This window comes from Saimiri boliviensis, chromosome 1, assembly GCF_048565385.1.
Source record: "Saimiri boliviensis isolate mSaiBol1 chromosome 1, mSaiBol1.pri, whole genome shotgun sequence".
Classification (NCBI taxonomy): Eukaryota; Metazoa; Chordata; class Mammalia; order Primates; family Cebidae; genus Saimiri; species Saimiri boliviensis.
In genome coordinates this window covers 158,803,803-158,875,510 of record NC_133449.1, presented here as the reverse complement: position 1 = coordinate 158,875,510, position 71,708 = coordinate 158,803,803, and the positions used below count along the sequence as shown (strand labels likewise).

Sequence of the window (71,708 nt, the reverse complement as noted above, 5' to 3'; positions counted from 1 at the left end):
TTTATAGGTTCCTAATGTCTTGGCACAGACTGAGAACTCTAACACCTCAAACCAAGTAGGTTTGCTGTTTCTGCTCATACAACAACAGTCTTTTAAAGCTTATTATCTGATGATAGTGTGTTCTGCTGGACAGCTCCAAGAGTTGCATAGTTTCTCCTGACCCCGTATTGAGACTTGATTCCCTTGACAACTTTAAATTCTGACTCCTGGAGCCCTGAAGACTAAATTTGTTCTTTCACTTTTACAATAATCCTACAGGTGTTTAAGGACAAATATGGAAATTTCCTGAGCCTTTTCTTCTCCAGGCAAAAGATCCCTTGCTGTTTTGCTCATTCCTTTTGGGTCATCATTTGTGATCCTCTGTTCAGACATGTTCCAAAGAAAGGATTTTTCAGCCCTGTTCAGGATGTTTCCCAAACACTACAACAGTTTTCATAAATAAATGAATGAATGAATGGAAAGGAACATGAAGAAAGGAAGGAGGGAGGAATAGAGGAGAGAAGAGCATACTCAAAAAATGATCTCCGGTTCGGTGTGGTGGCTCACATCTGTAATCCCAGCACTTTGGAAGGCCGAGGTGGACAGATCACTTGAGGTCAGGAGTTTGAGACCAACCTGGCCATCATGGTGAAACCCTGTCATTACTACAGTACAAAAATTAGCTGGGCATGGTGGCAGGTGCCTGTAATCCCAGCTACTCCCTCAGGAGGCTGAGGCAGGAGAATTAGTTGAACCTGGGAGGCAGATGTTGCTGTGAGCTGATATCACACCACTGCACTCCACCCTGGGGGACAGAGCAAGACTGTCTCAAAAAAAAAAAAAAAATCCAAGACTCTGACAAATCAGCCCCATTGGGATTTTTCCCTACAACTAAACCTCACTTCATGATAGGGAACATGTTCATAATTTATGATAAGGAGAAATATGGCACCATGAAAAACAGATGATTTGGTACTACACAATCTGTGTTCAGATCCCAGCTTTATCAGTTAGTGTGTATGACCCAGGGATGTTACTTAATTTATGTGGGTCAAAGTTCCCCCTATTGGTAACACATTGTTAGGCTATCATCAGTATTAGATAATGTCAGCACAGTGCCTGACATACAGGAGGATGATTGAATGAATTATACTTCTACAAACCAGCCAGCATATATTTTCTGTGTAGGCAATAGAGATGACTGTAACGTTTACTGCGGAGTAATTCTGTTAAGCCCATTTTTTTTTCAGGTGGAAAAACTGAGATCCAAGGAGGTGAAGTATCTTGCCCTATGTCTCAAAGAAGGCAAGTAGCAGGTCCAACGATGGTGGGGTGGGTGCCAGTGTGACTCCCTGCCATTGCTTTGGGTAGGGAGTGCCCTTTTATGCTACTCACAGGTTAGACAGACCAAGCCTGAGCGGACAGACAGGTCTGCAAATAGTGCCCAGCTCTCTGACACCTGGGAGATGGCAAACGGGATGATGATCTCAGCTGGGACGTGGAACTGGAGGGCATAGGTGAAGAAGATGCCAATAGAGTACATCAGCTTGACCGACTGGTACAACCTGCAGACAGATGGATAGGATGTGAAATGTGATGTGGCTCCCTGGAAGAGCTATTGAGGACTCATTTATCGCTTAGAAGTTGGTACGGAGGGAGTATCCCTAATCCAAAAATCCAAAATCTGAAATGCTTCAAAAGCCAAAACATTTCTTGTCCCAAGCATTTTGGATAAGGGACACTTGATCTGTACTTGTCTTTTGAGTGATTGAACTGGCTAATATTGGATGACTCAGGCCAGACTAGCCATCAGGGCCATCCGGGAAGCTTATTAAAAGTGCCTATTGCTGAAGATTCTGAGTCAACACGCCTGCAGCTCAGGAATCTAGGTCTTTGCTCTTTAAAAATTTTAAAAGACAATATATGTATAGAGTGACATTCATGGTACAAAAAGTCACGCAGTGAAAAGCATCCCTCCTACCCTTGATTCCTAGCTTCCGGTTTCCCTTTCCACAGGCAACCACCCCAGGTTTACTTGTGACCCTTCTAGAAATGATCTGTGTTTGTACAAGCTCATGCGGAATATAGGGACATCCACGCACAACACATGCACCGACGTGTGCATATACACGTGTAGGGCAGCACTCTTCCAGAAGTTCCTCCAGCATTCCTCCATTCTTTTTTTTTTTTTTTCACCCAATATTTCTTGAAGATTGTTCCCTATCAGTACACATAGATCTGGATCTTCTATTTAATAGCTGGTCGATATGCCAATTGCATAGATATGCAATCATTTAAAAAATCAGTCACCAATTAATGAATGTTTGGATTAGACTTTTCCCAAGGAAACAACACTGCATAGACTATCCTTGTGCATATATTGATGCACATAGAATATACATGCTTAGAAGTAAAAATGTGGGGTAAAAGTCAACGTGATTTAAAATTTTAATAGCTGTTGACATATTGCCCATTTGCTGTCTTAGAGTATAAAAAGACCTGTTTTTCCACGTCTTGACTAAACAGTGTGTCCATGCATGTTGGTCTTTGCCCTTGTATTTATTTTTTAACTCGCATTTGTATTTTCTCTTTCCTTCCTTCCTTCTTTCTTCCTTTCTCTTTCTTTTTCTTTCTTTTTCTCTTTCTTTCTTTTCTCTCTCTCTCTCTCTCTCTCTCTCTCTCTCTCTCTCTCTCTCTCGTTTGGTGGAGTCTTGCTCTTATCACTCAGGCTGGAGTGCAATGGTGCGATCTCAGCTCACTGCAACCTTCGCCTCACAGGTTCAATCAATTCTCCTGCCTCAGCCTCCTGAGTAGCTGGGATTACAGTTGCATGCCACCATGCCCAGCCTTGGCCTCCCGAGTGGCTGGAATTACAGGCATGTGCCTGGCTAACTTTTTTATTTTTAGTAGAGACAGGGTATCCCCGTGTTGGCCAGGCTGGACTCGAACTCCTGACCTCTGTGATCCACCTGCCTCCACCTTCCAAAGTGCTGATATTACAGGCATGAGCATCTCTTTTGTCCATCTGGCCTTTTTTTTTTTTCCGCCTGTGAAATGCCTGTTCTGCCCTTCGGCCATTTCTCTTTGGGTTGTTGGTCTTTTCTTATTGGAAAGAAATATTTGTTTAAGGCTTCCCTGGAAAATCTGATGACTAGGTGTGAAGTCCTGATGGAGCTCAATGCCCATGTTTTCTAGCTGAGGTCCCAGGAATGAAAGTGCCCTGTCCAAGGTAGCTAGTGGTGGCCCAAATTGCCCAGAACAAGAATAGCATATTAGGATGATATCTTGCGTAAAATAAGGCACAACTTCAAAGAAATTCCACATTTATTATCTCATCTAGTCACTACCATAACACAGCAAGGTGGGTGGGGATGGTTACATTTTTCTCATTCTACAGCTCTGGCTTAGTGGGAAATAAATGCACCATCATCCTACTCAACTTGGAAAGATGAAGGCAGTGGGGATGCATAATAAAGATAATAGCTAACATTCGTGAGTGCTTACCACGTGCTAAACACTTGTCTACAAATTATCTGTGTATTAATTCAATTAATTCCCACTGTTACTGCATCAGGTAGAGTAGCAGTTATTTGTGCTGTTCACCAAATACTTCCAGGCACATGGCAGAATTGTACTTCCCTGCCCCCTTGGTGTGAGGTGTGGCCATGTGACTTGCTTTGACTGATGCAGTGTCAGCAGGAGGCATGTATGACACTTCCAGTAATGCATTGCCAGCGTCATGGCACAGCACATGATTTGCTGTGCTCTCTGCTAGGACAACCAGAACAGATCCCATGTCTCTCCCTAGCTCACCTGAGGTGGGCAGGACATACCAGCAATTGGGCAAGTTGAGAGTGATGCTGGCCTGGGTGTCTGACCCAAACTTCATGTAGCCCAATGTCCCCAGGCAGATATAGAGGACGATGACAATGGACATTCCCAAGTACAGAACAAAAGAAAACTGCTGTGGATGCTTCATCTGGTTTTTGAGAGGCAGAACCTGGAAGTGAAAAAAAAAAAAAAGTTTGGGAAAGGAAAGGTAGAAAGAGATATGACCCATTGTGAAGGAGAGGGTTCCCTGACAAGCACAGATGTCCTTCCCCAGGTGGGCCCAGAATCAGAAAGGGGCCTTTCCACATGGCCACACTCATTTTCTCTCATGCTTTCTATTGCCAGGAATGCCCTACTCAGTCTTGGTTGATTAGTAAATTCTCAGTCTTCAAGGCTTAGCATGGTGTACTAGAGCAGTAGGCACCCTGTATGTGGATAAGAACTTTCCCCTCACCAGGGGAAGATCATATTCTGCACTTTTCATAAATGCTATTTATTTGGGCATCTGGAACTACAATTGGCCCCTGTAAAGAGCACTAGGGACCATTCGCTCAAACCCCATCCATCTTACCATACCAACACCTTCAAATGTGAAGATAGCTGTACCAAAGAACAGCAAGAAGGTCTTCCAGTTTGCCACCAAGGGTAGGTCGCTGGGATATGGAATCCCCTGAAAGAAAGTGGGAGAAGTGCATTGGTGGTGTTATGGTGTCAAAGTCATCCCAAATCTTTGCCTGGTAGAAAGCTGGGTGACACCTGACCTCAACAGAGGAAATCAGAAGATACCTAGATCTCAGCTCACCTTCTAATCTTTTAATTATGGTTATTTATTCATTTATATTGTGCTAAAATACATACAACATAAAATTTACCATTTTAACTATTTTTTTTTTTGAGATGGGGTCTCACCCAGGCTGGAGTGCAGTGGCGTGATCTGAGGTCACTGCAACCTCTGCCTCCTGAGTTTAAGCGATTCCCCTGCCTCAGCCTCCCAAGTAGCTGGGATTACAGGCACGTAGAGACAAGGTTTCACTATGTTGGTCAGGCTGGTCTAGAACTCCTGACCTCATGATCCACCCCACTTGGCATCCCAAAGTGCTGGGATTACAGGCATGATCCATCACACCCAGCCTCCATTTTAACTATTTTAAGTGTACAGTTTAGTAACATGAAGAACATTCACACTGTTGTGAATCCATCACCCCCATCCAGAACATTTTCATCACCCCAAACGGAAACTCTTTATCTATCAAATAATAATGCCCCACCACCCAACCTCCTGACAAACCCTACTCTACTATCTGTCTCTATGAATTTGACTATTCTAGGTACCTCATAGAACTGGAATCCTATAATATTTGACTTTTTGTGTCTGGCTTATTTCACTTAGCTTCAGTGTCAAGGTTCATCCACACTGTAGTATGTGCCAGTGTCTCCTCACTTTTGAAGGCTGAATAATATTCACTCTATTTATAGATGCCAAATTGTGTTCATCCATTCATCACTTACTTGGACACTTGGATTCTTCTCACCCTTTGGCTATTGGGAGCCTGCTCATCTGTACATGTCGAGAAGGCGGAGCACAGGGAGGAGAGGGGAATTGCCCAAGGCCACTCTGTGAGTTAGTGGCACATTCCAGGAAAGAATTCAGGTCCCCTGTTTCCCAGCCCTCTAACATCTCTCTCCCACACTATTTCAGGGCTGTGCAGTCTGTTAATTAGTATAACAGCTCTCATGAATCTAGAGGGAATGGTTATTATAATAGATTTCCATGGTGGGTAGAATAATGGTTCCCCAAAGACGTTCACGTCCTAACCCCCAAAACCTGTGACTGTTATGTTACAATGGCAAGGGAGAATTAAGTTTTCAGATTGGATTAAGGTTTCAAATCAGCTGACCCTAAAACAAGGAGATGACCCTGTACTAATCGGTTGGGATAAGGGTCCTTAAAAGTGGGAGAGGGAGTCAGAAGGAAGACCAGAGAGAAGGCAGCATGAGAAAGACTCTGCCAGAGGCTGCTAGCTTTGGAGATGGAAGGGGGCCTGAGCCAAGGCACATGGACACCTAGGAAGCTGGATAAGACAAGAGAACAGATTCTCCTCTAAATCCTCCAGAAAGGAATGCCACTCTGCCGCACCCTGATTTCAACCCAGTGAGACTCAAGCACTGGAAAATAAATTTGCACTGTTTCAAGCCACTAGATTTGTGGCAATTTGTCACAGCAGCAATAGGAAATGAATACACCATATATATTCAGACTCAAGAAAATGAAAATATAATGGTGGGATTTCACGGTCTGTGATAATGGAGCATGGGCATGGGAGGCAGTCTGAAATTCATGAAAAAGTTACTTTATCGGTTTCCTTGTCTGTAAAGTGTGGATACAGATAGTATAGTTGTTCATTAGTTCCAGGACCTCCCTTGGATACAAGAATCTGCAGATGTTCAAGTCCCTGATATATTTGCATATAACCTATGCCCATCCTCCCATATATACATATATTTTTTGAGACAGTCTTACTCTGTCACCCAGGCTGGAATGCAGTGGTGTGATCATAGCTTACTGCAGCCTTGACCTTATGGGCTCAGGTGATCCATCTACCTCAGTTTTCCAAGTAACCAGGACTACAGGTACAAGCCACCATGCTCTGCTACTTTTAAATTTTTCTGTAGAGACCGGATTTCACCATGTTGTCCAGCTGGTCTTGACTCCTGGGCTCAAGCGATCTTCCTGCCTCAGCCTCCTAAAGTGCTGGGATTACAGGTGTGATCCACTGTGCCTGGCCAATAGTTGTTAGACTGAATTGTTTCTTCATTTGTATGATTTTTTATTGTTGTATATTTTTAGTGTTTTTCCCCCAGTAGTTTCCATTTGTGATTGTTTGGATCCATGGATGTGGAAATCATGCATACAGAGTGCCGGCTTTACTTCCAAAACAGTATTATTATAAAGGTTCAATAAGTTAATATATATATATACTTTTGCATCAAGTAAATAAAATTTCTTTATCATCTGTATTTCCCTTGTCAACCTACCACTTTTACAATTTTTTTGGTTATTTGATTGATGTTTACCTCTCAAAGTAAATGCAGCCTCCATGAGAGCAGGCACCCTATTTATTTTTACCTACCACTGAGTCCCCGGCCCTTTGCACAATGCCTGGATTGCAGAAGGTATTCAGTAATTATTTGTTGAATGACTCATTGTTATCCAGTGTGATGACGATGATGATGAAGAGGATGTTGATGATGATGATGATAATGAGCTTTTACAGCTTATGGGACAGAAGTGTTTCTGGATATCATGTTGGCAGGGGCTGCCAGAGCAGAGAATCACCTTCCTCACCTGCCCATCATGATAACAAACCCTCCCTAGGTGTTTCAGAGATTCTGGACCCTGATCCCTTCTTCCCTGTGGCACAGACCTGCATGATATACTCAAAGATCAGAGCCATGCTCCCCAGGGTGGTGATGTTGGCCAGTGTCGAGAAGATGGACAGCACCTTGAGGTTCTGGATAAACACCAGCAAGATCAGGCAGGGCAGGATTGTCAGCATGTAGACACGAATGTCCAGGATAGGGGTCAGCACCAGAATCTCCCTGGGCTGGCAAATGTTGGAGGTCACGTGGGCTTCTTCCACCATCTGACATAAAACACAATGACAGGCAGTGTGGTTGCCACATAAAACATAGGACACCAATTACGTTGGAATTTCAGGTAATTAACATAACTTTTTAGTATAAATATGAGCCAAATATTGCATAAGATATGCTCATAGTAAAAAATAAATCATTACTTATCTGAAATTCCATTGTAACTAGGTGTCATTTATTCTTATTTGCCAAATTCAGCAGCCCTAACTATTGTGCCCCTGATTCTGACAACCAGAAACTCTTAGAATCATAATCTCAAGGCTTTGAGGTTATCTACCCAAAACTTTCTTCCCCACAAAATGGGTTTCTTTCATGCATCCAGAGAAAGGGAATTCATTACAAAAGAATATCCTTTTCAAATTTAGATAGCCCTAAAACCTGGGCTCTGAATATTGGTCAGTATCCATCTGCATGAATATTCCATCTACAATACTTGTCACAGTTCTTGCTGGCTGTTTGGGTGTACAAAATCAAGGATGCTCCCTCTAATCCACAGAGCCAAGAAAGAGGGCTGTGATTGATTTGTAATGTCTGATAGGAATGCAATGAGGGGACGGTGACAGCTTGTTGGCCTCGTATATTCAGGCATCTTCTCCAAGACAACTCTGAGATACTCAAAGCAAATGTCACCAGTGCTTTTCAGGCTAATAATTATCAATGATTTCTGATTGAACATGATTGCAAGGCTCTCTTTCCACCCTGGTTAAACTTTTCAGAAGTGACTTTGGCTCCTCTATGAGTCTTTTAAAATGTGATTCCCAGGACTGAGAGAACTTTCAAGCGTGGTCTGATCTAGGAGTAGAAATGAAGTTCTCTCCTCCTTTGACCCTAACACAATACTTTTGCTAATGTAGCCTCAGCAGCAGCAGGTCTGCTTTTCTCCCACTCTGCCCAGAAGAGGTCTCTTTACCTGTTGTAAATTGTCTGCCATAAACATAAAATAAACACTGCAGAAGCCCAGCTGAGTGATAATTAATAAGAAGCTGACAGTGTACCTGGGAAGGAAAGGAAGAGGCAGACAGAAGGAGAAAATACACATTAAAATTATTTCTTAAGACTGCGTTTATTATTTGAAACAATTATTTTTGTTATTATTTTTAAAAATTATCCTACTTTTTTATTTTGAAAATTTTTAAGCCAAAAAATGGAAAGAATAGTATAATAAACATCCGTATACCCTTTAACTAAATATACCAGTTATTAATTTTGATTCCCAAATTGCATTGCTCATATATATGTATGTATTCATTCATCTATACACACACACACACACACACGCATGCACACACGACACACACCCTCATACACACACAATATAAGCAATTTTTTTCAGGATCATTTGAAAGTCAATTGCAGGTCACTTTGGGAGGCCAAAGCAGGTGATTATTGAGGTCAGGAGTTTGAGACCAACCTGACCAACATGGTGAAACCTCGTTTCTACAAAAATACAAAAAGTAGCCCGGTGTGGTGGCGGGCACCTGTAAATCCTAGCTACTCGGGAGGCTTGGGCAGGAGAATCGCTTGAACCCTGAATGTGGGGGTTACAGTGAGCTGAGATTGTGCCACTGCACATTGTACTCCAGCCTGGGCGACAGAGCCAGACTTCATCTCAAAAAAAAAAAAAAAAAAAAAAAAGAAGAAAAAAGAAAGTCAACTGCAGGTTTTCTAATACTTAAACCCTAAATACTTGGACATACCTCTCTTAAGACTGTAATAACCAGAAAATCAACTTCAGTATCTTCATATATACAGCTTCTATTTTAAATACAGTAATTCTTTGGTATCCAGGAACCCCCAACAAATTCAAAATCTGCAGATGCCCAAGTGTCTTATATAAAAATGACTTAGTATTACCCCAATTCCCTCTAAGTATCTTTTGTAGCTGTTTTATTTTGTAAATTCAGGATCTAATGAAGGTTTGTATACTGCATTTGACTACGTCTCTTGTCTTTTTCTTTCCATGCAGACCAGTCCCATATACATTCACCTTTTTGTGTTTTCATCACACTGGCTTTGTTTGAAGAGTCCAGGCCAGTTGTCTTACAGAATGCCCCACATTGCAGGTTTGTATGATTGCTTCCTCGTGATTAAACTCAGGTGAGCACTTTTGGCAAGAATATAGAGAGGTGATAGTTTTGCACCTCGATTTTATCATATTGGGAGGCACATGATATCCTGCTGTTCCGCCATGCTGGCGACTGCCAGGTCTCCCATTGGAAATGTACATTTTCCCTTTGTAATCTGTGGGGTAAAACTTTGAGATGACATGATAGCCCATTCCTCAAACCACAGGTTTTACCATTCATTGACGTTCCTTGCCTGAATCAATTATTTCATTGGTGGTTGCAAGGTGGTGGTTTTCTAATTATCTATTATATCTTCTAAATTTATTAGCTGGTTTTTAAGAGAGATATATTATTTCATCCTCTTTTTTTTTTTGGCAACACAACAGACTCATGTTAATTATTTTTAAATTTAACATATTATACTGTTATTGTCATTATTCTTTTGGGTTCTCATATTATTCCAAATTTGGAGATGCATTTTTTAAGGGAACAAAAATATGTTCCTTTACTTAGATTATAATGTTTAGATAAGGGTTTTTCAAAATTGGCTTGTAGTAGCAGCCAATTTTTGTTTGAGGCATATGTTAAAAATGCAGACTCCTGGTTCTCATGTCAGCCTACTGTGTCAGAATCTTGGCGATGTCACATGTGACTTCAGAATGACATCTTTTTCTGTCTATCTTATGAAGATGTTCAAACATATACAAAAGCGATGGATAATTTAATGAATATAATGAGAATTTAACGAGACTAATTTAATGAATTTGCATGTGCTCCGCCCAGCTTCAACAATGAACTTTTTGTCTCTGATTCTCGATCTTTTCATCCTCATCAAACACGTAACTTGTTGGTATATTTGCAGCAAACCAGAGATCCCAAGTTATTTCACCTGTAAATAATTCAGTATGCAGCTCTAATAGATAAGAACTTAAAAAAGTATAATCATCATACCATCATCATCTCTTACAAAATTAACTAATTTCTTCCTTTTTTTTTTTTTTTGAGACAGAGTCTCACTCTGTTGCCCAGGCTAGAATGTAGTGGTGCCATCACGGCTCACTACAGCCTTGACCTTCTGGGCTCAAGTGATCCTCCCACCTCAGTCTCCTGAGTATCTGGGTCCACAGGTGTGTGCCACCGGGCCTGGCTATTTTAAAAAATTTTTTTGTAGAGATGGGGGTCCTACCATGTTGCCTAGGCTGTCTTGAGTCCTGGTCTCAAGAGATCCTCCTGCCTTTACCTCTCAAAGTGTTGGGATGACAGGCATGAGCCACTGTGCCCGGCCAATAATTTCTTTATATAATCTAATATTTAGTCCATATTCAGAGTTCTCCAGTTGTCTCAAAAATATCTATCTTACAGTTGGTTTCCAAACAAGTCTGCACATTATATTTTGTTAAGTTTCTTAAGTTTTTAAAACTGCTATATTTCCCTTGCCCTGTTTATTTTTTTCTCCCGACTTTTACTTTTTTGTTTGCTGCTGAAGATACCAGATCATTTGTCCTGTAGTGTATCCTATTTTTCCTATTTGGTTGGTGACTTCCTCATGGTGTTATTTATCTTGATCCTCTATTCCCTGTGCTTCCTATAAATGGATATTAGATCTAGTGGCTTGATTAAATGGAGGTTTCAAATTTATTTCTTGAAAATGTCTCAGAGTACTACTCTGTACTCCCTACTGTCTGCTAGCTATTATGAGACACCCCATAGCTAGCTCACATGTATATACACATGCAATGCTAAGATGTGTACATGGGGTCAGGTGGCATCAATACATTCTCCCTTTATGAAGTTTCCCAGTGACCATTCCCCTAACAGCTTGAGCATCCATTAATGACCATTGCCTCCATGGAATGGGCAGTTTTTAATAAAGCTCCTCAGGTATCTCTTAGTAAATTAAAGATGACAAATTATTACTTTAAGTATTTTTCTAACTGTTTCCAACTCTTTCTCATGACTTCACCCAATCATGACCTTATATAATCATTAGAGTGGCTCCCGATCAGGAGGATATCAACAACCTACTGAGAATCCCAAGAGAGGAACTGCAAAGGGATCCTAGCAGCCACAATGTGACTCATCTCCTGAGGAACTTTGCTGGGGAGAGCTTCAGTATTAGGTTCTTGGTCAAATCTCTGCTCACCCATATCAATGTACACAACTTTAGATTTGTTATTTTATCTTTATGAGTCTCATATTTCCAGGACAATAAAAACCAACCATGCCTACCTCAGAAGGCTGTTGAGATGAACAGAGGAGCTAAGACATAGAAAACCATTTTGTACACTGTAATTTTTTATCAAGACAGAACGAACGAATGTTTACCTTAGGGGAATAAACAAATGAAATGGATATGCATCCACATCAGGGAACATTATGAGCCTTAAAAAGTAACGAGGTCACCTGGGTGCAGTGGCTCACGTCTCTAATCCCAGCACTTTGGGAGGCTGAAGCAGGTGGATCACCTGAGGTCAGGAGTTCAAGACCAGCCTGGCCAACATGGTGAAACTTTGTCTCTACTAAAAATACAAAAATTAGCCAGGTGTGCTGGCAGCTGCCTGTAATCCCAACTACTCGGGAGGCTGAGGCAAGAGGATCGCTTAAACCCAGGAGTAGGAGGTTGCAGTGAGTCGAGATCAAGCCATTGCACTCCAGCCTGGGCAACAAGAGTGAAACTCTGTCTTCCTTCCTCCCCAAAAATGAGGTGCATGTATATGCTCTAACATGAAAATAATAGGGCAAATTGTTAGATGAAAAATCAAATTTCCAAAAATGTCCATCAATATATGTGTGTGAATGGAAGTACATAATTTGCTTTCTATTTTCTACACAAATGTACACATATAGAAAAAAATCTAAAGGAGTATTTACTAACTAGATCTCAATGATTACCTTATGGGTAGAGAGTGGGATGGGGGATGGGACTATTGAGGTGTTTCTCTATATTGTTTGATAGTTTGCAATAAGAGCAGATTCATTTAAAACCTGTGTAAGGAATAAAGAAAAGTGATGACAATTATTACTGTTGTTACTACCACGACATTGGTGACGACTACCTTCCCCACACCGCGTGAGTCCTCAGCCAGGTGTTCGGGCAGGTTTCAAGGCTGTACATCGTGGCCTCTCCATAGTTCACGAAATTCTTATGTAGTCTAGGGGGAAAGAACAAACAATGCATAATTTAAAACGTTTTTGTTAAAGGTACAGTTTACTCCCAAAGTGGGTGATTTTTATGTATTTGTGTGTGAGCATGAAGTGTTCTGTCAATTTTCTAACAGTAATCTACTTTATACTTGAACAACTTTCAGGAGTTTGCCTTTTTTTGCAGTTATCCCTTTAACTTTAGTATTTAACTGGATATCATTGGATTATTCTTCTTGAATAAAAGGTAGCTGTGCATTGATATAGGTCTGTAAAGTAGGAAAGGGGATATGGACGGGTAGAGGAGGAGGGAGGGGAAGAGGTGGTATGGGTGTGGCCAGGCCAGTGATTCCCTCCTTTCCATTGCTGAGGGCGTCAGAATATTTGAGATGCCTGTCCTGGACCAGACCCCTTGCAAAGATGATATGCAGGATCCTGCCCAGCACCCCTATAGGGTGTGATGTCCAAGTTCCAGCCTATTCCTCCTCCTATGTCCCTCTTCCTCAACCCTTTTAGGGGTGGGGCAGGCCCTGCTGCAGAAACATCTTTGGGTGCAGCAAGTGGGAACAGCAGCAGGTTGCCCAGATCCCAGAAGCACAGCGTAAATTGCAGGACTGAGGGGAACAAGTAGGAGAGAGGAAGAGTTCTAGCCTTCTACGGAAGCCAGAGCGGAAATCCCAACATGCCGCTCAGATACACGGACACGTGGAGCCAGTCTCTTGAGATTTCTGGGCCTCAGTTTTCTTCACATGCAGTCTGGATTTTGGGAGAGGATACAGTGAGAGATGGATATGGAGATGTGCTGGAACATGGTATTTTTATTACTGCTTACTGTGACAGGCATTTTCAATACAAATGAGGCCACTCTGCATAGAACTGGCAAGGAGATGAATCTGAGAGTTGCAAATTCAAAAGCTATGAGATCAGACATATGGGATCAGGTATTAGTGATCTGGTGGGTGAGGGGATGGGTATAAGACACAGTAGGGAGCAGTGGAGACTGTGGCAAACTGGAACACTGTCCTATTCTAAAAGGGATTGCTCAGGACTTGCCTCTGGAAGAACACTGAAAAAATGAAGCCTTAAGGCAGTCGGTTGTCTGATTGATTAAGAAGGCAGAGATTTTGTGAATGTGAGATCTTCAGGTTTTAAACGTTGGCTAAAAAATAAAACTGTGGAAGTCCCCCAAAACATAGCTGAAGGCCACAGCCAACTCTTAGGCCATCACTCTCTTTTATCAGAAAAAAAATAAAAGACACGTCATCAGAGAAAAAAAAATCAGAGAAAGGCTTTCAGGAATGGTCTGATGTCAGAAGTTTATCTGGTGATATAATAATCCCAGAAAGTTTGAGGGAAGAGAAGATTTGCAAAATGGTTAACAACAGAGTCACGTAGGTCTTTGAATACTGGCTCTGCCACTTCCCAGCTATATGACCCTGGACAACGCATTTAAACCTCAGGTTACTCATCTGTAAAATGGGAACAAAAATAGTGCCTGCCATAGAGGCTTACTGTGAGGAGTAAACATGACTTGCAAGGTGCTTGGAATGGTAATCACAGTGTAATTGCACAGTACATTTAACTGCGTAATGAGAAAATGCTTTTTTTTTTTTTTTTTTTTTTTTTTTTTGAGACAGTTTTGCTGCCCAGGCTGGAGTACAGTGGCTTGATCTTGGCTCACTGCAACCTCAGCCTCCTGGATTCAAGTGATTCTCCTGCTTTAGCCTCTCGAGTAGCTGGAATAACAGGTGTATGCCACCATGCCCGGCTAATTTTTTGTAGTTTTAGTAGAGACGGGGTTTCACTGTGTTAGCCAGGATAGTCTTGATCACCTGACCTTGTGATCCGCCCATCTCGGCCTCCCAAAGTGCTGGGATTATAGGCATGAACCACCAGGCCAGCCTGAGTGAATGCTTTTAAAAGCATTTTGTGAGCTAGAAAGTGCTCTGAGAGTTAGGTGTGACTGACATGATGCCAGGTACACCTATCTGGGTTATGATAATTTGGCTTTATGGGGAGTTGTATTTACTGTCCCTGCTTTGACTGTTGAGGCCTTTCTTCACATTTATGAGGACCTCTTGAGAGTAGCTGAGCATTGTGGATCTCCACATTCTTTGTCTTTATTGCATTTGTCTTTTCTTTCTGAGATTGTTTTTGCACCAAAGTTTCAAATACATACACATTGAGTATTATATGTATGCTTCGATAATGACTGAAATCATTGTGAATGCTTCTTTTTAGTAAGTGTGCATTTTACTTTTACTAACTTGTTCTGAAAGGAGATTGCACGGAACAAATTACCCTGACAAGGTGTGGGTATCGGAGTGGGAGACGGTTGGGGATGGGGAAGCTAAAAAGGAAAGAAGAACATCTCTAAGTGTCTCAAACAATAGGACCATTTATAGAATTCTTTTGTGTTTTTTAGCACTTCCATGATTTCAGGTTAGGGGATGTGAGCTCAGAGGGATGCCGGGGCTTCACGGTCATCCAGCTTGCTAGCAGCAGTGTCGGATTTGCATCTAGAGTCTAGAGTCTCTAACTGGGACTCTTTGTCGCTCTCTCCTTGCCTCCATAGAATCCAGAGTGGCAGGAAGGTGGCCTGGAGCAGTGGCCAAGTTAATTGGGTCAGTGGTCAAAAGAAACGCAACACACCCTCAGAGGAGCCCTAGTGCTCGGATGGGAGAGAAGCAGGCCTCTGACCTCTGACTGAGGTGGTGAGCACAGTTCAGTAAGATGACCATGCAGTGCACGGTGAGGACCCCAATGGCCAGCAGGCTGACAGGACCGACCTGGAGGGAAGAGGAGACGGGAAAGTGAACCACAAACAATCATCCCCATTCCCTGGCCCTCTCAGCCTAGGTGCTGAGGCCCCTTGCATAATAAAACTCTCTTTGGGGTGACAGACCCTGCCTGAATGTCCTCATGCTCCCAGATGCTAGAGTTTGAATGCTCTTCTTAGCATCCCTGTAGAGTGGCTGCCTAACTTCTGCTAGGATACTTTTAGTGACAGAGAACTCATTACCTTCCCATGTAGCCCATGCATTTTCTCATTTTCCTCGAGTTCTACCTATTTAGAGTCCCTCGTGGTAAATTTATTTCTTTTGACACACTCTAGCCCTCACTTCCTCCAAGAGGATTGAGGACTAAGGTGTTCTTATGACTTAGGTCTCTTTCTCTAGTACGGAGTTTATCAACAGGTGCACTATTGACATTTTGGGGCAGAAAATTATTTGTTGTCAGGAGCTGTCTTGTGTATTGTAGGATGTTTAGCAGCTTCCCTGAGCCTCTACCCACTAGGCGTCAGAGACTCTTCCTCCCAGATTATGGCAATCAAAAATGTATGTAGACATTGTAAAGGTTTTTGACTAGGGTAGAAGTGGCTGGCACAGAATGATCCCAAGTTGAGAATCACTGCTGTAGTGCATCTAATTTGTCAAAGTCCTTTTTAAAAGTGGGGCTGATCACTAATCATAATCTTCCAGATGTGATCAGAAGGGCATAAAGAGGAACTCTCTTACATCCTTTGTTCTGAATACTTGTGTCTTTATAGATATGACCTATCACAAAGATAGAAATGAGGGATCAAGAGCACCACCGGACTCCACTGGAATGCAGACTTCACGCAGCAGAGACTCTCATGTCTTGTTTGCTTCTATATCCCCAGGGGCTGCAAATGCACAGGGTAGGTAGGTACTCAATAAACATTTCTCAAATGAATCATGGCCAGAGGTTCTGGTGGGAGATGAAGGGTAAAGAAATCATCTAATGACTCTGAGAAAGTAAACATCAAAGAATAAAAGCATTGTCTTAAAAAGCAAATTCCACCCTGGGAAAGATTGTTTGGCTAAAGATCATGCTTTTTGCAGAAGCTTTAGAACCCAGAGGATTCCAAAGGGGAGAGTCCCATCTCTGGGTTGGAACCACTGAAGATCAGAAGTCATGTCAGATGTTGTGAGGATCTCACCTTCTTTAGACATGGGAGCCACTTATCAGGTCTGGAGATAAGATTCACTGCAACTAAATGGAAATTATATATTTGGTATCAATTCCATTCAATAGATGTTAATGGAAAGTTGCTATGTGCCAGTCTCTACAGAGGCCACCACGGGGAGGTACAAAGGGAAATCAGACAGTTGTTGCCCACAGAGCTTTCAATTAAGTGAGGAAGCTGAGTCTATTAAAAAATAAACATGTCGGCCAGGTGAGATGGCTCATGCCTGTCATCCCAGCACTTTGGGAGGCCAAGATGGGCAGATCACCAGAGGTCAAGAGTTCAGTATCAATCTGGCCAACATGATGAAAACCTGTCTTTACAAAAAATACAAAAATTAGCTAGGCATGGTGGCCCACACCTGTAATCCCAGCTACTCAGGAGGCTGAGGCAGAAGGATCACTTGAACCCAGGAGTTAGAGGTTGCAGTGAGCCAAGATCGAGCCACTGCACTCCAGCCTGGGCAACAGAGCAAGATTCCGTTTGAATAAATAAGAAAATAAGTAAATAAATAAAGTCTTATCTTCGTAAGTGCTTTAAGAATCCCAAGTAAGGTAGATAAAAACGGTAGAAAAACACAAAGTGAGGATGGCATTAATAACCATAGGACAGAGTAAAGTTTTAGAGAGGAGGCAAATTTCAAAAGACAGAAACGAGGGGGCAGGAACAGCACAGGAAGAGACAGAGGCAGGCTGGTGTGGGGAGAGGATTGGTGTGACTGATGGAAGCATCTGTCCTCACGTTTAAGGCACTTTCTCATGCGCTATCATGTGTCTTGAAACGGAGTTACACGTTCAAATGTCTGCAGGGATTGAGCTGTTAATGCAAATGAGTGAAGTAAGCTGCATGTGATCCTAGGGACTGGGGAGAATTGTGGCAAAGTGGAGTTAGACTAGCATGGCGAGTCTTTAAGAGTAATGGTGTGCCCCCTCCGGGATGCTCAGGTTGATCCAGAGAATTGATGCCAATAGGCACATTTCCTACTGTAGAGGATATTCCTAAATTGCCCATTGATAACAGTGTGAAGGCTTTCAGGACACATCGCCCCCTTCCCCAAATGAGCAAATCTAGTTCCCATCCCACAGATGCCTCTTACCAATAAGCCGGCATTCTTTATGGCCAGGGGAAGCCCGAGGAGCCCTGTGCCAATGTTGCATTTCAACAAGTGGATCAAAGTTTGCATCATCCTGTGGTGGGGAGAATAGGGAGACAGAGGATATCATCAGTGGAAGGGAAGCACAGCCATAAGCTCGGGCTCCTTCTGGCATCTCCAGAGTGCCTCATGGGAAGAGGGACAAAACCTGATGAGGTGGACTCGGAGACAGCTCTCAGCTCTAGGGGTCTGTCCTGGAACACCTGATCTGGGGATGGTGCTAGTTCAAGCGACTCAACAAATACTTGTTTAATTTAATTTCCACTAGGCTCTAAAGGAAATAAAAATTGCTACTATTCTGAATAACGCCCTAGTACTGGTTGGTTCATTAATTCATCCAGTGATTTATTTCATGAATTATTCTCTCAAATAACATTTATTGTGATCTAATACAAGTCTATCAGTTAGATAGACAATGGAAAAAATTAGTAAGAGTTGCGTCAATCTACAGTGAGGCATCAGGTTATTTATTAACTTACTAGGAAAAAAATCTACCATATATGGAATATTTACTGGTTTTAGTTTAATTCTTCATCCATTTGTTAAACCGGTATTCATTGTGAATATAAATTGTGCTCTCTTTCTCTCTCTCTCTCTCTCTCTCTCTCTCTCCCCTCCTCTCCCCTCCCCCATCTCTCCCTCTCCATGAATTGCTATATAATATATCTACGTTAGGCACTGGGTAAACTTTAGTAATTTAATAACAGTCGTTACTGTGTATATGGAGTATTATGATGTTTCCAGCAGGGTGCTAGTGCCCAGGGTTCTAAATATTCTTCACACCTGCCCAGGCAGCTCCAATCCTGAAGTGAATTGGGGAGGAAGGGTGGGAACAGGATCATGAGAACAGAATCAAAAAGGAACTTAAATAAAAGGTACATGCACAAGCATTGAAGCCAGAGGAGAAGCACTTGATTCTGAGTTCTAGCTCTGCTGCTAACCTACTGTGTTTGGTTATTACTTCGGGAAGCCCTTAGCTGCTTAGATCCTGTTTCCCTGCCAAAAAAAGGAGAATAATTTTAGTCTTGTCTATGTCTCAGGAAAGCTGTAAGTCTCAAAAGAGGTAACATGATAAATCCTGGAATGATGAAGAGCTTCACAGATGTGAGCATCATCATCATCATACCACTGTCTCATCTTCATCATCACTGCCACCTTTGGTTTCACCTTCACGGTGCTCACCTGTTAGGAAGCGCCTCCCTCAAGAGGAAGAAGAATTGGGATAATAGGAAAAAGGCAAGTATGGGCTGGTTTAAGCAAGTGGAAGTGCCCTCTCCATTCAGAACAAAAGGGTGCCTTGAAGACGCCATTGGGATATACAGACTACGTCTCAGGCTAGGACAGAGATGCTCTGTGCTACACTTAAATTGTCTGCGGGTAGGCAGGAGAGCGAAACCCAGAGCCCGAGTGAGTCCAACAGAGACAGTGCTCTTATCCATTAGGGAATCATGGCAAGGGGCTTTGAAGAAGCTGTACCAGGTCTTCGCGATTTCAATGCTGACCTGAGAGTGGGTTGGGTTGAGAGAACAGGTGGACTGTTGGGGACTTCTGTGACTTGAGTCTATTGATCTAACTTCCGTTAGGTCAGTCTGTTTACCTAAGGATGGAGGGCACCCATTGTCCCTTTACTTCCAAGAGATAACTTTCATTCCCTGAAAAATGTAATTTGTCAATTCTTTAGTAGTAATTTCTTCAAAAGATGTGGTCTCATTTCCCAGCCTCTGCCCTCCTTCCCTTTGCCTCTCACTTCTTTCCCACAGCAGCATAACCATGCCTTGCTCCTACTTGAATCAGGTCTTGTGGGAAAGGTGAGAAAGGTTTTGGAGAAACCACTGCGCCTTAGCTGACAGCATTAATCCTCTGAGCCTTGAAGCATAAATAGATGTCGCGAGCTCTCCTGCAACTTAGTCAATTAGATTTATATTTTTCTTGAAAACTATACAATTGCTATCATAAAAGGAAATTTCAAAATCCCACCAACCACACATTATAATTAGCACTCCTCTGGGCATCTTTATTTGCTTCTAAATGCACATAAATTTTACATGAGGAGAACCGTTATACATGCTGCATCATCAACTAATTTTCTGTATGAACAAATGTGCTGCACTTTTTTCGTGTCCACAGATTTCCTCCATCACTTGTAATGACTGTATCATGTTATACTGTATTTTATACCATATGTTAACCTTTCTCTTAAGGTGTCCAAGGTTTCAATATTATTAAAACTGCCTTTGCAAGATTGTAACTAAGGAAATTATGACAGGGAAAGGAATTAGACCTAACCGACTCCATCTTCCTTCTAACCTTTAAGCTGTCTTTGCTTATTCCTGGGCATAGGCTGAACTAACTTTGGGAAGGAATTCAGTTCATGGTTTGATCTTGATAACAGCCCTTTCCCAAAAGACCCCCTTCTTGTCTCGGGACCATTCTGCTTTTGCAGGACTAACAGACTAACAAATTAGCTGTAAGATTAGAAATTAGGGCCGGGCGCGGTGGCTCAAGCCTGTAATCCCAGCACTTTGGGAGGCCGAGGCAGGTGGATCACAAGGTCAAGAGATTGAGACCATCCTGGTCAACATGGTGAAACCCTGTCTCTACTTAAAAAAAAAAAAAATACAAAAAATTAGCTGGGCATGGTGGCACGTGCCTGTAATCCCGGCTACTCAGGAGGCTGAGGCAGGAGAATTGCCTGAACCCAGGAGGCGAAGGTTGCGGTGAGCCGAGATTGCGCCATTGCACTCCAGCCTGGGTAATGAGAGCGAAACTCCATCTCAAAAAAAAAAAAAAAAAAAAAAGATTAGAAATTACTGTTTAGGGATCATCCAGCCTCTGGCTCCAAGAGTCTGAACCTCCCCAAATTGCTTCTGGGGATAACATCACTATTGTGAAACCTAAGATCAGTGCTTGAGATATTTTGCAGACCCTGCACTCTGATGGATTAGCTGAAACCACCCAGACTGGTAATCTGGCTCAACCAGTTTTGCCATCCCACTCAAGAACATAAAACAGCAAGAAAAATTCACTTTGACCCCCTATCAATTCCCCTGTCTTGGTAAATCGTCTCTGTCTAGGAAGGGGGCAAGGCGAACCCATTGGGTGGTTACATTATAGCAAGCGCTTTGGTAAAAAATTATGCCTACTGTGTTATTAGCTCATTAGAAAAAATTCCTAGAAGTGGTATTATTGATCAAAGGATTTATTTATATTTAATTATACTTAAAAAAACCTGGATTGTAATACTCGCAGTACAAAATTCAAAACACAATAATCAAAATTTTATGAAATGAATATAAACTCCTTCTCTGTCTCTCCGCCTCCCAATTTTCTTCCCTAGAGGCAGCCACTGCTGTCAGTTTTGTGTGTAGGTGCACGAGTTGTGTACTTTCAGACAGCATTTGCCAAATAAATATTTGTATGTTTTACACAAATGACATTTTAGGTTTGGACATGCAACATTGCCATCTAGAAAGATACCAGTTTAATTCTTCCCAGAAAGATGAGAGAGGGCATTTCCTGGTATCCTTATCAACACTGGGGATTGTCATTGATAATCTCTTTGCGCCCACAGTTATTACCGATCTGATTACCAGATAGCAGTCAGATTGGCAGTAAGTCCCAGAAGAATAGTTCTGTCGAGATCATGTCCTTTGCAGGGACATGGATGGAGGTGGAAGCCATTCTACTCAGCAAACTGACACAGGAACAGAAAACCAAACAGCACGTTCTCACTTGTAAATGGGAGCTGAACAATGAGAACCCATGGACACAGTGAGGGGAAAAAGACACACACTGGGATTTGCTGGGGATGGGGGCAGGGGAAGGGAGAGCATCAGGATAAACAGCTAATGCATGTGGGGCTTGATACCTAGGTGATGGGTTGATAGGTGCAGCAAACCACCGTGGCACACCTTACCTATGTAACAAACCTGCACGTCCTGTACATGTATCCTGGAACTTAAAATTAAATTAAATTTTTTAAAAAAGAGAGAAGAGTTCCACGTGCCTGAGTTTGGGGCAGTAAAGGTGGAGACATGGAGTTAGCACCTTTTGTTTTCTGGATGGATGGTATGGGGGGTTGGGGAGAAGAGGGAGAGAGAATAATGGCAGATGTGTGGGGAGAAGAAGGCAGCCTGAGACTGTGGAAGGAAGAAAGGGAGGAAGGAAAGGGCAACCAGCCTGAGACAGGAAACTGTTCCTGGAGACAAGGAGCACCTTCATGTCGAGGGTGGCTGCTCTAGCTGGGTTCTTTGTAAAAACTGGGAAACAGGGCTAGTAACCAGAGCCACAGGCACTGACCCCTTAGATTCTGAAGGTTTTATCTTTCATGCATGTATCTCCTGTTAATGAAACAAGAGTGTTAAGGAAATGGACAAAAGAAGACATAGTCCAGAGCTGCAGAAACAGCAGTGCTTGACCTCAGGCCTGGAGGGGCGGTGCGGCCACTTACGACAGTCCAGCTTCCCCAGCAGGATGGACGTTCTCTGAAGTAGTGCTACTGCTGCTCTCCGAGGGTGGCTGAGATCCGTGGTCCAAGGAGTTCAGCTCCTTACTGTAGTTCCTTCCAAGCAATGACATCTTCAGCGCGGTGGGTAGGTGGCAGAAGCTGAAGGTTAAGGTTCTGAATGAGCCTCTGTTGGGTCTTTCTCCAGAGAAACCATGGCTGCAGTCCTGAGATGCTGGCTCCTAATCCCAAAGATGCCTGCTGCTGGCTGAAGCCTGAAGTGCGTGAATCAGTGAAGCAGTGGTGGCAGAAGAAGCTGATGTCGATGATGTGTCACCTGGTTCTTGGGGGACTTAAGAAAGACCTATCTCAGGATGGTCCTCAGTTTCCCTTGCAATTGCTTGCCCACCCGCCAGGACTTGCCTGGTCTCTCCTAGTCTAGCTTTTGCCGGTACACGGCAAAGTGAGCAGGGTGACCGGGAGGAAGAAGTCACCATTGGATTGGAGGTCCTGGTGCCTGGATATGGGGCCAGGCTCAGTGCTTGTCTGTCTTTGGCAAGGAAGAAACCAGAGCGACCTCACAATGGGGGCTGCCCGGCCAATGAGCTTCTGTGGAATCCTGGGATGCAGGTGTGGCCCAACAGAGCATAATCCAGCTATCACGTTTCCTGGGTGGGGTGACGACTGGCTTGTAAGGCCCAGTTTAAATGCCACCTGCTCAGAATTTCTATACAGAAGGCATGTATGGCCTGCCAGTGATTTGGAAGGGAGTGCAAGTCATCTTTAAAAAACTCATTTGTTCGGAAAATATTTATTGAGCACCTGATATATAATAGAAACTGTTCTCCGGGCTGGGAATACATTAGGGTAGGAAACATACTACAATCTGTTCTTATGGAATTTGCGGTCTGGAGGGGCTGGGGGAGACAGACAATAAACAAAACAAATATATCACATATCTGTTAGTAAAAATTGCTATAGAGAAAATGCAGGCAACGGTAATAGAAAATGCCAGCTAGGGGGAGGGTGCAATTTTAGATTAGGTGATTAGAGAGGACCTCACTGAGAAAGTGACATTTGGGCAAAGGGCTGAACAGGTGAGGGAGCACAACTCATGTAGGTCTTGGGTAAGAAACTCCGAGCAGAGAGGCAACAAGCGCAAAGGTCCTGAGGCAGGGGAGTGCCTGGGGTGTTTTAGGAATGGAAACGAAGACATATGGCTGTCTAGGAGCGCACAAAGGAGAAGGGATTCTCCTAGTTTATGCCTGTCACCCTGGTATAATTACTAATGATGCCTGCCTTCATTATAAGAAGTATCCTGCAGCTGAGTGAGGTGGTGTACACTTGTAGACCCAACTACTGAAGAGGCTGAGATGGGAAGATCGATTGAGGCCATCAAACGACACTAAAAATAAAATTAAATAGGTTGGGCATGGTGGCTCAGGCCTGTAATCCCAGCACTTTGGGAGGCCAAGGCAGGCGGGCCACCTGAGTTCAGGAGTTAGAGACCAGCCTGGCCAACATGGTGAAACTTCATCTCTACTAAAATACAAAAAATCAGCCATGCTTTGTGGCACATGCCTATAGTCCCAGCTACTTGGGAGGCTGAGGCAGGAGAATAGCTTGAACTCAGGAGGTGGAGGTTGCAGTGAGCCAAGATTGCATCATTGTACTCCAACCTGGGCGACAAGAGTGAAACGTCAACCAAAAAAAAAAAAAAAAAAGAAAGAAAAAGAAAAGAAAAAAAGAATAAAAAGATATTTTGGAAGAGATATTTTGGTTTGGATGATAAATTACATGGTCAATTACATTACAGATGTGGTTAAAGAGGTCATGAAAGTGGGTTGGAGTGGGTGGGCAGGATCTTGTAGGCTATTGTAACACCTTTGGATTTTATTTTAAGAAAGGTGAGAAATCATGGAGGGTTCTGAGCAGAGAAATGACATGACTTAGATTTTGACAGGACATCTCTGGCCATTTTTTTTTTTTTTTTTTTTTTTGCAAGCAGGTTGAAGGGGTGCAAGGGATATCAAATGGGAGGCTATAACAGTCATCCAGAAGGGTGTTGCAATGACCCAGATGTCAGTCTGTAGTGGCTTAAACCAGGGTGGTAGTGAAAGAGATGGTGACTAATGACTGATTTCCGGGTACTTTTAAAGATAAAATCAGGAGGATGTGATGATGAACTTCAGGTGGGATGTAAAAGAGAGAGGAATCAAGGATGACTCCAATATTTTTGACCTGCGTAACAGAAAGAATGGATTGGCATTAACAAAACCACGTTCTGAAGCTGCTTTTACAGAGTGAGCACGAGCACTGAATTTTGATCGCGTGTTTGTTTGGGATGACGGCACAGCTTGCTTGTGAAGCTCATAGGGCCAAGGTACTCCCCACACCACCTCTTAGTACTGCTGCCAAATCGGCACTGGGAGTTTCTCTCTTTCTCTGATTATCAAATGAAGTCTCTCTCTCCTCTGATACCCAAAAGACTTTTCCTCAAGTTGAAAATAATTCCTCCTCCCCTATTGCAAAATTATTTCCTTTTTATTTTTTGAGATAGGGTCTCACTCTGTTGCCCAGGCTGAAGTGCAGTGGCATAATCACAGCTCACTGTAACCTCCTCCGGGGTTCAAGCAATCCTCCCACCTCAGCCTCCTGAGTAGCTAGGACTACAGGCATACACCACCATGCCCAGTTAATTTTTGTATTTTTGTTTTGTAGAGATGGGGTTTTGCCATGTCATGTATTCATTGTTTTAATACTTACCTAATGCATGCCTATTCTATATAAAGTGCTGTAGATTTAACAATAAATAGGATGAACAGTGGTTCCAGAGTCTGCACTTCAATAGGAAGACAGGCAATAAACAAGTAAATAAACAAGACAGTGATGGATTATAATAAATGCGATGCTCATTTTGAAACAAGGCAAAGCAAAACTCACAACTACAAAAGACAGACTGTGGAAATCACCATCGCCCAGAACGAGCAGCCTTGGTCATGCCCACATGAGCACCGGCACACCTCCCATCACTGCCGCCAACACCACAATTTGAGAATAAAGCTTTTGAAAAAAAATGTGGTAAAACTGCACATAACGTAAAACTTGCAAATAGCATTTTAACTGATTCAGAAGTGTGCAGTTCACTAATGTGAACAAGGTGTCCACATTGTTGTGCATCCAATCCCCAGAACCGTTTGCATCTTGCAAAACCGAAACTCTGCCCGCATTAAGAAACTACACCCCAGCCGGTCGAGCTGTAATCCCAGCTACTCGGGAGGCTGAGGCAGGAGAATCGCTTGAACCTGGGGAGCAGAGATCGCACCACTGCACTCGAGCCTGAACGACAGAGTGAGACTCAGTCTCAAAAAAAAAAAAAAAAAAAAAAAAAAGAAGCAATTCAAAGAAACTACACCCTATTCCCACTCCCATCTCCCTTCCCCTGACAACCACGGTTCCACTGCCTGCCTCTGTGAATCTGACTACTCCAGGTACCGCATCTGAGGAGGATCATAACAGTGTTTGTCCTTTTTGGCTGGCTCCTTTCACTTAGCACAATGTCCTCAAGGTTTATCCATGTGGTAGTATGTGTCAGAATTTCTGTCTTTTTTGAGGCTGGATAATATTTCATTGTACGGATACACACATTTTGTTTGTTCATTCATCAGTTGATGGATATTTGGGATTGTTTTCACCTTTTGGCTATTGTGAGTTAATGCTGTTATGACCATGGATATACAAGTATATCTTCAAAACGATAATACTAATGTTTCTGCTTAATATATTCTGGACATATTTTCATTTCAACAAACATAAGAAGAAATAATGTTTAAATGGTTGGAGAGTGCCCTGTTTCTAAGGTTGGATTTATTGAGGTAAAATTCACATCCAGAAAAACTCACCCTTTTAAAGCACACAGTTCAATGAGTTTTGACAAATGTCTGCAGTCTCATAACACCACAACGTTCATAAGCTTTTCATCCCTCCAAAACGTTTCCTTGTGCCCGAGACCGGGTTCTGGGTCGTGGGGGAAGCTCAGCTCCCGATAGAAGGTGTTCTTCCAGGTCCGTGGTCCCTCACTCGCCGAAGACTGGGAGGGAGGACCCTGCAAGGTGCCCTGGGCTTGTTAAAGTAAATATTGGACCCCAAAGAGTTTTGCAGAAAGTGATTTATTCAGGCAGAGAGAGGGAAAAAAAAAAAAAAAAAAACAAAAACAAAAAAACGGAGAAAGAAACAGAGAGAGAGAGTGGCTTCCATGAGGTCATGGAAGGGTATCCAGAAACGGAGTCTGCCTGGATGTGGGAAAAGGGGACTTTCAACCTGGGAGTAATTCCTGCCCCATTCAAATTTTCTGTTCTACAAAAGGAGTTTCTTTAAACTTCTGCTAGAGTTATTGATCTTTGATTTTTTTTTCCCCTGTGAGCGTGGAAGTCAAAGACCTTTAAGCTCCAGGATGTGGACAAGGGTGGAGGTATGGCTCTGGAAGGTTCTTGCCTTTGAAACTATGCCCCGTTGTGGACCCGGGAAGAGAATATATTCCCTCATGCCCATTTGTAGTGCGTCTTCTCCCACAACGTCCACCCCCTGGCAACCACTGTGTGTTCCATCCCTATACCATTTAGCCTTTTTCAGAATGTTATCATGCAACACACAAGCTTTTATGTCTGGGATCTTTCACTCAGCATAATGCTTTTGAGATTCCCCCACACTGCTGAGTGCAACAGTAGTTTCTTCCTTTTTATAGCTGACTAGTATTCCATTGCATGATGTATCACAATGTGCTTATTCATTCACCTGTTGATGGACTTTTGGATTATTTGTAGTTTTGGGTGATTATGAATAAAGCCTCTAAAAGCCTTCACGTACAGGGCCTTGTGTGATCAAATGTTTTATCTGGTAATAACTTAGGAGTGGGATTGCATAGTCACATGGTGAATAACTACCACTACCTAACTGTTTTTCCAAAATCGCTGTTCTATTTTGCAGTCCTGCCAGCAATATTTGAAAGTTCCAGTTGCTTCCTTGCATAGTCTTTTCTTGTGCCTTATTTTGCTTAATAAAACTCTTACTATTGGTTCTGTAGGACATTTCCAGTTTTTTTGTTTGTTTCATAGACAATACTCTGATGAGCAGTCACGTAAATATACCTTTGAGCATTTATGTGGTTATTGCCAGAATGATGTCTTAGAATTGTTGGGTCAAATAATACTATTTTTAATTCTGATTCATATTGCCCTCCAGAAAGGTTGTACCAAATACAAAGCCATTAATTTCTACACACTCTGCCAATGATAATTTTTTATTAATCTTTAAAATGTTTAACAATGTGATAAGTAAAAATGACATTAATTTTGAGTTATTTGGTTACTACTGAGACTGAGCATTTTGAGTTAATTGAGTTCTTTGGTTACTACTGAGGGCCTTACAAAATTTGGGCATCCCTATTTGTTCTCTTGTAAATTGCCTGCTTATAATTTTTCGTATTATTCTATTGGTCTGTTTGTAAAGGGAGGAGAGGTTATTAAGGAGTGTATATGTGTGTATATTTGCATGTGAATATTTACCCCTTGTCTTCATATAGTCAGCAAATATTTATTACCAGTTGGAAATCATTATATACTTTTAGCTATGCTTTTTTTTAAATGAAAAATTTTATGTATGTTTAAGAGTTAGACTTCTGAGTCTTTGTCATTTTAGTTTTTAGTTTCACATTGAACAGCCTTCACTACTTCAGGATGATAAAATATTTTCTTAAAGTCTATCTTTTTAAAAAATAGCTATTTTTTTGTGTGTCTTTCAGTCTTTAATCCTTAATAGAACCTGAGGCCTACCACCTATTAGCTGTGTGGTTTGGCCAAAGCGCTCAACCTTTCTGTGCCTTGTTTTCCTCATCTGTGTAATGGGTATCACAGTAATGCCAATGTCAGAGGATTGCTAGGAAGATCGAGTGAGCTAATGTATGTACAGCATCTAGGATGGTGCTCAGTGTCTGGTCAAGTTTCCAAACTACTATTATTGTTGTTAACCCATTTTCCAAATGGCTAACTAGTTTTCCCAACACCATTATTAAATAATCTGTCTGTTTCTCAGTTTACTTAAAAGACTCTTGTGATTTCTGTCTAAGTTGATCTTGAAGTCTCTCTCTTGAGAGTGTCCATAATCCAAGGCAGTTACTCCCTAGGAGAGCCCTGACTAGGAAGAGAATTAGGTTCAAGTGTGTCTGTTGGGCGAGACACAGAGGAGGTTGCATAACAAAACCCAGGAAATAAGCAGTTTTATCACGGATCCCAGCGAGAAGAGGGCAGGAAATGCACACTCCCTCAGTGGGCAAGGTTGGGGGTGGGGGGTGTTGGTGGAGAGAGAGAAAGAGAGAGAACCTGTGGGACTATAGCATTTATGGGGGCGTTGCCCACTCAAGCAGGTCTCCTGAGGGGAGTTCCAGTCTGTGGGCTTAAGGTAAGCAGGTGTGATTTCCACGGAGGTCGTGCTGCATCAGAGAGGTGGTCACTGTTGCATATCTGCACTGTCCGTGCAGGGTGTAGGGGTCATTGAGGTGAGACAAGTAGGTTGGATTTAACTGTCTTGAAAGGAGGTAGGCACCCCAGGAGGTGGCTGGGTAGGGCAGATATGTGGATGGAAGACCTTGAGGAACTGAGAGGTAGGAAACTAAACCATCAGAGGGGAATAAGGCTGGGTGTGGTGGCTCATGCCTATAATCGTGAGCTGAGGCGGGTGGATTGCTTGAGGCCTGGAATTGTAGACTAGCCTGGCCAACATGGAGAAACCCTGTCTTTACTAAAACACACACACAGCCGGGCGTGGTGGCTCAAGCCTGTAATCCCAGCACTTTGGGAGGCTGAGGCGGGTGGATCACGAGGTCAAGAGATCGAGACCATCCTGGTCAACACGGTGAAACCCCGTCTCTACTAAAAATACAAAAAATTAGCTGGGCATGGTGGCGCGTGCCTGTAATCCCAGCTACTCAGGAGGCTGAGGCAGGAGAATTGCCTGAACCCAGGAGGCAGAGGTTGCGGTGAGCTGAGATCGCGCCATTGCACTCCAGTCTGGGTAACAAGAGCGAAACTCCATCTCAAACACACACACACACACACACCCCACACACAAACTAGCCAGGTGTGGTGGGTGGGTGGCTGTAATCCCAGCTACTTGGGAGGCTGAGACATGAGATTCATCTGAGCCTGAGAGGTGGGGGTTGCAGTGAGCCAAGATCATGCCACTGCACTCCAGCCTGGGCGACAGAGCAAGACTCCGTCTAAGAAACAAACAAACAAAAACCAAACCACACACATACACAAAACACAACACATAACAACAACAACAAAACCTGGGGGGTGGGGCAAGAGGAATAAGCCCTGTTTTTGATATAAGAAAGTCCAATTTATTTTCAAAATGGATGCGGAGTCAACAAAAATCATAAGAATTCATTATAGTTTCTTTCATCATCATATAATACAGTTTCTCTGCATTCCTGCGTCAGTATTTGTACTCTCCTCTCATTGAGTGGTCCTTTTTGATGCTAGAACCACACTTTTAATTATGATACTGCACAATATGCTTAATATCTGATGAGAAGGTCCACTGTCCTTCCTCATCTTTTTCGTAATTTCCCTTCCCACTCCACCTACATTAATTCTTCCAAGATGAATTTGCCAAGTCTCTCTTACCTCCCAGGAACTCTAGTTGGGCATTTTATTAAGGTAACATTAAATTGATCAATTAAATTGCTCAAAATGACCATATTTACAATACTGAGGTTTACCATCTAAAGTATGTTTTGACTCTGTGTCTATGCAAGTCTTGATTTATGCCTCAGAGTTTAATTTTTTCACAAAAATAGAGCACATTAAAATATATGTTTCTAGATACTTTTGTTTCCTTTTGCTACTATATATGTGACTTCGACCTCTCCGTTCCAATTTTACTTCTTGATGATTATTAGTGTGCAAGAAAGACAATAATTTTACAGATTTCGTTTCATTACTGTCCACTTCACTGATTCCTTTTGCTTCTAACAGCATACAATTGATTCGCTAGAGCTTTCCAGGCAATGACATAGTGACACCAAACCCTTCTCTACTCTCACGCTTTATTTTTCAACCCCTCTCAGTATTTCCTTGTTAACTACAATGCTTACGTTGACATTGTAGTTACATTGTAATTACAAGGAGGACTTTTCTTGTTAACTACAATGCTTACGTTGACATTGTAGTGACATTGTAATTACAAGGAGGACTTTCTTCCTCGTAATTTTACAATATTGAGGCTTCTTTGAAAATTTGGACTGTATTATGAAATTTCATTAAAGCTTTTTTTCAAAATCTGTAAGTGACCATTCCCCCCACCAACCTGAATCTTAAATGTTATCTATGGGAATGGATTTGTTGGTATTAAATCATTTTGGGACTTGGGAAAGCTCCATGGCATCCTGTTCTTTGAAAGTACATTATCAGGTTCTATTGTTGTTGTTCTAAGATGCTTCTATTCATTGATAGCACAATAATCTACAATTAAAAAATAAGGAAGATGCTTGTATTCATATTTAATTTGGTCATAATTTTTGTGTGTGCTTTGTTCAATTTGGTATCAGAATAAGGACCCTTTTACATACATATATTGAAAAAATAGGGCAGACTTTCTTCTCTCTCTACACCCTGGGAGAGTTTAAATAGCATCAGGTAGTAAGGTAGGGGGTCAGGGACAGCCTGCTTTGCCCCTGATTCACCATACAGCCTCCAGACTCCCTCCTCATTTCATGCTGATTTCTTATTTGTGGAGGGGTAGTTGGATTTCAAATTTAAAACAAAAAAATTTGTAATTCACTGGTCGCATTTTTTTCTATTTTCTATTTTTTTTTCATGTTTTAATTTTTTTTTCATTTTTGATTCTTGGAGGTATATAATAGGTGTATATATATATATATTTATGGGGTACATGAGACATTTTGATACAGGCATACAACATGAAATAGGCATATTATAGAGAGTGGGGTATCCATTCCCTTAAGCATTTATCCCTTGTATTACAAACAATCCAATTATACTCTTTCGGTTACTTTAAATGTACTATTAAATTATTATTGGCTATGTCACTCTGTTTTGCTATCAAATAGTATGTCTTCATCATTCTATTTCCTTGTACCCATTAACCATGTCCACTCCCACCACCACCCTTTCCATCCTTCTATTCTTTATGTCCATGAATTCAACTGTTTTGATTTTTAGATCCCACAAATAAATTAGAGCACATGATGTTCGTCTTTCTGTGCCTGACTTATTTCACCTGACGTATTGATCTCTAGTTCCATCTATGATATTGTTAATGACAGGAACTCATTCTTTTTTATGACTGAATAGTACTCCATTGTACACACTCCAAATGTACATATGTACCACATTTTCCTTATCCATCGATCTATTGGTGAACACTTAGGTAGTTTCCAAATGCTGGTTATTGTAAAACATGGGAGTGCAGATACCTCTTCAATATACTGAATTCCTTTCTTTTGAGTATATACCTAGCAGCAAGATTGCTGGACCATAGGGTAGCTCAATTTTCAATTTTTTGAGGAACATGCAAACTTTTCTCCATGGTGGCCGCACTAACTTACATTTCCACCAATACTTACATGAGGGTTCCCTTTTCTCTGCATCTTTACCTGTCTTTTGGATATAAGCCATTTTAACGAAGGTATTAAAATAAAATCTCATTGTAATTTTGATTTGCATTTCTCTGATGATTAATGATGTTGAACACCTCTTCCTATGTCCATTTCCCATTTGTATGTCTTCTTTTGAGAAATATCTATTCAAATATTTTGCCCATTTTTTGATTGGATTATTATATTTTTTCTTTCTTTCTCTTTTTCTTTTTCTTTTTTCTTTCTTTTTTTTTTTTTTTTTTTTTTTGAGATGGAATCTTACTCTCGTTGCCCAGACTGGAATGCAATGGCACGATCTCGGCTCATTGCAACCTCCACCTCCCAGGTTGAAGCGATTCTCCTGCCTCAGCCTCCCGAGTAGCTGGGATTACAGGTGTGCACCACCAAATCCGGCTAGTTTTTGTATTTTTAGTTGAGACAGGGTTTCACCGTGTTGCCCAGGCTGGTCTTCAACTCTGACTTCAGGTGATCCAACCACCTTGGCCTCGCAAAGTACTGGGATTACAGGCATGAGCCACCGTGCCTGGCTGATTTTTTTTTTTTTTTTTCAACAGTGTTGTTTGAGCTCCTTATATATTTAGGTCATTAATCCCTTTTCAGATGAATAGTTTGCAAATATTTTCTCTCATTCTGTGGGTTGTCTCTTTGCTTTGTTAATCGCTTCCCTCACTGTGCAAAAGATTCTTTTTATTTTATTTTATTTTTTGAGACAGGATCTCACTGTCACCCAGGCTGGAGTGTAGAGGCATAATCATGGTTCACTGTAGCCTTGACCTCCCCAGGCTCAGGTGATCCTCCCACTAGACTCCGGAGTAGCTGATTCTACAGGCACACACCAGCACAACCAGCTAATTTTTCTCTTTTTTTGTAGAGATGGGGATTTACTATGTTGCTCAGGCTGGTCTCAAACTCCTGGGCTCAAGTGATCTGCCCACCTCAGCTTCCTGAAGTGCTAAGATTAAAGGCCTGAGTCACTATACATGGCTGCAGAAGTTAACTTGATGTGATCCCATTTGTTCTTTTTGTTTTGGTTGCCTGTGCTTGTGGGGTATTACTCAAGATATTTTTGCCTAGACCAATGTTTTTGAGATTTTCTCCAATGTTTTCTTATAGTAGTTTCATAATTGGATGTCTTAGATGTAAGTCTTTAATCCATTTTGATATGATTTTTGTATATGGTGAGAGATGGGGGTCTAGTTTCATTTTTTGGCATACAGATATCCAGTTTTCCCAGCAGCATTTATTGAAAAGACTCCCTTTTTCCCAGTGTATGTTCTTGGGAAAAAATGAGTTTGTCAAAAATGAGTTCACTTCAAGAGTGTGGATTTGTTTCTGGCTTCTCTATTCTGTTCCATTATTCTATATGTCGGTTTTTATGTTAGTGTCATGCAGTTTTGGTTACTATATCTCTGTAGTATAATTTGAAATCAGGTAATCCAATTTAATAGTTACAGTGACCCTGTGAGGTATACACTATCATAGTGAGACCTCATCTCTACAAAACTTAAAAAATTAACCAAGCATGATGGCACATGCCTATAGTGCTGCCAATTGCCCCACCCCCTGCTAGCCCTCCCCTATCCCTCCACCCCCAACAGGCCCCAGTGTGTTATGTTCCCCGCCCTGTGTCCACGTGTTCTCATTGTTCAACACCCACTTATGAGTGAGAACATGCCGTGTTTTTCTGTTCTTGTGTCAGTTTGCTGAGAATGATGGTTTCCAACTTCATTCATGTCCTTGCAAAGGACATGAACTCATCCTTTTCCTTTTTTTTAATAGCAGAGAAGATAACCTTAAAATTCAAGAATGGGTGGCGTGATTGACAATAGAGCAGAGTGGGAGAGAAATGTTTCCAGAGAGGATGATCATGTTGCCAACACTTAGAACAGATCAGTGGAAGTCCTTTGGGTTTGTTGATAAAACAATGCTCAAGGTGGAAATGACAACCCATCCTCTGGCAAAGTGGACTGTGGACCCCCACACAGGTTCTGGGTGTCCTATTGCCCAACAGGGACTCTAAAGGCTGTGGGATCTGAGTGTGGACCACTAGCCTTTCCTCCATCTGAGTGGACTTGTGCTCATGAAGTAGCTCTTGGAAGTCCAGCAGATAGAAAGTAACATACAGGGCCGGGCGCGGTGGCTCAAGCCTGTAATCCCAGCACTTTGGGAGGCTGAGGCGGGTGGATCACAAGGTTGAGAGATCGAGACCACCCTGGTCAACATGGTGAAACCCCGTCTCTACTAAAAGTGCAAAAAAATTAGCTGGGCATGGTGGCACGTGCCTGTAATCCCAGCTACTCAGGAGGCTGAGGCAGGAGAATTGCCTGAACCCAGGAGGCGGAGGTTGCGGTGAGCCGAGATCGCGCCATTGCACTCCAGCCTGGGTAACAAGGGCGAAACTCTGTCTCAAAAAAAAAAAAAAAAAAAAGAAAGAAAGTAACATACAGAAAAAACAGACCAGAAATTGGGAACTTGGGGGCACAGGGAAGATGCAGGATGAAAATAAGCAGGACAGGGTTTTTTCAAATGTTCTCTTAACACTGAGGCTGACACAGGTGTAGATCATTCCCATAGACCACAGAGAGTTTGTTGGGAAACTCTCCTCTCCCCATCTTTTGGGACTACAGATCTTCAACATCTATTTAGTTATCTAGGTGCATTTTCTCAACTTTAGTAATTTTGCGGAGAGGGGAGAGAGCAGTCACCACCAGAAAGATCGAGGTGATGTCTCAGGTTGGCTTGCCCCTGGCTACCAGCCAAGATCAGACAGAAGCACAGGTGCTGTAATGTCCAGGCAGCAGAACAGAGTGGAAGGAAGTTCCCACTCAGTCCTAGAAGACTCAAGTTCTACTCAAAGCCCACTCAAATGGCATCACCTGTGGAAAGTCTTCCTTGGTGCTCCAGAGCAGGCAGTGTCCTTTGCCCTGAGATGAATGCATGATGGTATTTACTTAGCTGATTACCTGTTATTCTTCCCCAGTGAACAGCAGACTGGCTGCTTGAGAGCAGGGATTCTTTTCCCATTAATCAGTGTATCCTCTTTAGAATGATCTATTAGTTATCTTTTGCTGCATAAAACCTTCCACTCTCTATGGATTAAAATTACAAACATCTTTATTGTTTATCACAGTTCTGTGGATTATCTGTACAATTCTTATGGTCTGGGTCAGCCTGACTGGGGTTGGATATAGTCTAGGATGGCTTTACTCATGTGTCTGGAAGTTGGCAGGCTGGCTGATCTGTGGACAGGGCTCAACTTGGATCATTCATTTGTGTTCCACATGGTCTCTGATCCTCTGGTAGGCTAGCCCAGGCTTCTTTACTTGGTGACTTCAACTCCATAGAGCAGCAAGTGATGCAAGTCCTGATACACAGACTATTACCAAACCTCTGGCTACATCACATTTACTAATGTCCCATTGGCCAAAGCAAGTTATAAGGTCAAGATCAAATTTAAAGGGGAGAGGCCAGGCATGGTGGCTCACATGTGTAATCCCAAAGCTTTGGGAAGTCAAGGAGGGTAGATCGCCTGAGGTCAGGAGTTCCAGACCAGCCTGGCCAAGATAGTGAAACCATGTCTCTACTAAAAATACAAAAATTAGCTGGGCATATTGGCGGGTGCCTGTAATCCCAGCTACCTGGGAGGCTGAGGCAGGAGAATTGCTTGAACCCAGGAGGTGGAGGTTGCAGTGAGCTGAGATCATTGCACTCCAGCCTGGGCAACAGAGTGAGACTCCATTTAAAAGAGAGAGAGAGAGAGAGAGAGAGAGAGAGAGAGAGAGAGAGAGAATAAAAACAAATTTAAGGCATAGAGATATAGACTTCATCTCTTCATAGGAGCAGCTGCAAACTCACATTATCAAGAGGAATTTATGATCATTTTTGCCATGTTCTACAAAATCTTGTTTGGTTCACAGTAGGTAAACAAAAATGCAATTTGCAAGAATTAAGAAGCAAAGTCTATTCAAATAATTTTCATGTTCACCTCTCATCCCTCCCCCATGGGCACATCTACTTCCATGCCTCCTACTCATGGTTGAGATCTTTGAATTGGGAGAAAACATTCTCTAACGGTTTGAAATGTTTGTTGCCTCTAACTTAATATGCGTGGCTCCTTTCTATCTGAGTTTCTTCACGCTGGTAATCTTGGCCTTACCCATCTCAACACTGGAGACATGCCAACTTTCTGGCTTGTGGATTATGTACTGACTCTTAGTGTTTGCTTTTTAAACAGAACCAGAAAAGGGAAAACCCGTTGTCTGCCAAAGCCTGGACAGTCTTAGCTGGCTGCACTTCCTTCTGCCAGCTGCTGCCACTTGGAGCCCTCTGGTGGCTTCTTGCATAGCTCCATGCGAGGTATGAAATTCACTGTGCCAATTATTATAAGGTAGGATAGAATCCAGAGCCTTCCAAGGGAAAGCTCACAATGTAGTGGAATGCTACAGGTGAAAAGAAGAAGTAAACAAAATAAAGTTTTCAAAAATTACCATTTAGAGCTTGTAGCTGGTGAGTCCTTTCTTGTTTCATCATGACTTGACCCAGAGAAAAGGTAAAGCAGTGACATAAAGATAATGCATATAAAAGAGATCCAGCTGGGCACAGTGGCTCATGCCTGTAATCCCAGCACTTCGCGGGGCAGAGGCAGGAGGATCACCTGAGGTCGGGAGTTCGAGATCAGCCCTACCAACATGGAGAAGCCCCATATCTACTAAATATTCAAAAAGTAGCCAGGCCTGATGGCACATGCCTGTAATCCCAGCTACTCAGGAGGCTGAGGCAGGAGAATCTCTTGAACCTGGGAGATGGAGGCTGTGATGAGCCGAGACCTCACCATTGCCCAAGAGAGAAAATCTGTCTCAAGAAAAAAAAAAGAGATCTGTTTCATTAAAAGTCAGGTGCTGGTGGGCAAGGAGCAGTGCCATGCTCACTGAATAAAAGTGGTGGAGTTGGAAAAGGGGAGAGAGTCTTCTGACTTGAGCAGCTCTTCCAGGGCCTGGTACGTCCCCACCACAAAGCCCACAAAGCCCAGGATGCTGATCAGGGCGTCCTTGAAGATGGTGAGGGGGCTCATGCCCTCTGAGTAGAAGGTGGTGACCTCCAGGAGGGGTGGGATGATGAGGGCCAGGGCGCTGCTGCTCACGGAACCCACCAGGGCGAGGACCAGGTCCAGGCGGGGGATGAGGATGGCCAGGAGGCCTGCATGGAGAGAATAGGGGACAGATGGAGAATTCCAGGCTTAGCCAAACTTTGAAAGTTGTTCTTAAAATCCTCTTCTTGGCTGGGTACAGTGATTCACACCTGTAATCTCAGCAGTTTGGGAGGTCAAGATCACTGAAGGTTGTGAGTTCAAGACCAGCCTGTCCAACATAGTGAAATCTTGTTTCTACTAAAAACAGAAAAATTAGCTGGGTGTGGTAGTGGGTGCCTGTAATCTCAGCTACTCAGGAGGCTGAGGCAGGAGAATAGCTTGAATCTAAGAGGCAGAGGTTACAGTAAGCCAAGATATTGCCACTGCACTCCAGCCTCAGTGACAAAGTAAGGTCCTGTCTCATTAAAAAAAAAAAGAAGAGGCAGAGAGAAAACAAGATGGCTCAATAGACACAACTCCAGTGCACACCACCTAGCGAGAGAGATGCAGAAATCAAGAGATCTCTTAGCTCCAACCGAGGTACCAGGTGCATTTCAACAGGTCTGGCCAGACAGTGAGCAAAGCCCAGATAGGGCAGACCGAGGCAGGGAGGGGTGCTGCTTCACCCAGAAAGTGCATCTGACCAGTGAGTTGGAGGCTTCCCCTACAGCACCCCAGTCCAGATACAGCATTTTCCCCAAAGCCTCAGAAATCCACAGAACAGGGGATCTTTGCCAGTCAAGCACTGGGAATTAACAAGTACAGAGCTGAATAATAATCCAGGACTGTGTCCCAGATTGTTGCACAGGTCTAAGCAAACACATAAGTGCATAAGCCCACTGGGAGAGCCTGTGGACTGAGCTATCGCCCCCCTCCCTGCCCGGAGAGAGAGGGAGCTGAAAGCGGGGAGATGGACAGTGCAGCTGGGCCGATCCCTACCCTCCCCCACAAACCCCAAAGGGCTGAAGCACTAACTCTAGCAGGTTACACAGTCAGTGGCTCAGTCTCAGCTGAACCCTGAATGATCCAGCTCCACGTAGCGAAGGCACAACCCACCATTAAAGAGGCAGGACTAGGCTTCATGTTTTAACAGAAAACACAGGAAGCCCACATAGCAACAGGGCGGTGTTCTTGATCACCCAGTAGCACCTCCAGGTCAGCAGAAGAGGCAGGCCTAACCTCCCAGAGTGAAAAAAAAGACACAGGAAGCCTACCTAGTAACCTGAAGGAGTTTCTGGAAACCTGCCTCGACAGGCAGACAAGTGACTTTATCAAGCAGCTCCCTGAAATCAGAGATAGATAAATCCATGAAGATGGGAAAACGAAACAGCACAAAAAAAGATGAAACCATCAAAGACCAGAATACCTCTTCTTCTTCAAGGGATCACAACTCCTCATCAATACACAAACAACATGACTGAGAAAGAATGTGACGAATTGACAGAAACGGACTTCAGAAGGTGGGTAATAACAAACTTTTCCGAGCAAAAGGAACACATTCTAATCCAATGCAAAGAAACTAAAAACCTTGAAAAAAAGGTTAGATGAAATGCTAACTAGAATAACCACCTTAGAGAAGAACATAAACGACTTGATGGAGTTGAAAAACACAGCACAAGAACTACGTGAAGCAAACACAAGTTTTAATAGCTGAATCAATCAAGCAGAAGAAAGGAAATTAGAGATTGAAGATCAACTCAAAGTAATAAAGAGAAGACAAGGGAACAAAGAGTGAAAAAAAAATGACCAAAGCCTCCAAGAAATACGGGATTATGTGAAAAGACATAACCTATGCTTGATAGGTGTACCTGAATATGACAGGGAAAATGAATCCAAGCTGGAAAACATGCTCCAGAATATTATCCAGGAGAACTTCCCCAGCCTAGCAAGGCAGTCCAACATTGAAATCCAAGAAATACAGAGAACTCCATAAAGATCATCCTCAAGAAGAGCAACCTGAAGGCACATAATCGTCAGATTCACCAGGGTTGAAATGAAGAAAAAAAATGCTAAGGCAGCCAGAGAGAAGGGTCAGGTCACCCACAGAGGGAAGCCAATCAGACTTACAGCAGATCTATCAGCAGAAACTCTACAAGCCAGAAGAGATTGGGGGCCAATATTCAACATCCTTAAAGAAAAGAACTTTCAACCCAGAATCTCATATCCAGCCAAACTAAGCTTCATAAGTGAAGGAGAAATAAAATCCTTTATGGACAAGCAATTACTGAGAGATTTCGTCACCACCAGACCTGCCTTACAAGAGCTCCCGAAAGAAGCACTAAACACGGAAAGGAACAAGTACCAGCCACTGCAAAAGCAAACCAAATGGCAAAAACCAAATATGCAATGAAGAAACTGAGTCAACTAACGGGCAAGAAAACCAGCCAGTAACAAAATGGCAGGATCAAATTCACACATAACAATTTTAGCATTGAATGTAAATGGCCTAAATGCCCCAATCAAAAGACACAGACTGGTAAACTGGATAAAAAATCAAGACCCATTGGTGTGCTATATTCAGGAAACCCATCTCACATACAAAGATACATATAGACTCAAAGGGATGGAAGAAGATTTGTCAAGCAAATGGAGAACCAAAAAAAGCAGGGGTTGCAATCCTAGTCTCTGATAAAATGGACTTCAAACCAACAAAGATCAAAAGAGATAAAGAAAGGCATTACATAATGGTAAAAGGATCAATCCAACAAGAAGAGCTAACTATCCTAAATATATATGCACCCAACACAGGAGCACCCAGATACATAAAGCAAGTTCTTAATAACCTAAAAGGAGATTTAGTCTCCCACACAGTAATAGTGGGAGATTTCAACACTCCACTGTCAGTATTAGATCAATGAGACAGAAAATTAACAACAACATCCAGGACTTGAATGCAGAGCTGGTCCAAGAGGACTTAATAGATATATACAGAACGCTCCACCCCAAATCCACAGAATATACATTCTTCTCAGCACCACATTGCACTTACTCTAAAATTGACCACATAATTGGAGGCAAATAACTGTTCAGCAAATGCAAAAGAATGGAAATCATAACAAACATTCTATCAGACGACAGCACAATCAGGTTAGAACTCAGGATTAGGAAACTCACTCAAATCCGCACAACTACTTGGAAACTAAACAAGTTGCTTCTGAGTGTCCACTGGTTAAACAATAAAATGAAGGCAGAAATAAAGATGTTCTTCGAAACCAATCAGAATGAAGACACAACTTATCAGAATCTCTGGGACACCTTTAAAGCAGCATCAAGAGGAAAATTTATAGCAATAAATGCTCACATGAGAAACAAGGAAAAGATCTAAAATCAACACCCTATCATCCAAATTGAAAGAGCTAGAGGAGCAAGATCAAAAAAACTCAAAAGCTAGCAGAAGACAAGAAATAACTAAGATCAGAGCCAAACTGAAAAAGATAGAGACACAAAAAACCCTTGAAAAAAATCAATAAATCCAGGAACTGGTTTTTCGAAAAGATCAACAAAATAGACTGCTAGCCAGACTAATAAAAAAGAAAAGAGAGAAGAATCAATTAGATGCAATAAAAAATGATAAAGGGGATATCAACACTGATTCCCCCAAAATACAAACTACCATCAGAGATTACTACAAACGACTCTATGCACACAAACCAGTAAACCTGGAAGAAATGGATAAATTCCTGGACACTTCTACCTACCAAGACTAAACCAGAAAGAAGTTGAAACCCTTTTTTCTTCGAAGAAAAAAGAGATTAATAATTTTTTTTCCCCTGTAGCAGTTTCTTGAAAGTCAGGGACTCTATCTATGAAAAAATAGTAAATAGCTATCTGTAATCTGCATGAAGCAGCAGCTAGCCTTAAATTAGTCCATTCCTGAGGCCGGGCGCAGTGGCTCAAGCCTGTAATCCCAGCACTTTGGGAGGCCGAGGTGGGTGGATCACGAGGTCGAGAGATCAAGACCATCCTGGTCAACATGGTGAAACCCCGTCTCTACTAAAAAATACAAAAATTAGCTGGGCATGGTGGCATGTGCCTGTAATCCTAGCTACTCAGGAGGCTGAGGCAGGAGAATTGCTTGAACCCAGGAGGCGGAGGTTGCGGTGAGCCGAGATCACGCCATTGCACTCCAGCCTGGGTAACAAGAGCGAAACTCTGTCTCAAAAAAAAAAAAAAAAAAAAAATTAGTCCATTCCTGCTAATGGTCAGAATAATGAATGCTAGTATAACTGTTTGAGCAGCTTTTAGTTTCTCTTAATCAAAATTACTAGATGGTAGAATTCAAGAACTTGTTGCATGTTATTAGTTGGTGTACTGATAACCATCTAAAAGTAATGCTTTGCCATGCAAAAAGGAAAAAAAAGAATTTTCTAAATGTCCCTGGACAGATGAATGGATACAGAAAATGTACACACAGTGGAATACAATTCAGCCTTATAAAGAAGACACTTTTGCAATGACAACCAAAAGGCATCTTAGGGACAGTGGGCCACCTCTAGTCTGTAAAGGAATCTCTAGCCCTCTCCTTTAGCCTCTGGTGGAATACTTGCAGAAAGGGGCACTCCAGGTCATGAGGGCTGTGAGCCAAGGAGTGGGGCTGTCCTCAGCCAATCGGCAAACACAGGGCCGTCCAGGGGTCAAGGAACCCCAGCCGATTGTTGCCAATGGAGAATGTGATCCCAGGCTTGCCCAATCGTTTGATATTACCCCCACCAAAAAATTTTTTAAATCTGCATTTGTATGGAAGATTGCCCACATTTTAAATGTTGGCCCAAATTTATACAACATTGTAAGGTGCAAACACCACCTGTTGCCAGATTAGAGTCCCATTTTCAATGTCTGCCCTGGAGGTAAAGGGCACCGGCCCTGGACTTATATGGCTTGAATTCAAATCCTACCTCTGATATTTCCTGGCCGATTATTAATCACTCACTGCCTCAATTTTCTCTTTCATAAAGTAGGGCTTATTAGAGTTTTACCTCATGAAAATTCTTGTGAGGACTGAATAAAATATCATGAAATCTAGACTAGAAAGAGCTGAACACAGTGCATGGCACAAAGTAAATGTTCAATGCATGTCAGTTCTTATGATTTATTTATTTGAGACAGGGTCTGACTCTTTTGTCTAGGCTGGAGTGCTGGAGTGCAATCTCAGCTCACTGCAGCCTCCATCTCCTGGGCTCAAGCAATCCTCCCACCCCAGACTCCCACATAGCTAGGATTACAGACATAGACCACCATGACTGGCTAACATTTTTTGTAGAGATGGGGTTTCGCCATGTTGCCTGGGCTGGTCTCAAAGCTTCTGAACTCAAGCAATAAAACTGCAATGAAACTCAAGAAATAAAAACTGATACAATCTGTCTGCTTTGGCCTCTCAAAGTACTGGGATCACAGACATGTGCCACCATGCCCAGAAAGTTCTTATGATTATTGTTTGATAAACTCTGTCAATCCCTTAGGCTGGACACCAACAAATCTGTCTAATTAGGTACGTGTAAGAATGGGATTGTCCCTGAGGCTTACATGAGTGAATACTTGTAAAGCTTTAGAATGGTCCCTGGAATACAGCAAGGGCTCAGTAAATGCTGGTTGTCATGACTGCCCTCCACCATCTGGCTGATTCTTTTTTTTTTTTTTTTTTTTTTTTTGAGATGGATTGTGGTCTGTCACCCAGGCTGGAGTGCAGTGGCCTGATCTCAGCTCACTACAACCTCTGTCCCCACCGTGTTCAAGTGATTCTCCTGCCTTGGCCTCCCAAGTAGCTGGGATTACAGGCACGTGCCTGGCTAATTTTTGTAGTTTAAGTAGAGACAGGGTTTGGCCAGGCTGGTCTGGAACTCCTGACCTCAGGTGATCCGCCCACCTCGGCCTCCCAAAATGCCACGATTAGAGGCATGAGCCAATGCGTCTGGCCCATCTGGGTGATTCTTGATAGCCCTCGGAAAAGATCAGCAGGAACACCGTGCTCTCCTTTCTACTCACATGTCAGGCAGACCATGGCGATGCGAATGGACAGATCCAGAGGCAGTGCCCAGCGTGTTGACACCCGGGAGATGGCAAAGGGGATGATGATTTCTGCAGGGACATAGAACTGCAGAGCATAGGTGCACAGGATACCGGCAACATAGAGAAGCTTGACAGACTGATACAACCTGCAAGACAAACCGCAGGGCTGCTCTCCACCGCCACTGTGTTCCGACACTGGCCTCCTTGGAACATTAACCTCTGAACTTGGGACAATGCCTTGGGCTTTTGTTTCTCTTTCTGAAAATGACGGCGAGGGACCTTCTAAGAATCAAGAGGGAGAGCATGCAGTGAAAACAGGGGGAAGCTTTCCAGATCCAGTGGAAACAATTGAAAGAGTCATTTCTAAATGAAATAAAAACAATCTGGAGCTTGGGTATATATATATACATTTTCTTTCTTTCTTTCTTTCTTTTTTTTTTTTTTTTTTTTTTTTTTTGAGTCTCACCTGTTGCCCAGGCTGGAGTGCAATGGTGTGATCTCGGCTCACTGCAACCTCTGCCTCCCGGGCTCAAGGGATTCTCCTGCCTCAGCCTCCCAAGTAGCTGGGATCACAGGCACCTAACAACATGTCTGACTAATATTTTGTATAGTTAGCAGAGATGAGGTTTCACCATGTTGGCCAGGCTGGTCTCGAACTTGTGACTTCATGATCCTCTAGCCTCAGCCTCCCAAAGTGCTGGGACTACAGGTATGAGCCACCGCTCCCAGCTGAGCTTGGGTATATGTTGCACCTTCACAAATTACTACCATCTGATGCTCAATATTATGTTTCATAAAAGAGAGGCTCAGGCCAGACACTTTGCCCAGGGAGGCACAGATGATAAGTGGCTAAGACCAAAAGCCCTAGATCTAAAACACTGTAGTCCTTTGTGATCTGTCAGTCCTTAGAAATTCTCTGGATTTCCCAAAGCTCTTGGCACATAACAGATGCCTCTGGTTGGTTGAGAGAACTGCAGAACCCCAAATCCTTGGGGGAAGAGATAGTTTATAAATAGGGCTGTGTGAAAGGTAGCGGGGGATCAGGGTGGAATAAAAGGAGAAACAGGGTTACTTGTCAGCCTCAAGCTAGGGGCAGAGAGTGTGTGAGGCTTCAGAGGTTTCTGAGTTCTATCTAAGTTTTTTTCTTTTTGATCTGTTGAGATAGGACTATTTTCATTCAGTCTACTAATGTGGTAGATGCATTTCCATGTTTGATAAATGTGAGTGTGAGCCTGGGTGCAGTGGCTCATGCTGGTAATCTCAGCACTTTAGAAGGCCAAGGTGGGTGGATCACTTGAGGTCAGGAGCTCAAGACCAGCTTGGCTAACATGGCAAAATCCCATCTCTACCAAAAATACAAAAACTACCCAGGCATGGTGGCACACACCTGTAATCCCAGCTACCTGGGAGGATGAGGCAGGACTCTTGCTTGAACCCAAGAGGTGGAGGTTGTAGTGAGCCGAGATCACACCACTGCACTCCAGTGTGGGTGACAGAGTGAGACCCTGCCTCAATAAATAAATAAATAAAAAGTAAATAAATAAATAAATAAATAGTGTGTGTGTGTACGTGTGTGTGTGTGTGTTTAGCCCATTCCTTAAAAAGGCTAACTTCTACATTTCTGTTTCTTGCTCACACTAGTCCTGCTGCCTGAGCACCTTCTTTACTCCATTTCCAACTGCTCAAACTCCACCAAGTGTTTGAAATTTCCCTCTTCTGAGCAGGTACCACGGCCAGATGCTTTTAGATACTGCCCAACTTAATCCTCATGACAACTCTGGTTTATTGATGAGGAAACACGTTCAGAGAGGTGAGGTAAATCAGCCACCATCACAAGCTAGTAGGCGGTACAACAGAGGCCCAGAATGGTCCATGTTCAGATGGAGCTGACCTGCTGGACAACCAGTTTCCCTGCTGTCTCTTTCTGATGTGCTTTCTTTCCTTGGAAATCCCCAAGGCCTCTTTGCTACTGGGGAGAGCTTCTTTTTCTATGTTAGAGTGTGTGTATATACACTATCTGTCCCTCCCCCGTTCCCATTGAATCAGGAGCCGGTGATGATAGTGAAGCCTCAAGGTCATAGTCTGCTCACATTACTTCCATCTGCACTCCTGTGTGTCTAGCCTGGCATCTGCTTATAATTGGCATGAAGTAAATGCTTGGTGAGTGGCATTATCATCTTTGGAAAGGAGCCCCATTTAGGTAAATTAGGGTTCCAAGTGACTGTGACTGTCTGCTTGAGGAGACCGAAGCGTCCTATAATTAATGACATGACCTGTTGTGGGCGAAAATCCTGCACGATGGGATGTGGGTTCATGTGTCTGTTCAGTAAGGCACTGTTGAAGTCTGTGGAGCTGCTAACCATTGCATGAGTTGGGTATGTTAGAACGTAAGAGTTTTACAGATTCCAACGGTCTTCCCAAATGGTTGTTTTGTTTGTTTGAGACAGTCTCTCTCTGTTGCCCAGGCTGGAGTGCAGTGGCGCTATCTTGGCTCACTGTAACCTCCACCTCCCAGGTTCAAGCGATTCTCCTGCCTTAGCCTCCCTAGCAGCTGGGACGATAGGTGTGTGCCACCATGCCTGACTAAGTTTTTTACTTTTAGTAGAAACGGGATTTTACTGTGTTGGCCAGGCTGGTCTTGAACTCCTGACCTCAGGTGATCCACCCACCTCAGCCTCCCAAAGTGCTAGGATTACATGCATCAGTCACCACATCAGCCTTAAGAGACAGGGATCTCACTGTGTCACTCAGGCTGGAGTGGAGTGCAGTGGTGCGATGATAGACTTCGGTAACCTCAAACTCCTGGGCTCAAGTGATCTTCCCACCTCACCCTCCCTGGGACTACAGGTGTGAGATATCATGCTCAGCTAAGTTTTAGGAATCTTTCTGGAGAAACGGGGTCTCACCATGTTGCCCAGGATGGCACAATTGGTTTTTGTTTTCCACTTTTTTATCTTGTTACTCGGTCTTGGGGAAAGTGAACCACTGGCTGTGGCAAGCAAGACTTGGTGGTGAGCCTCAGTAAACATAATGGGAAGTGTGGCCACCCGCTGACTCCTCTCTCTGTCTCTTGCCTTCTCCCAGAGCCCCTCCCTTCTCCCCTTAGGAGACCAAGGACTCTCACTTGTGTCCTCTCTTCTTAAGTCATGTCCTCCTTCACACTAAGATGTCAACGCTTAACTCAATGTGGGAGGCTGTTGTTGAAGGAGGAACTCCCCGGACAGAGAATCTGGAGACTATGGTTCCAATGACAACTTTGCTTCTTCCGTGGGAGGCTCTCTAGACCTCTGTTTTCCAGCTGTGGAAGGGAGGAGGAAGTGACCTACGTGTTTCCACCCATCCCTTAGTCCCCACCACCTGACAGCCCATGAAGGTACCAGCAGTTCGGCAGGTTAAGGCTTATGCTGGCCTTAATGTCATCTCCAAACCGCAGGTAGCCCAGAGCCCCGATGCCGATGTACAGGGCAGTGATGATGGATAGTCCCAAAGACAGGATGGCTGGGAAGTGGCGGGCATCTTTCATCTTGTTTTCCAGAGGCAGAACCTACAGAAACATCACAGTGTAAAGAGTAAGAAGGAGAATGAGAAACATGAACATAAAAAAAAAAAAAAATGGCATCCCACTTCTGGATGTCTACCCAAAAGAACTGAAAGCAGGGCCTCAAAGAGATATTTGTACACTCATGTTCATAGCAGTGTTATTCATAATAGCCAAAATGTGGAAGCGACCCAACTGTCTAGCAACAGAAAAGGGATACACAAAATGTGGTGTATCCATGCAATGGAATGTGATTTAGCCCATAAGAAGGAAGTTTTGACACATGCTACCATGCGGATGGATCTTGAGGACATTATGCTGAGTGAAAAAAGCCAGTCACAAAATGACAAGGACTGCCTGATTCCACTTACACATCGTACCTAGAGTAGGTTCAGAGAGGCAGCATGCCAGTTGGGAAGGACTGGCATGAGGAGGGTATGGGAGTTATTTTTAAATGAGCACAGAGTTTGTTTTGCAAGATGAGGAGCTCTGCAGATGGAAGGTGGTGATGGTTGTGCAATAATCTGAATTTGATATATTTGTATACTCGAAAATGGTTAAGATGGTAAATTTTATGTTAGATGTGTTTCAACACAATTAAAGAAAAAAAAGGAAATAAAAGCAGAGGAAAGAAGTCGGAAGATGAGGGTAAGGGAAAAGAAAAAGATAAAAAGAAAAAACTGGAGTCACATGATGAGCCCTGGATGGTTAAGAGCTGGAAGGGCCCCTGAAGTTATCCAGACCAAAGATCTCAAGACTCTGGGGCAGCTAGATCTGGCCAGCAGATGCATTTTGTTTTGACAGCACAGTCTTTCAGATAATTGATATGATTGCATTTAGGTACAACATTCTTTTCCCATTCACCAGGCCCACCTCCCTTCACCCCCACCCACTAGTGAATTATACCTGGCTTTCCAAAGGCATTTGCATTTGAAACTCCTAATTCCAGAGCAGCCTTCCCCATCACCTATTACTATACAGTGGCGAGGCTGAGACTCCAGGAACACAGGGTGCTGGTAACAGCTGGGACCAGAAAGTGCCTCCTGGTTCCACCAGCAGTGCATTGCCCCACACCTCAGGTTCTCGCTCTTCTGTTCTCAAAACCCTTCTTCCCCTAAATGCATACCTGATTCTAAGAGAATCCAAGTTGAGGCCAGTCTGCCTCTTGTCGGTTGGGCATTTGAAGGTCTCTTCTGTATTTAAAACCAATCGTACTGTTCCTCATCCTGTAATTTCCTTCTCAGGCTCTTACTGTCCCAGAGACCATCGCCACCTTCTCCTACTCCTTGTTCAGACTGTGTGCTAACCACTCTCTACATGCGCTATTTAGCTGATGTGTTCCTTATCTGAAAACGGTCTCAAATGAATTTTGCTTTTTTTTTTTCTTTTTCAGAGAGTGTCACTCTGTCACCCAGGCTGGAGTGCAGTAGCACAATCACAGTTCACTACAGCCTCCAGCTCCCGAGCTCAAGAGAGCCCTCCCACCTCAGCCTCCTGAATAGCTGGTACTATAGGCATGTGCCGCCATGCCCAGCTAATTTTTTCATTTTTTGTAGAGGCGGGGTTTTGCCATGTTGTCTTGAACTCTTGGGCTCAAGCGATCCTCCCACCTCAGCCTCCCAAAGTGCTGGGATTACAGGCAAGAGACATCACACCTGGCCGAATTTTGCAAATTTTGTGGAGAATTACACAAGCACCGTAATGGCACAGTCAAGGGCTTAGTAAATGTCGGCAGTTATTATTTTTTAATGCTATGAAGAGCATAACTCTATGAAGTTGGTACCTGCCTAATTCCTGTTTTAACAGATGAGAAAAACAAGACTCTGAAAATGAGATAACATCCCAAGTTACAGAACCAGAAAGTGGCAGATTCAGGTGTAAACTAGGGCTGTCATCCAAAGTCCAAGTATCTGCCTCTACTCCTATAGCATTGGGCATATTTCTTACAAAATAGGAATTTAGCATCTTTTCCCTTGTACTGTTGAATGCTTTTTTGTTGTGTATGCAAACTTCCAGCCCTGTAACCCCTAACCTTTCCTCCACTCTAGGAATTTGGAAGATGCTTGAGGGCAGTGTCATGTTGGGTCATCCCTGTGCCTTTGTACTTTCTTCTGGATTAGGTCTAGTTGCAGCAGGTGCTCACGAGGATGTTTGACAATTACACAATAGTTACATGAAGAGCAGACGATCCACCTGAGCTCTTGCACCCTGTAATACAATTTGGCTGCATATATTCTCAAGACCAAAAATGATCTTTTCACAAGGCTGATTAGACTGAGTAGCTGGCTTCCTCTCTCTATCTCTCTGTCTCTCTCTCTGTGTCTACAATTAATCAGTCAAAGAGAAAAATGGCTGTTGACATAGAGTGGAAAGGTCCCTGGACTGAGTGTCAGACGTACTAGGTTTTAATCTCATCTGCACAGTTCCTAGCTGGTGACCTAACTGAAGTCCCTTTCTCTCTCTGGGACTGTCCCTCTTCTGCAAAACTGGAGACTGGCCTAGAAGAATTTTTCTTAAGATAATTTCAGTTAATACTAAGAATCACCAGCAACCAGCACATAGGAGGCATTCAATAAATACTTACTGAACAAATATTGCCATCATTTTATAGTTGGAGAGTTAGAGTTCAGGGAGTGGCCCCACCCAAAGCAAAATTCCAGTACATTCTGCCTCCAAAGTCACTTGCTTAACTACCACACTCTGCTTTTGTCCTTGACCATTCCAAATTCTAAAAACAAAGTGCTTCCAGTTCCATATAGATGAAGTAAGCACACTTCACAATATCTCTTTCACTGATTACAACTAAAAATCCTGGATGAAACACATAAAGCAATTGTGCACTGATTCTGAAGAGTAAATAACAGCAGGCAGAATGGGAAGGGAAAGCCAAAAGAAAAAACGACCATCATGGTGGTGAGTTTCCTGATTTTTTTCTTCCCACAAGTCCTGGTTTAACCTCAAGGAAAACCCAAATCCTAGAACTATGCAGTGCATACAGACAGAAAATAACATCAAGAGAAACTTCTTTTGGGCCAGATGACTTAGAATAGGGTCCCCTGTGGGATGAAGGGCATGGAGAGAATCTCTATTTTTCTGTTTCTTTGTTTTATCTCCAGGCAATGACCTTAGGGCAAGTCCCAGTCACTAAGCAGCATTCTGGTATATCAGTGGCTGCAGTGGTCATGCAGGCACTTAGAAATCTTAGATAAAACTCCTTCTCTCTACACAGAAGTACTAGGAAAGTGAGCTTTAGGAGACTGAAGAATGTGGGAAATCAAGACTGGCTACGTAATTTATGGGCCCTGGTGCAAAATGAAAATGCAGGGTTCCTTGGTGAAAGATGATTCCAGCAGAGTGTGAGATCCTTCTGAAGGTTGGACCCTATGTGGCTGCATGATTCGCCTGCTCATGAAACCGGCCTTAGAAAGAATCACTACTATGCTTTTTCTTTCTCTTTTCACTCATTGCTCAATCCCAGAGGCAGACCTGATCACAGGAAGTACATGACAGTGAAGGAGACTAAAATCCTGGTTTTCTAGCCAGAGGATGGGAAAAAGAAGCCACTGTGAGCTGGCTAATGTGGAGGAAAACACAGGCTGGAGAACAGGAAATTGGAAAAAGCAATCTCCTAAAATCTGTGAATAATGTCCTGGGCCCAGCCCTGAGCTGTACATGTGTGGAACTAACGGGAAGCATCAAAGCAAAGGCTTTGGGAACTGAACTACTGTGTAGAGTCCCATCTACAGATTGGCACTTGGTGGCACATGAGCAGGGTAGAGCCAAATATCACTTTAAGGGCTTTGAAAACTAATTGGATATTGAAACCATAGCCCACAGAAGGTGAGCAAGGACTTATGATCTGAATCTAACCAGGTAGATGGTTTGCTAAAACAAAAAAATCAACATTCTGAACAGAATTTTAATAGGATCCTGAGTCTCCTAAAATAATATTTCAAATGTATAGGTCTAAAATTATTCATCCTACAAAGAACCAGAACAATCTCACCAGCTTTTGAGAGAAAATGCAACAGATGCCAACCTTAAGATGACTCAAATGTTGGAAATATCAGGCAAAGACTTTAAAGCAGGTATTATCACCATACTTCAAAAAGTAAGTGAGAATACTATTACAATAAATGGACAGATAGAAGTTCTTAGCAAAGTAGAAGCAATGTGAAAGAAAAAAATGGAAATATTAAAACTGGAAAATAAAATTAGAAAATTTAAATACTTCACTGTAGGGGCCAGATAGCAGAATGTAGATAACAGAAAACAAAGTCAGGAAAATTGAGGATAAACACAAATGATAAAATCTAAACAACAAAGGGCAAAAGCATTGTTTTAAAGAATGAATAGAGCCTCAGAAACCTGTGGAATATATAGGCGACTCTTGAACAACATGGGTTTGAATCATGCAGGTCCACTAACATAGGAATATTTTCAACCAAATGCACATTGACACTGCAGAATTCCTGGGCTGCAAAACCTGTATATACGGAGGGCTGACTTTTCATATGCTTGGGTTCTGCAAGGCCAACTGCAGGACTTGAGAAGGAGCAGATTGTTTATACACCGGATGTGTCTGGGTGGGGCGGGGTCTTGGAATCAATCTCCTGCATATACTAAGGGATGACTGTATATCAAAAAGTCTAACATTCAGGTTATTGGGAATTCCGATGGAGAAGAAAAAGAGATTGGTGAAGAAAAAAAAAATCGAAAAAATAATGGCTGAAAACTTCCCAAATTACGTAAAAGACAAACATTTACAGATTCAAGAGATCCCAAAGCGGACAAACTCAAAGAAACTATATTAAATATAATACAGTATAACTGCTGATTTAAAACTACTTTTTAAAATTATGAAAGCAACTAGAGAAAAATACATAGGAGAATAATGATTCAGACATTTGCAGATTTTTCATCGGAAACCACTGAGGGCAAAACGAAAGGAAATCACATATTCAAAATGATGAAAAAAAAAAAAAAGAATTGTTCACCTAGAATTCCGTATCGTGCAAAAATATCCTCTAGGAATAAAGGCAAAAACAATCTCAGATCAAGAAAATGAAGATAATGCGTCACTAGCAGACCTGCTCTGAAAGAAATGCTAATGAAGGTTCTTCATGCTGAAGGGAAATGATTCCAGAAGGAAATGGGATTTCAGGAGTAAAGAAAGAGCAACAAAAATGGTAAATATCTGAGTAGATATAATGGCCTATTTTTTCTCCTAGTAAGTTTATTACAAGGGCTATGTATGACTATTGAAAGCAAAAATGATAACATTGTTGGTGTTTCAGTGTATTTAGATACATACGGCCATACAACATAAGGGGGGAAGTGCCCTATATGATTGTAAAATTTTGACAGTTTACCAGCAATGATAAAATATTAACTCAAAGTAAACTGTGAAAATGTATATTATAATCCCTAAACTACTAAAAGTATTATGGAAAAAGACATAATCGAAAAGTCAATAGGTCAATTAAAGTGTCTAAGTCGAATACTATAGAACTGTAATAGTCAAATCTGTGTGGTTCTGGTGTAATGGTAGACATACAGACCAATGGAATAGAATTGAGAGTATAGAAATAAACCCTTACATTGATGGTCAATTGATTTTTGACAAGTGTGTCAAAACTATACAACATGGAAAGAATAGTCTTGTCAACAAATTGTGCTGGGACAACTGGATAACCACATGCAACAACATGAAGTTTGACTCTTACCTCATGCCACATACAAAAATTAACTCAAAATGGATTAAAGACCTACATATAAGAGTGAAAACCATAAAACCCTTAGAAGAAAACTCTGAGGTAAATCTCCATGACCTTTGATTTCTTTTTCTTTTTTTCTTTTCTTTTTTTATTTTTATTTTTATTTTTATTTTTATTTTTATTTTTATTTTTATTTTTGAGGCAGGGTCTTGCTCTGTCACCTAGGCTGGAGTGCAATGATGCAATCATAGTTCACTGCAACCTTGAACTCCTGGGCTCAAGTGATTCTCCCGCCTTGGCTTCCTGAGTAGCTGGGACTACAGGTTTGTACCTCCACACCCAGCTAATTTTAAAATTTTTTTTGTGCAGAGACAGGGTTTCTGTATGTTGCCCAGGCTAGTCTTAAAGTCTTGCCCTCAAGTGATCCTTCTGCCTCAGCCTCCTAATGCTCTGGATTAAAGGTGTGAGCCACCACATCTAGCCATGACCCTACATTTTGCAGTAGATTCTTAGACATAACACAAAAAGCATAAGCAGAAAGAAAGAGGATGAATTGGACTTCATCAAAATTAAAAATTTTTGTATATCACAGTTCACTATCAAGAAAGTCAGAAGGCAGGCATGATGAACTATGGTCGTGCAACTATAATCCCAGCTACCTGGGAGGCTGAGGCAGGTGGATCACTTGAGCCTAGGGACTAAAAGCCAGCTTGGGCAACATAGCAAGATCTCATCTCATTTTTTTTTTTTTTTGAAACACAGTCTCTCTCTGTTACCCAAGCTGGAGGGCAGTGACCTGATCTTAGCTCACTGCAACCTCCACCTTGTGGGTTCAAGAAATTCTCCTGCCTCAGCCTGCTGAGAAGCTGGGATTACAGGTGCATGCCATCATGCCTGGCTAATTTTTGTATTTTTAGTAGACATGGGGTTTCACCATGTTAGCCAGGCTGGTCACGAACTCCTGACCTCAAGTGATCTGCCTGTCTCAGCCTACCAAAATGCTGGGATTACAGGTGTGAGCCATTGCACTCAGCCCCATCTCATTTTTTAATAAGAAAAAATGTAAAAGAAAAAAAGGAGAAAAGACAAGCATAAGAAAAAATATTTGCAAATCATTCTTCTGATAAGGATTTAGTATCCAGAATATATAAAGAACTCTTAAAACTCCACAATAAAAAGACAAACAACCTAACTAAAAATAAGCAAAGGACTTGACTAGACATTTCACCAAAGAAGATGTAAAAATTGCCAACGAGCAAATGAAAAGATGTTCAATGTCAAAAACCTGTACACAAATGCTTACAGCAGTATCATGCATGATTGTCAAAAACTAGAAACAACCCAAATGTCCTTTGACAGGTGCGTTGATAAGCTGTGGTACTGCCCAGACAGTAGACGCTCTGCAATAGAAAGCAAGGTGTTATTGATGTGTCCAAAAGCATGGATGAATTTAAAATGCATTAGGCTAAGTGAAAGAAGCCAGTCTCAGAATCTCGTACATACTGTGTGATCCCATATAGGTGACTTTTTGGAAAAGAGAAGACGGTACAGGCAGAGAACAGAAGGTGGTTGTGAAGGGTTAGTGGTAGGTAGGGAAGCTGACTACAAAGGACCGGCATGAGGGACTTTTTGTAGTAAAGACTTGTTCTGAATCCTGATTTTGGTGCTTATTCCTCTACGTGTTTCTCTAAACTTACAGGAATGTACACCAAAAAAGTGAATGTTACTGTATGTACAATAAAAGTAAATTTAAAAAATATATAAATAGCACTACCCTTCCACAAGTATGAAAGTAGAGGCTATAGACTGTAAATACACAGAACTTTCCAGGTTAAAACTCCATTATGTTTAATCCAATCCTTTAAACTGGACACCATGGTTCATCTTGCTTTTAAAAGATTAGGAAACTCATGTTGACAGGAGGATAAATGTTTACTAGGAATATGGGGACAAAAATAAAACTGTCTCCTGACGGCTTCTCTGTTGTAAACAACTTTTCTCCTGCTGGTGACAAGTGTCCCAAGTGAGGCCAGAGGTTACTTTCTCCCATGGGCATTTTCTAGCAGGCCCAAAACATGGTCAGTGGGACACAGAAACCCAGAGCTCACAGTTCCTTTCCAGAAGGTCACTCACAGCACCAGGGATAAGGCCACCCCAATTCAAACCTTACCACACCAATGCTTTCAAAAGAAAAAATGGCTGTTCCGAAGAAGAGAGGGTAGGTCTTCCAGCTTGCTACCAGTGGCAACCGACTGGGGTCTGGGATTTCCTAAAGGAGAGAGAAACGCTGTGAGACAATCACTTGCAAAGCACATTTCAGCTCCTTTAAGAGAAGGGTACTCTAAAATGAGACCTGAATTTTTAAAAATGGAATTATCAAGAAGTTTAGAAAATTTCAAAGGGTTGTAGGTCATGATCAAAGTTGATTTTAACTCTGCACAACACCAAAGAGCCAGAGGACAGTATTGTCGAAGTACTGAAGGATTAGCCTCTCATGGAGGGAGTTTGGTTTATCAAAAACCTCCAAAAGGGTCAGGCGCGGAGGCTCACGATTTTAAGCCCAACACTTTGGGAGGCTAAGGCGGGCGAATCACAAGGTCAGGAATTAGAGACCAGCCTGGCCAACATGGTGAAACCCTGACTCTACTAAAAATACAAAAATCAGATGAGTGTGGTGGTGCATGCCTTTAATTCCAGCTACTTGGGAGGTTGAGGCAGGAGAATCACTTGAACCCAGAAGGCGGAGGTTGCAGTGAGCTGAGGTTGTGCCACTGCACTCCAGCCTGGGTAAAAGAGCAAAACTCCATCTCAAAAAACAAACAAGCAAAAAACCTTCAAAAGAAAACCTTACATACCGCAGATTACTGCCAACCTAATGCGCTCATTAACTGTCCTTTGAATGGACAAGGGTCATAGGTGTTGGAAATTACTGTGACTGCAGTCATAGTAATAATCTAGGAAGCCAAAGTAATGAGTTAAATGTGAAAGACCCCTTTTCTTCTCTAATGAGCTGTAAACTGAAGGGGAGAAGACTGTGTAGAATAAATATTCTATGTACCTTGTGACCCAGAATGTGAAAATGACTACAAAACCATTTTTCTAATTGGGCAATCTTTGGAATTGTCCAAAAATGTATCAAAGGTAGCTATCTCATTAGGAAATTTAATTTCATAGAATTCATCAATATCTTCTAAGGAATATAAGATTGATCTGCAGTTATTCTAAAATGTTTGACTATTATTTTTACTGAATTTCACAGACAACGTAACTTTTTTTCTCTTTTGGCTTCTTAAAAAGAAGAACATCTGGAAGTTAGTAAATATGCCAAGAGACTTCTGAGACTTAGCTTTCTATGTAGTGTTGTCCATTATAAAAGAATTAGGTTGAGCACAGTGGCTCACGCCTGTAATCCCAGCACTTTGGCGGGCCAAGGGGGGAGATCACTTGAGGTCAGGAGTTCGAGACCAGCCTGGACAACATGGTAAAACCCCATCTATACTAAAAACACAAAAATTAGCTGGATATGGTTGCTGGTGCCTGTAGTCTCAGCTACGCAGGAGGCTGAGGCAGGAGAATCACTTGAACCTGGAGGCAGAGCTGCAGTGAGCCAAGATCGTACCACTGCACTCGAGCCTGGGTGACAGATTGAGATTCCATCTCAAATAAATAAATAAAAATTAGAAAGGATAGCAAATTAGGAAACAGAGAAAATCAATATCCATAATTCAACCTCAAAGACATCATAACTAACATTATAATAGATTTGCTTACAGTTTTGTTTGTTTGGCTTTTTTTTTTTTTTTTTTTTTTTTTTGAGATGGAGTTTCGCTCTTGTTACCCAGGCTGGAGTGCAATGGTGCGATCTCGGCTCACCACAACCTCTGCCTCCTGGGTTCAGGCAATTCTCCTGCCTCAGCCTCCTGAGTAGCTGAGATTACAAGCACGCGCCACCATGCCCAGCTAATTTTTTATGTTTTTAGTAGAGACAGGGTTTCACCATGTTGACCAGGATGGTCTCGATCTCTTGACCTCGTGATCCACCCGCCTCGGCCTCCCAAAGTGCTGGGATTACAGGCTTGAGCCACTGCGCCGGCCTTTTTTTTTTTTTTTTTTTAAAGTAACAAGACACTTATTGAAAGCTTATGGTTTTTGAGACTCTACATATACCTCTGTGACTAAATATTAGATTTTTTTTTTCTCTTGCCTTCCTTAGGGGTAATACCGGGTACCTGAAATTGTAGCCTATGAGTAATTCAATAAGTTTTAGCTGTAGTACAGGAACCTCTTTTCACCTGCCTTTTGCTGCCAGCCAACCATTATAGGAATGGTCTATAGTTCACCAACCAAGATGTTTTCCTTGCAAGCACACTAAAAAAAAAAAAAAAAAAAAAAAGCCAGAATTTGACATAAAAGTAGGTATTTAAGGCCGGTTGTGGTGGTTCACGCCTGTAATCCCAGCACTTTGGGAGGCCAAGGCAGGTGGATCACAAGGTGAAGAGATCAAGACCATCCTGGCCAACATGGTGAAACCCTGTCTCTACTAAAAATACAAAAATTAGCTGGGCATTTGACACGCGCCTGTAGTCCCAGCTACTTGGGAGGCTGAGATGAAAGAATCGCTTGAACCTGGAAGGCGGAGGTTGCAGTGAGCCGAAACTGCGCTACTGTGCTCCATCCTGGCAACAGAGCAAGACTCCATCTCAAAAAAAAAAAAAGTAGGTATGTAGAGAAAGAACATGAACAAGGAGACAACCAGAAGAATGGCACTGCACAGAGACATCTTTGTAGAAGAAATGCTACAGTGAGGTGTGTGTCTCTCATAACGCTCTTACCACCTACTGGGTTGGCTCCAGGTATCTAAAGCTCAGTCTGTCTGATACGAAAACCCTGCCCAGTGGAGTGGGCAGCTGTGTGGTGTGTACTCACCTGGCTGATGTACTGGGTGATGATGACCAAGCTGACCAGCATGCTGATGTTGGCCAGCATGGAGAAGATGGTCAAGATCCTGAGGTTCCGGATGAGGACCAACAGTACCAGGAAGGGCAGGAAGGAGAGCATGTAGAGTCGTGAGTCCATGGTGGGGGTCAGAATCACGGTCTCATTGGAATGACAGTTGTTGGTTGTGCTATTAACAGCTTCCACTACCTGAGGAAGGAATGGGAGAAACAAGAGGGGGAGATGATGACTCTTCTAGCCTCATGGTTGGCTCAGTGCCTTGCCCCTAATTGAACTCCCTCACAACCAATTGAAGTATCTCATGGTACCAAGTCTCACGGTGAGTTAGGGTGAATTTAGAACTCATTCTAAACCCTCTGCACCATACCACCTCAGAAAAGGCTGTACAGGCTGGTCGCAGTGGCTCACACTTCTAATCCCAGCACTTTGGGAGACCGAGATGGGTGGATCATTTGAGATCAGAAGTTCGAGACTAGCCTGGCCAACATGGTGAAACCCTATCTCTACTAAAATACAAAAATGAGCCAGGCGTGGTGGCGAATGCCTGTAATCCCAGCTACTCAGGAGGCTGAGGCACGAGAATTGCTTTAACCTGGGAGGTAGAGGTTGCAGTGAGCTGAGATCATGCCACCACACTCACGGCTGGGCAACAGAGTGAGGTCCTGTATATGTGTGTGTGTGTGTGTGCATATATATATATATATATATACACACACATATACACATATACATATATATTGTATATGTATATACATATATTATATATAATATATACACATACATAGTATATGTATGCATACACATATATGTTATATATAAATATAATAACAGATGTTTTATACATTATAAATATATATAACATATATAATAATATATACATAATATATGTTATATATATAAAGTGGTTCTTGCTTTAACATGGGAGGTAGAGGTATAAAATATACATATATATATACTATGTGTATATATATGTGTGTGTATATATATAATTATAATGTATATATTACATATACATATACATATAAAAGGTTGTACAAATAGTTAAAAATAAATGTAATATAAAATAAATAACTGGATTCACAGTGGCTATTTGTTAGCTTTTGGCAACTAGTATCCGTTTCTCCTGACAGCAGTTTGATTTTAGTGAGTTCTCTCTTGTCACTGAATGCAGCACTGGAGGACTGTAAATCACAGTATGGCAGAGCTAGGGGACTGGCCTTGAACTCAAGCTGGGGCAGGCAGATCCTCTTCCAGGAATCTGAGTGTCAATCTAAGCCTAGGCACCTGAGGACGGACTAGGAAAGGGCAAAGATTAACAGTGGATTCCTGAGAAGGCTGCTCATGCTGCTCATTAGTTCTACCATCCACATCCTCCTCGCTACCCTGGCTCTTGTTCTTCCCTCAGAACTGCTTTTTAATTTAGTGAAAGGTAATATCCTCCCATAAAACTTATTTTCTGCTTAAATTCCCCCAGAATCTGTTTCTTTTGTGATAACCTAAAAACATCATCATTTACTGATTCCTAATTGACACATACACTTAACTGACTCCTAATTGGCAGAATACTGGCATTTTAAATAAGAAAACTCTTTCTTGTGTGGATTGGACCATTCATTGCAGAAGATTTAGTAGCCCTGAACCCCATGCAATAAAAGCCATGAGATCCCCAATCACTGTGATAAACAAGAAACCATCCCCCAGCCCCCACACAATATAAACACCCCTTGTAAAGTCAGTAGGTAGGTGAATGCCACCACCCTCCATTTAAAGTCAGCATGACCTAAGTGATACAGTCTTATTGGACAAACAATACAAACCACTGCAGAACAATTAGGAACTAGAATTTAGCAGGAGAGAAACATAAATGCATTGATAATCTCAGTACCAAGATGCTAACATCTTAGGAGATATTCATCTATATATTTTCTATACAATGTCGCAAATCACATGTATTATACATATTCTTCTTATTTTATAAGACTTCAGTCATAGCGTTCACTCTTTTCTTTTGTTAAACATCCCTTGCATTTAACAATACACTGTGGATACACAAATGAATCACGTAAGTGTTATTTTATTCTGATTCCTTACTACAATAGGAAAAATAACTGGAACATTAGCCAGGCCCTCCATAAATGGGCACTATCAAACTTTCAAGGTTTCTTCTTCTTCCATGACCTACTCTTTTTCCTGTAGCCAATTATATTGCGTCTCCTAGGCAAGTCCCATAAGTTCCTGCCTCCAGGTTTTCACTGATTTCTTCTCTCACCTTGGCTGCCACCACTTTTTCTCCAACCTGTCAATACCCAGTTCAGATGCACCACCCCCCTGGAGGACACTTTCCCTGCTCCAGTGATCTCTGCAATGTAGTTGGCACCCTGACCTCATGTTGTTGTTGTTAGTGGTATCCTGGCCTGGCACCAAAATATCATATTGATATTTAACTTACCAGGTTTTAGAACACACCCTACTTGGCCTATAAACTCCTTGTTACAGTGTCTGCCTTGATAATAATGCAGATGATACATAAATGTAGATAGTAATAAATGCAGATGATAAGTATAGGTCTGTATGTGTCAGATTGCTTTCTAAAGAGAAATCTGACAATATCTTAAGAACCTTCAAAACAATCAAACTCTTTGACTCAGTAATTTTACTTTAAGAGACATTCAGGAAATGAAGTGCACAAAGACCTTTGTGCCAACAGATTATAGCAGAGAAACAAAGGAAAAATCAGGGAAATGTTCAGCAATAGAAGATTGATGAGGTTATGATCAATCCGTGTGATGGAATATTATGAAACTATTGAAAATTACATGACAAAACGGAAGGATATTGCAAAATGCTTACCAGTTAAGGTTACATTCAATCATAACCATGAATAGTTGGATTAAGAATAATTTTATTTTGTTTTGTTTTGTTTGCAGAAATACAACATAGGTTTAAGAACTTGAGCTTTGGTGCCAGAAGGCCTGAGTTTTTCTTTGTTTGTTTGATTTCTGTTTTGTTTTGTTTTTGAGATGGAGTCTTGCTTTGTTGCCTGAGCTGAAGTGCAATGGAGCAATCTCAGCTCTCTGCAACCTCCACCTCCTGGGTTGAAGCAATTCTGCCTCAGTCTCCTGAGTAGCTGGGATTACAGATGCGTGCCACCATGCCTGGCTAATTTTTGTATTTTTAGTAGAGATGGGGTTTCACTATGTTGGCCAGGCTGGTCTTGAACTCCTTACCTAGTAATCTGCCAGCCTTGGCCTCCCAAAGTGCTGGGATCACAGCTGTGAGCCACCATGCCCAGCCAGGCCTGAGTTTTTAACTCTGGCTCTGTAACCTTACATACATTATAGAGTTTATCATCTCAGTTTTCTCATCTGTGAAATGGGAATAACCGCAGTACCTACCCTAATAAAGTCATGGAGACAATTAAATGAAGGAAAACATGTAAATTGCTCAGCACTGTACCTGACATAATAGAAGCTAACTGAATGCTTACTATTTTTTTCTTCTAACTAGTTTACATTTTTGAATTTCTGGTATTACTACTATAAGTGGAAAAAGAGGCCTAAAGCATAGTTTTCTTTATAAACTTATGGATTAAAAATGGCCTCTGCTATTACTCATATTATTTTACTTAAATTGCTGTAAGATAAATTCTAGGTTAGATCAGAAAGACTTCCTAGGGACAACGACTATTAAACCACAGATTAAGTTGCTAAAGGTGGATATATACGACCCAAGGCTGCACGTGGTGGCTCATGCCTATAATCCCAGCTCTTTGGAAGATAGTGGGAAGATCACCTGAGCCCTGGAGACCAGCCTCAGGTGGAGACCAGCCTGGGAAACATTGCAAGTCCTCAGCTCTAAAAATAATAAAAAAAAATTAGCCAGACACAGTGGCACAAGCTTGTGGTCCCATCTACTTGGGAGGCTGAGGTGGGAGAATCACTTGGGCCTGGGAGTTTGAGGCTGCAGTGAGCTGTGATCTCACCACTGCACTCTAGCCTGGGGGACAGCACAATGTCCTGTCTCAAAAAAAAAAAAAAAAAAAAAAGATGACCCAAAGCAGATTAGGAATCATCAAATACCCCTATCTATTTTAGAAGCAGCAAGAATAATTAAGCTTCCAGGCAGGAGGACTGACAAAACCCAAGGGTCTTTCCAGCTCAGTAGAGATCAACTCTGAGGACGGGTCTAAGATGTTGGACAAAGGGTACTGTGGCAAAAGTAACTACACAGAAATCTGCAGCTATGTGAACTAGGGGAGGCAAGTTTAACGACTTTGTAGTTTAACTTCCTTTTTTTGTATCGATGAGGACCCAGAGAGAAGAAGCAGTTTGTTAAACAACCAGCAGTGGCATGCCCTTGACCGTATCTTTTCCCCTCCCGTTTTCTCCGGAAGATTCTACCTGTTTTAAATTATCGGCCAAAAACACAATGTACACACAGCAGAAGCCAAGTTGGGTGACAATAAGGAAGAAGCTCACGATATGCCTAGAAGGAGGAAGAGAGGGAAAAAGAAAACTTATTATAAAATAAATTAATTTGTCAGTTTCATTTCTTGCCATTCTGCCCTCTGTCCCCAGGGGTTGGTGGCCCTGTACCAGCACATTTAGCCCTTCCACCACAATCAACAAATGGGGCAAAGAAGTGAGGTAACAACAGTTCTTTTTTAAAAATAATTTTTAAACACCCTTGCACTCTCAGCTCAGTAAGTGGTAAAGTTCTTCCTGGTCACAAGCCTCCCCCGATACCTGGCTTGGTGGCGTTCCTCATCATTGATACTAATTAATGTAGGGCAGCAGGCACAATATTTTTATTAGCTACCATTCAGATTTGAAATTTTTTTCTGCCATGTGCCAGACGCCATGCTGGGCACTGAGATACATAGACAAATAACATACAGTCCCTTCTTCTTGTGGTTTATGACTAATGGACTAGGTGGACCAAAATTCTTATGATATGGCACTAAGGGCCATAGTGAAAAGGGCACTTCACCCAAATTATGGGCAGACAGGAAGCTTGATTAGAAAGCCCTATACCTAAGAGAGTCCCTTGGGAAAGGGAAGAAAGAGAGCTGGGGGAAGGAAGAGGGAGGGAGAAAGAAGGAGAGAGGAAGAAGATGAAAGAGAAGGAGAAAAGGAGGAGCAGAAGAGGAAGAAGAAGGAGGAGAAGGAGGAGGAGAAGGAAGGGGAAGAAGAGGAGGAGGAAGAAAAAGAAGAAAGAAGAAGGAGAGGCGGAGGAGGAGGAAAGGGAAGGAAGAGAGGGAAGAAGAAGAGACGTGAGGAAAAGCATCTCCACAGAGGGAGGAGGCACTTTCTCCAGCTGCCACGTGGGGAGTCCGTTAGAGGGGCAGACTGAGGGTGGGGGAAATAGATGGGAGATTATTAATGGAAGTGAAAGCTGGCAGCAGCCTGGACAGATATATGACCATTCAGATGAAATAACGAAGCACTTCAAGACGGAATAGGGATCTATAATGTACACAACATGGTCATTCCCCACATCTTGGGGGAAAAGGGAAAGGAGAGAGTCTAAGGTGATTTACAGACTTTTGGCTTGGACAGCAAAATGAACTGGGAGACTCAGAAGAAAGAAGTTTTAGGAGAAGGGGAAGAAATGACAAATTCAGAATCTGAATCACTGAGCTTGAGGTTTCTATAGGAGACATTTGGGACACAACTAGATATTAGGGTCTGGAACTGTTGAGTTGCAGCAGTGGATAAAGCCTTGCAAAGGCAGAGCACTGTGAGAAAGTGTGCAGCATGAGAAGAGAAGGCAGTGTTCGAACTCTGGAGAACACTGACATTTAATAGAAACAAAAAAGGCTATAGCAAAGGCAACGGAGTGGCTAGAAAGATAGGAGGGAAACCAGCAGGAAAGAGGTTTGATAGTAGCCAAGTGGGGAGAGAATGTTGAAAGAAAACAGTCAGCTGTACCCGTTACTGCTGAAAGGTTCTCTAGGGCAAAAAAGATGCAACCAAAAGGTCTTTTAGGACATTGCTTGAAAGAACTTCGGTAGAATGATAAGGACAGCAAAGCCAGGTGGTCCGTGAAAGAGGTGTGGATGGGATGTAAGGCAATGAAGTCAGAGTGCTCCGGTGTTGATGGCACCCATTTGCTCGTTACTGTACATCCATCGTCTAAAGCACTTTGTGACACATTGTGGTATTTAGTAGACATTTGTTGAATAATATATTGAATGTAAGATGGGATGATAGCTACAATGGTAAGGTTCACGAAGTTTTATTATTTTATTGTTTGCTTTATTATTTTTAAGATGGAGATACATGAACACATTAAACGCTGAGAGGAAGAGCCCATACTAAAGGAATTCCAGCTACAGGAGAGGCAGTAATTCGTAAAATAAGGTCTCTAAATGGAGCAGGGAAATCTTCTTTATATGTCCAACAATGAGTAGAAGGATTTGAGGGTCTGCAACAGGCAAGTCTCTTTTTGGGTCACACAATTGGGAAAATGCTGGTCATTATCCAGTAGCCTTCCTTGTCTGTTTACAGACTGAAGTTATGGATTACTCTTGTGAGTATGGGCATTGAGTGAAGGGTGGTGCCAGGCCCATGATACTACACAGACTACCTGCCACGGCCAGGGGCACACTGTGAATACTGCAGCAGTTTAGAAAACACAGTTCAAAAGAGACTTTGACAGTCTAGATGGTGCTCAACAAGAGGAGACAGGCAGGGTGGGGACAGGTCTGAAACAAAGACAAAGGAGTAGATTTAGTCCCAAGTACCAGAGGACAAAGGGTGTTGAACTGTTCTGTGTCACCCCTGAGAGCTAAAAGCTGGGGATTTTCAGGGAGGATGACTTCCTACGGCTGAACAAAGGGTTCTTAAAATCTTGGTCTTTTCCTCTGTTTTCTTCTCACTATATAACCTCTCCCTAAGAGAGCTGGCTTCAAGGCTGATGACTTCAATTCCGGATAGGTGCATGAAGATAGGCTTAAGCCCATACATCCTTCCTCGGCATCTCCACTTGAATGTGTTTCTCAGGCACCTCAAACTCAACTTGTCCAAAATAAAGTCATCAGAAATCTGAGCCAGCCTTGACTCTTCCTTGTCTCCTAATCCCAGGATCCAGCTCATAACCAAGTCAATTGTTCTTCATCCCACTGCCACCAGCTTGGTCCAGGCCACCATGGTGACCTGGCTGTTCACCGTCGACAGCCTCCTCAGAGATCTGACTCAACCTGTTCTTGGCTCCTGCTCCCTTAAAATGTTTTCCTCACAGACGCCAGACGGAACTTTAGACAATACAAATATGATGACTTCCCTGATTAAAACCCTCCGATGGCTTCCTGGATGCTTTTAAGAAATGAACCAATACAGTCTCTGTTTCAGAGGGTCAAAAATGTACCACTTGATTGCGCGCCTGGCTCTTTCTTCAGTTCCACCTCCCTGACTCTCTGCCCTTGAGCTACCTGATCTTGTTGTACCTTGAAGTTGTCACCTCTACCTTCTTGCTTCACCGGCCTTCACACCCTCTCTTCCTTCTTCCGGGCCCATCCTCCAGGGCCCTGTCCAGCTTCCCCGAGGTGATTCCTCATTCTTCAGGACTCCTTCCTACAGAATTCATCTCAACCTGTTTCATCCTAGAAAGCCCTCCTCTCCCGCAAGCCGACACACAGCTCCTAACCTGTCTGGTGGCAACCAGCACGTCTTCCCTTCTCCGTACATATCCAAGCGGCTATTACATAACCCTATTACAGGCCGTTTAGTGTCTGCCTTTCCCACAGGACTGAGGGTTCTGTGAGGGCAAAGCCTTGTTTTTCTTGGTCCCTGTGGCATTTCCAGGGCCATAACAGTAACGGGATAAATGTGGTTTAATAAAAGAGTGAATAACATTGAACCTGCATAGCAAAGGAATGAGCACCCTGTCACTGGAGAGATACAAGAAGTAGGGCTGGATCAGAGATGTTGCCAATGAACCCCTTCCATGTATAAAGTCTAACACAGAAGTGCCAAACCAACCACGTTTCCAGGGAAGAAGTCATCCCTGATGGCGACATTTTCTCCTCCTGTGTCCTACCCCACTGCAGGCAAAGCGAGAACAAGTTACCTTCCCCAGTGAGCGTGGTTCCGCAGCCAGGCGCTGGGGTTGGCCTCTAGTCCATGCATCACTGTGTCCCCATAGTCCATAAAGGGCTTGTTAAGCCTGCAGGAGAGAGTGCACAGGCAGGTTCTAAGAGACAGTTTAGTCTAAAATCACCTGGTCAAAAGCCAGGAGACAAAGAACAAAGCAGGAGCAGAAAGAACACAGGGGCAGAGATCTCAGGCTTTGACAGTCAGCAGTAATTCCTCAGTGGCTTGTTTTTTGTTTTTTTTGTGTGTGTGTGTTTTTTTTTACCTGTTAAATGAGGCGGAGACTACCCAGCAAGAGTATAATGTACACCTAGCATGGGGATGGTAGTTTTCAGATCATGATCCTCATGACAATTCTCTGCATAGTTTATGCCCAATTTCCAGAGGAGCCAACCAGGTAAGCATAACAACCTGATTGAGATCTCCTGAGGAGTCATGTAGCAGAGCCTCACCTGAGCTCCCTGCCCCTGAATGCTCTTCTCTCTTTCTTGGCCTCATTGGAGAAAACTAAGAAGTAAGCTGTTATTATGCATAGGATGTTTCTGGGCTGTCCCTGAGAACCACGTACCAAAGGGATTGACACAAGGAGGCTGTTCTCACCTCTTACAGAAACGCTGGGCACACTTGACCAAGAGGTGCATGCAGTGGCAGGCGACGAACCCCATCACCAGCAGACTGAGTGGACCCATCTGGAGGAAGGGGAGGCAGGGGGTGAGGGAGGAGAGCAGGTAATGCATTTTTCAAGAATACTGCGAGCTGGAACTGGTAGTGCAGATATCATGCTGGACTCGAAGAACTCTCTAGCAAACTGGGTTTAAAGCCCTCTTGTAGCAGCAATAGCTATTCTTTCAAATATGACCTCAAGTAGTATTACAATAAAGCACATACAGCAATTACAGTGGGGTGTACTGATGAGGGGACACAGAATCCTGACCATGTGTGCCCTTTGCGGCCCCCGAAACATCCCCAAGGAGACCTGGTGCTCTATAGAGCATATTTGGAAAACTGGGCATAGTCCAATACTTGCATTCTACAAGAGAGGAAACTAAGGTCCAGAGAGCAGGCAAATGACTTACAAGGGCAGTAAAGTCTGTGGGAGAGCCAGGACTCAAACCCAGGCTAGATGTCTAGACTCTAGCCCCGCACCGAGCTGCCTCCTGGAAAGACTGCTCCCCACAGGTTGTTAAACTGCTGGAGCCTCTCTGCTCATTTCCCTTCCACAACTGACCATAAATGAAGGCCCCACCTGTGGCACCTTTCTTACCAGGATGCCCGCATTCTTCACAGCCAGGGGTAGTCCCAGGATCCCTGTGCCCATGTTGCCTTTCACCAGGTGAACCAAGGCCTGGAACCCTCTGAAGGAGAGGAAGGGGATGTGAAGCTATGGGTATGTGGAGGTGAGAAGATCCAGCAGTCATTCCCTCGCAGTGTGCCAGCACCTGACAGGCGGGCTCCCAGCCATCTCTCAGTCCATGTGTCCTTGCCTGGCACATCTGGGTCTCCTGCAGGGTCACCAGCCATCCCAGTTTGTGTAGAGCTGTCCTGGTTTTAGCAGCAAACACTCAATCTATGCTGCAACACTTACTACATGAGACACTGTGCTAGGTGCTTTAAATGAGTATTATTTCAGTTAATCTTCTTGTCAAGGCTCTGAGGAAGATATGATTGTCATTTTGCAGGTGAAGAAACTGAGGCACAGAGATTTGTTAATGACATATCCAGGATATATAGGGGAGCAAGATCTGAGCACAGGGCTGCTTCAGAATACCTGTTCTTCACCCCACTTCTGTTGAGCTGCCTTCCAGAGATAGACCCAGACAGTGTAAGTAAAGAAACAATCCCATTTCGTAACTGAGGAAATGGAGGCTCAGAGAGGGGCAGAAACTAGCTCAATGTTATAAAACTAGTAGGAGAGACAGGCTGGAACTCAGAGAAAAGGGGAAAGGGCAGGGAGAAACAAGAAATTATTGTGACTTCTGAATAAATAGGTCAGATAACTGGGTTCCCAGATGGGGTCTGGTGGGGCATAATTATTCAGAGATTGAGCTACAGAGGGGTTTCTTTACTCGGCCCAGGGCATCAAGATTGGAGAATGCATGCTTCCCCTCCCCCAAAGAAAAATTCAGACCCTTCCTTTAAGACAGATGTGAAGGTTGGCCCAGAGGACAAGGTCTAAACCATCAGGAGAAAAAATGTTCTGGGGAGGTACCCTCTCTATTAGTGAATTACAAAACAACCTATTTCTTTCCTTTCTTTCTTTCTTTCTTTTATTTTTTTTTTTATTTTTATTTATTTTATTTTTTTTTTTTTTGAGATGGAGTGTCACTCTTGTTGCCCAAATGGAGTGCAATGGCGCTATCTCAGCTCACCGAAACCTCCGCCTTCAGGATTCAAGTGATTCTCCTGCCTCAGCCTACCAAGCAGCTGGGATTACAGGCATGGACAATCATGCCTGGCTAATTTTCTGTATTTTTAGTAGAGATGGGGTTTCACCATGTTGGTCAGGCTGGTCTCAAACTCCTGATCTCGTGATCCTCCCGCCTTGGCCTCCCAAAGTACTGGGATTGCAGGTGTGAGCCACTGTACCCGGCCAAAACAACCTATTTTTACATGTCTTTGTACCTGGACCCCTGGACCAGGTTGTCAAGGGAAGCTTGGGGTTTACTCGTGCAACTTTAGAAACCTTGGGCGGGGCTCGGTGGCTCACAGCTGTAATGCCAGCACTTTGGAAGGCCAAGATGGGAGATTGCCTAAGGTCAGGAGTTTGAGACCAGCCTGGCCAACATGGTGAAACCCTGTTTCTACTAAAAATACAAAAATTCGCTGGGTGTGGTGGGGCATGCCTGTAGTCCCAGCTACTCAGGAGGCTGAGGCAGAAGAATCGCTTGAACCCGGGAGGCGGAGTTTGCAGTAAGCAGAAATCATGGCACTGCACTCTAGCCTGGGCAACAGAGCAAGACTCTGTCTCAAAAAAAAGAAAAAAGAAACCTTGGAAATTCCCCATGAGAGCCTTCTGGTTAAGAGACTTATTCTTTGTAAAGCAGCAGAGGTACTCTGGAAGTCTCTAGGATTTGACAAACCAGGGATGAAACCTCAAGGCCACAACTTAACTAGCTGTGTCATCTTGGGCAATGTGTTCAACTTTGTTGGCCCTCTGTAAATGTCAGGAGTGATGCTATTTTTAAAAGATGCTATTTAAAAAGAATCTATGGGCAGAGGCTCAGGAAACTAGAGGGTTTAGAGCTTTATATTAAAGATCTAAACCCTGTAGCTTCCTGAGCCTCTGTCTACAGATTTGTCAAGGGTTAAAGAGAACAATCAAGGGAGAAAGTGGGTGGAGAGTCCCCACATGCCTTTCTCCCTGTGGGTGTCAACATCGCTGACTGAGCACTACACCCTACTCGCCAGGCCAGCGATGGGCTTGTTTTGCAACCAGGAGAGGGTCAGCGGGTTACTTTGGAAATTTCTAACTAAAGGACTTAGGAAATCAGAATTTAACTTTGGGCCACTCAACCAACTTGAAAACGTAGCGCGGTAAGTCATGCAAAGCACCGAACTGGGAGTCGGGAGACGTGGGTTCCAATCCAACTCCTTTCTTTGGGCAGCTTGGACTGTCATCTTGTTCACAGCAGCCAGTGTTTACAGACACTGTGTCTGGGGGATTTCTGCTCAAATCTCCCAGGAGGCGGGAACTATCATTGACAGAGGAGAAACTGGGCACAGAGAAGTTTCATCACTTGCTCAAGCTGGTAAGCAGCTAAGTGGGACTTCAAGCCCGGGTGAGCTGACCCCATAGTTGCCACACTTACACAGCCCATTATTTGGCTTCTGTCCGAGCCATGAGTTTCCCTCTAGCTCTCACTTGCTTTATTCCTTTGATCCTTAAGTTGCTGAAATTGCCACCAAACCTTGTATCAGTTCAGGACACAATAGATAGGTGCTTCCCTCAAGACCTCTGACTGAGAAAGGCCTCTGCTTAAGAGTGGCTGGCCCCAGCCTATAGACAGCTCACTTTCAGAATCGCTAATACCCAGCAACTCCCAGGACTAGCCCTGGGGCGACAGCAGAGGCAGCAGGGCCAGTCATTGTGTCTATCCCTAAATTGTCCTGCTGGATGGCTGTGGGGAGGGGCTTTGCCTGCCCCTTACAGTCCCTCCCTACAGTGCACCCCTAAAAAAAACACATCTTCCGATTTTGTTTCCGAGCACCCTCCTTTAGTTCACACAGCCACCTGTTTTTGTACAGCAGAAAACTGAGACTTGGAGAAGGAGCGGAGCCACTGAACTCAGGGGCTTCTGATTCTTTGCCTGGTGCTCTTTCTACTATGCTAGCAGTGTAAAAACTTTCTTCTTAAAGCAGCAGAACCTCTTCACCACCACGCCCCATACCTTTTTTTCCTAAGTGAACTAGTGAATCTAGTCAGGTGGTGGGTTCAGGTGTGGGGAAGGGAGCTGCAGCCTGTAGCTTGGCTTCTCTCTTTTTTATGTTTTGAAAGCCTTGTGAATAACTCCCACTCCCTACCCCCTGGAAAGTGGAAAAAACTAAAACCTTCCACAAAGTGCGCTCTTTAGTGTCATCTGCACTTCTCAATTGAAGTAGAGGCCAGGCTTACTGCAGGAAACAGGCGGAGGAGGCAATACTTAGTGGTCAGTGAGGCCACTGTGGTTTTAAGCTCAGCGTTCACCTTCTCCTCTAAGAAGTTAGGGATTCTACTTCTCTCCCCAACAGTAACATCGCTGGCCAGGAACAAAAATGTGACTTTAAGGCCAGCACTGAATTCTAGCTCCTATCCTGCCAATGACTCAGTGTGTGGCCCAGGGTAACTGAGCCTCAGTTTCCCCACCTGTACCTATTGGGGGCTGGATCACTATGTCCCTCAGGGTTTTTCTGACAGTCTTTACTCTTGCCCCTTTCTGCTCTCAGTTTGACTCTGCCTGTGACTACACCTTTTGCAACATGGGCTTCTCATCTGCACAATGGATTTAGGATCAGACACACCCACCTCAGGGTTTTTGCCAATGCAAGCTTCAGGCTGGAGAGCAGAAATAGGGATGGCAGAAAACAGCACTCACGTTATGCCTTTGGTCTTCTTCGAGCCTGGTGACTCTGAAGGACTTTCATCCAAGAATGTGGAGTCTTTGTTCTCCAACTTCTTGGCACTTTCAGGAGGCGACATAAGGTCCAGTTTGATGGCAACGGCTCCCTGGGGACCCTCGGTACTTTTTGCCACAGACATGACTGCTTAAGAAACAGGAGATCAGGGTGACAAAGAGGTCTGCTCTGGAAGGAGGGAAGCAGGAAGGTGTCTAGTGTAGGTGTACACTCCGGCCCAGTGGTGCGTGCCTGCACTGGCTCTGGCCAAGTCGGAACGAGGCCCCGCCCACCTCCCTGGAGGGCACCTCCCCCTGCCTGGAGAAGCCAGTGGAAGAAGACTCCTAGGAGGAGGAGGAGAGAAAGGAGGGATTTGGAAAAGGCATCACTCATCCTTATTGGTATTATTTAATAGTAATCATAATGATAACTATTATACTGATAATTTTCATAACAAATATCTATTAAGCACTTTCCTAAGGGATAAACAATGCTCTAAGTGTTTAATCTACATTTTCTCATTTAATCCTATCAATTAAATAAGGAGAAAAATGAGGTTTCTTGAAGTAAAGGGATCTGCCCGAAGTCAGATAGCTAGAAAGTGACAGAGTTGGGACCAAGCCCAATTTGTCAAGGTTTTCCATCAGTAACCTATTTCTGCTTCCAAGAAAATACTTAGAAATCCCTCTCCTTTTACCCATCTCAGGGTAGAGGTTTCCATATCTCACTGGCTTCACAATCTGCTGTAAGACATCCCTTCTGGGAGCTCCCCATTCTTAAATTGGAACAGAAAAAGGGATAGGCACTCACTCGTCTCTAATTGATTCTTAGCTTGTGTAAGGTTCCATGGAGTGAGTAAAGGGTGTTCTTCTGGAAATGGGGAAGAGGCTGGGATTGTATGACTCCCAGCCACATTTTGCTGGGCAAGACACTGGTACCAGGAAGTGGTGAGATCTGCCTAAGGTCACACATGACACTTTGGATAGAACTCTGCAGCTAAAGACGGTCTTGGGCGTTTCTCTAGTATCCCACTCTCTGTCATTATCTCTGCTTCAGTTCAGAACAGGCCAAAATTTCATCCTCCCTCAAAATTATAGCCTTTGACTCAAGCCATACCACTCTCTCCTCTATCATCTCATCCCCCAAACTAACATTTCTTAAGGGTTTACTACATGCCACAAGCTTTGCTTAGCTAGCGTCACTGCTAACTGGTAGCATCCAAGACACATTTGTCAGGCCCC

At 42.9% G+C, this 71,708-nt stretch overlaps 2 protein-coding genes across 3 annotated transcripts in view; both read right to left on the bottom strand.

The window, feature by feature from the left end:
* Positions 1–22,796, bottom strand: part of SLC36A3 (solute carrier family 36 member 3) — a 26,865-nt gene extending 4,069 nt beyond the window's left edge. The window contains exons 1-9 of the mRNA XM_003934042.3: positions 22,266–22,796; positions 17,759–17,849; positions 15,372–15,460; positions 12,587–12,682; positions 8,375–8,459; positions 7,236–7,454; positions 4,382–4,480; positions 3,813–3,979; positions 1,375–1,544 (exon numbers count right to left, since the gene is read on the bottom strand). Coding sequence (XP_003934091.1) covers positions 1,375–1,544; positions 3,813–3,979; positions 4,382–4,480; positions 7,236–7,454; positions 8,375–8,459; positions 12,587–12,682; positions 15,372–15,460; positions 17,759–17,849; positions 22,266–22,393 — 1,144 coding nt within the window. The 5' untranslated portion in view covers positions 22,394–22,796. The remainder of the gene's footprint in view (positions 1–1,374; positions 1,545–3,812; positions 3,980–4,381; positions 4,481–7,235; positions 7,455–8,374; positions 8,460–12,586; positions 12,683–15,371; positions 15,461–17,758; positions 17,850–22,265) is intronic.
* Positions 22,797–34,770: 11,974 nt separating this feature from the next.
* On the bottom strand, positions 34,771–70,716 carry SLC36A2 (solute carrier family 36 member 2). 2 transcript variants are annotated; one of them, XR_012512008.1, is made up of 11 exons: positions 70,449–70,716; positions 66,641–66,731; positions 65,977–66,065; positions 65,354–65,449; positions 61,684–61,768; positions 57,254–57,472; positions 54,498–54,596; positions 46,450–46,616; positions 43,049–43,218; positions 36,426–37,134; positions 34,771–35,671 (listed from the first exon to the last, which is right to left on the bottom strand). XR_012512008.1 is itself a non-coding variant. In XM_039468620.2 (10 exons), the coding sequence occupies exons 1-10, from the start codon at positions 70,610–70,612 to the stop codon at positions 36,863–36,865; spliced, it is 1,452 nt and encodes a 483-aa protein (XP_039324554.1). In that variant the 5' UTR covers positions 70,613–70,716; the 3' UTR covers positions 34,771–36,862. The 2 variants fall into 2 exon arrangements, 1 of the variants encoding a protein (XP_039324554.1); XM_039468620.2 differs by having other exon boundaries at positions 34,771–37,134.
* Positions 70,717–71,708: the final 992 nt, after the last annotated feature.

Bases quoted from the DNA above. Each gene is read 5' to 3' on its own strand.
- SLC36A2 (XM_039468620.2), bottom strand. From the start codon at position 70,612: ATGTCTGTGGCAAAAAGTACCGAGGGTCCCCAGGGAGCCGTTGCCATC. The intron at 66,066-66,640 runs GTAAGAAAGGTG...CCCTTCCTCCAG, and splicing joins TGAAGAATGCGGGCATCCTG to ATGGGTCCACTCAGTCTGCT. The intron at 43,219-46,449 runs GTACCTTCATGG...TTTGTCTTGCAG, and splicing joins CTTAACCTGCCGAACTGCTG to GTTGTATCAGTCTGTCAAGC.